This window comes from Lontra canadensis, unplaced genomic scaffold (assembly GCF_010015895.1).
Source record: "Lontra canadensis isolate GAN:19392208 unplaced genomic scaffold, GSC_riverotter_1.0 scaffold1, whole genome shotgun sequence".
NCBI classification, from domain to species: Eukaryota; Metazoa; Chordata; class Mammalia; order Carnivora; family Mustelidae; genus Lontra; species Lontra canadensis.
Window position 1 is genome coordinate 117,126,287 of NW_022630995.1, and position 70,667 is coordinate 117,196,953.

The following is a 70,667-nucleotide window of genomic DNA, read 5'->3' on the forward strand; positions in this document are numbered from 1 at the left end:
TTTTTGCTTTCAGAATCAACATAGACCACTGAAAATGTTACAGTTACAAAATATAGATATGATCAGTCCTGAAAATATGAAAGTAAACCAGATATAATAAGGTAGGAATTGACGGCTGAGGAAAACAATAGGGCTTACCCTACTTTAACAGAATGGGAAGTCAGAAGTTTCATCACACAGGGGCAGGAATAAGACATAAAAAGTGTACAAGTTTTAAATATAAACAGGGAAGGCTGGTGGCTTAGTCAGTTAATCCTCTGCCTTTGGCTCAGTTCAGGATCCCAGGTACTTTTAAGCCCTCTCTGGCTCCCCCTGCTTGTGCACTCACTCTCACTCTCTCTCTCTCTTTCTCTCTGCTAAATAAATAAATAAAATCTTTAAAAAATTTTTAAATATGGCCAAACAAAAGTAGTGAGAATAGTGACATAATTGTATTGGGACTATATAGGGAGAAGGGTGTTAGGAGTGGAATAAGTGAACTACATCCTCAGCTGTCATGGAAGAAAATCAATTCGTCGTGTCTAGTATTAAGAAATGACACTGTAAGCCTTTCTTAGGAGCATAGATGTCAACTGTACAAGAGACAACTAAAAGGGTTGCAAGTGTTTAATCTGAAGAGCTAGACAAGGGTGGGACTGAGGACTATTGGTTTTTATCATCGACCCTGCTGAACCGTTTTTTTTTTTTAGATTTTATTTATTTATTTGAATGAGAGAGCGAGAGTGGTATTGAGAGAACAAGTGGGGGGCAGAGGGAGAAGCAGACTCCCCTCTGAGCAGGGAGCACAACGTGTGACTCGATCTCAGAACCATGGGATCACGACCTGAGCCAAAGAGAGACGTTTAACAGACTGAGCCATCCAGGTGCTCCTTGTCAAACCATTTTTATTTTATATATTTACATATATATAATATATATGTATAATAATTTATAAATATACAAAAATAGTTATATAACTATATAACCATTTTTATTTTACATATTTTAATATATTGAACCAGATATATTATTTACTTTCAATTCATAGATTCATTGCTTTAAAAAAAATGTGGTTGAACAAGCTAACATTTAAATCCCTCCAGCTCTAAAAATCAGACGTCAGAGCCAAGTATGAAGGTCATTCTATCCTAGAATGACTGAAAAACTCTTGGAAGACCTCCTTTAGCACAGTCTGGCAATCATTTCTGAATATTCTTCCTCAGTGTTCTTTAAAGTAACAGGGAAAAGAAAAGTGACTGTTCTTAACTGGCCTATGTAATTGCAAAATATGGCGGCCTTTCCTTCTGAATCCACTAGGACTCTACAGAGCCAGGCTGGCAAACATAAATCTCTTACTTATGATGGTTAAAATGCAGTAGTAACTATCATTCATTAAGTACATTTGTATGTAAGATGTCAGCTCTGTGCTTTTTAAATATCTCATTTACTCAACCAAGCTGCTAGTGTATCCATTTTACAGATGAATTAACTGAGAACTCAGGAAAGGGTAAGTAATTAACCAGCTATCACATAGCCAATAAAAAGTTGGCAGGAATTAAAAATCCTAGTCTTAAGGGTGCCTGGTGGCTCAGTCAGTTGAGCGTCCGACTCTTATATCACCTCAGGTCGTGATCTCAGGGTCCTGAGATTGAGCCCCAAGTCAGGCTCTGCATTTAGGATTCTCTCTCCCTCCCCTACTACAACACACACACACACACACACACACACACACACACACACACACACTGGCACGTGCTTGCTCTCTCTCTAAAAAACAACAAATAAAAATCCTTGTTTTAATAGCTGTACTCTATTGCCTGTTCATTAGGAATTAAGTTACCTAATGGTATGAGGGGGAGGTGTTATGAATGCTGTAGGAGTTATGAACAATAAAAGGTATTATGAGTAATAGTTTTTATCCTTTTGAATTTGTCAAAGTGATTTAGCGGTGGCTTGGCTTTTCTTCTTTGCCCTAAGAAAAAAGGCAACATAGCATAGTGATAATGGCCTAGATCTAAATTCAGCTCAACCATTTATACTATGACCTCAGGTGATCTACTTATTTCTCTTAATCCTTTGTTTCTTTATTCATGAAATAGACATCCCATTGAAGCTACTTCTTTAGAGTGTCGAGAGGGTAAAATGAACTGTGACTATATGTGAAACACTTGGCATAATGCCTAGTCATAGTGAGTGCTCAAATCATATTGAAGGGCTCCTTATTATCTTTACCTACCCCCCCCCTTTTCAATGTCACTTCAACATCTGGGAGGGCAGCATGTAATTAAGATGCTCCACACAGAAAACATTTTAAACTTTCTCAATGAGAGGTATTTTTAAAAACCACAAATATGTAAACTTCCACACATGGCTCCGTGTCAGCTTAGTAGCTAATTATCATTTACAAAACCATCCACATTATAATTTTATTAGTGCTAATTATAACTTACATTATAATGGATGGGTAGTTGATAGAGCACTGTGCTTAATGCTAACTCATTTGAGCTTCACAAGAATCCTGTAGGGTAAGTATCAATAACATCCCAATTTTACAAATTAAGAAATACCCTCAGGGAAGGAAGTCACATACCCATATTGGATTCAGGTGTGACTGTTTTCAAACACTGCATTCTTTTCCTAGACCAGGGGAACTCTGGTCAACTTAGTGGGTCAAAACTACATGGTTCTCTTTAAATACAATTTTCTTTTTCTTTCTTTTTTTTTTTAGGATTTTATTTTTTTAAGTGATCGCCACACCCAAGGTGGGGCTTGAACTCCCGAGTCTCATGGTCTCCCAACTGAGCCAGTCAGGTCCTCCAAATACAATTTGCTTAATAAAAAATATTAGAGGGGCGCCTGGGTGGCTCAGTGGGTTAAAGCCTCTGCCTTCAGCTCAGGTCATGATCCCAGAGCCCCGCATCGAGCCCCGCATCGAGCCCCGCATCGAGCCCCGCATCGAGCCCCGCATCGAGCCCCGCATCGAGCCCCGCATCGAGCCCCCGCATCGGGCTCTCTGCTCAGCAGGGAGCCTGCTTCCCTTCTCTCCCTCTGCCTGTCTCTCTGCCTACTTGCGATCTCTGTCTTTCAAATACATAAATAAAATCTTTAAAAAAAAATATTAGAGAGAGTTTACATATATGAAAGTCAACATATATGAAAGCAAACACACATACACATATAAAGTGTATTTTCTTCCCATAGATATTGGACAAAAAGGTCTGACAAATGCTGAACCTGTCCCTAGCCCTAGTTATGCATTTATTTGTTGAGAGAGCTTTAAAAAGTTAATCCAACTGATCTATTCATTTATAAGATAGGGAGATAAACAGTTTTCTTCTCTACTTCCTAAGAGGCTTTTTAAAAAAATCTAATGAGATAATATATGTGGGAAAAAGCTCTGGAAACGGAAACTTTCTATGCAAGTATTTGTACTATTGTAAACTTGGATTTGAAAACCATAAGAAAAACTTGTAGATGATAGATGTATGAATTCTTTGTGAACTTCATTTTCTTTGTGATTTTCCTGCCTCTTAAAGTGACCGTCAGTCATCCACATGGCAGAAATCTCTTTCCAAGCACTGTAGTGTCTCACATATTGAATTACTATCAAGATAATCTTTATGCAAGGTGATTTTCTATTTTATTATTCATTCTGGAAGCAGTGATTTATTAACCTGGATAAAGATACAATTACATAAGTGTAATATGTTGTGTGTGGTTTTTTTTCCACAAATTGCAACAGGTTGAGTGAAAAAGGTTATCCAAATATACTGCTCTTCCTTGTTCAAACAAGGATCGTTAAGGATGGTATGATACGATTTTTTCCTGGCCCTTGATTATCGCTGCCCTTGAAAGGACAACATTTTCTCTGCCCTCCAGAAATCGCGTTTAGTTCAAACTAAAATGTGAGACATAATATCTCGGGGTGGGGGGGGGGGCGGGGGCGGGGGCTTGCGGAACAACTGACCTCCTCCCCACGTTCCTTTTAAGACAAGAAACTGCATTTGCATCCCTTCGCTAGTGGTGAGCGTCAAGTTTCAAGGAAGCAGCTGGACTGCCGACACTGTCAGCTATCTTTGGAACTTGGAGAGGAATTACTTCATTTAGGAAAACAAGCGGGAGCTGTGCCCCGAAGGTCGGCTCGCAAGACCCGGAGGTAGTGGGTCAAAGACCAGCGGACCGCGAAGCCGTGCCCTCCTCTGGACTTGGTCCCTCCCAGATTGCTGAGCCCGCGAGCAGCCGCTCCGCACTGCAGCCCGAACCAATTGTGAAAGACCTAACCAAGCCCAGCCCAGCGGAAGGAACGGTTTCAGAGTTGTTTGTTTCTCTCCGATAAAAGGAGCCGTTCCTTACCCTGGCTTCTGCGTTCGCGGGTGTGTGACGGAACCACCCCCCAGAAGCAGTTTGGAGGGACTGGGGGAAGGAAGTGCGCCCACAGCTCTTGGCAACGAAAAGGATGAAATTCTTTCTGCAGTGCCTCCAGCTTCTGCCTTTCCTCGTCATCTTCACCTTAGAGTCTCTCCTGAAGCGTTTTATTCCTAAGAAGAGAAAATCAGTTACTGGGGAAATCGTCCTGATTACTGGAGCTGGACACGGAATTGGGAGACTAACTGCCTATGAATTTGCCAAACGTAAAAGCAAACTGGTTCTTTGGGATATAAATAAGGTAATAATGCTTCCTGTGTTTTACCTTCTGGCACCTTTAATTGTAGTCATGGATGCATTCTGTAGGCAACAAGCCCATACAGCATCTGTATGAAGTAGGGAGAAGAAAATGACTATTGGCATTTTATAGATCCGTTAATGTTTATGATTACAGGATAAATGGACCTAGAGGACATAAGATTCGCGGTTACTACCCATCAATAATTTTGCATTTTAGATGTATTCTTTCTTTTGCCCAGAAAAGAATTTGTGATCTGCTCCAGAGCCTGATTTCACTGATCCCTCTGTCTTAAACAAATGGAAAGAGTAATGGTTTTAAGCTAACCTATTAAGAACTTTGAACCTATTAAGAGAAAAATTCTACTTGCCGTTACTGAGCTGAGTGGGTTTAAAAGATACCCAACAGAAAAGAATATTACTGTATCAGAGCAATTGCCAAAAAATAATTCTTAAAATCATGTTTTTAAAAACTATATATATATATATATATATATATATATATATATATAAAAACTCTTTGGGGTACCCAGCTGGCTCAGTTAGGAGAGAGTGGGACTCCTGATCTCGGGGTCATTGAGTTCCAGCCCTATGTCGGGCATCAAGTTTACTTAAAAAAGTAAAATTTAAAAAATTTTTAAATAAAAATAAAAGGAAACTCTTCAATATACATAATGCTTTACAAGAATAAAGGTGTAGGCTTAAGGAAAAGAGGAGGATTTAGAATCTAACCTTTTACATGGCCAGTGTTGGATGGACAGAGAGGGCTTTCTGCGAGGCACCTGAAGGCCTGAAAAGCCATCTCTTACCCATTAGTCAACATCCAGCACTGTAGCTGTAAACAAAAATTCGGGGAATGTGCCATTAAAAGAGTTCTCCCAGTGAGTGGATGATTGAGATAGCAATCAGCAAGTACTTATTGAGTAACTGTTGTGGGATAGTAAGGACAGAGCAAACAGGCAAACAATCTTGTAGGGAAAATAGACTTTAAATAATTATACATGCAGTGGAAGATACAAAGGAGGCCCAGTCTAGTCTGATGCGGTCACCGGTGGTGAATGTCAGGCATGGAGGTAGGTCACAGTCGGAGGAGCCCCCCACCTCTTCATAAGCCACCTTCTGACTTCTAGAGCTTTAGATTCCTTTTCTGCAAAATGGGTAAAATAACAGTACTTACCTTAAAGGCGTGGGAGGCTTATACCAAAGAGTACTCATAGTGTCTAGCAGTGTTTAGCAGTGTCTGGTATATGGTCTGGATAATAACACGTTTGTTACTATCCATTCACAAAGTGAAGTTTAAGCTAACATTGCAGGACTTAGGGTTAAGAATTAGGTTACACATCTGTGTTACTGGCTCCCAATGCCCTCTGCTCTTTCGTACAAAATTTTCTCTGATTTGGAGTGGAGTGCATTTATTCAACAAGTATTTATTGAGTGCCTACTATGTGTCAGGCACTGTTGTAATGCAGAACTAAGGACACAGCAGTAAGAAAAACACAAACTTCATGAACAAGGGACAGTAAACAAGATATGCTGTATAATAAATTATGTAATTGCTAGAAGGTGGTAAGTATAAAGAAAAGTAAAATATGAAAGGGGGTAAGGACTCTGTATGGTGGTGGCTGGGAGTGGGACAGGGAGGAACATGTTGATCTTATACAGAAAGCCTCCCAAGATGGAGATAGTTGAGTCAAGATCAGCAGAGGCAGGCAGCCCCTCGCATATCTCTGCAGGATCAGCAAATTCAGAGCATGGCACAGAGTGAGGGAAGGGAGAGAAATAAAAGAAAAATCTAGATCTGTGCTTTTCAGTATAGTTGTGGCTACTAACCACTGAATGGTTGTTGAGCCTTTGAAATGTGGCTCCTCTGAATTGAGATATGCTGTCGATGTTATTACACCCAGGATTTCAAAGACAGTATGGAAAAAAGGAATGCTGAGTATCTTATGAACAACTTTTATATAGATTACATGTTGAAATAGTGTTTCATAATAATAACAAATATTCCAAAATAATATTTTGGGTATATTAAGTTGAATAAAATACACTTCTTAATGCTGTTTTTTCAAGTGTGGCTACTAGAAAAATTAAAATTAGGTATGTGGCTCACATTGTATTTTATGAGACAGCACAGGTCCAGAAACATCTGCAGCACCTCCGGATCATCAGGGTTCCTGGCAGCTTACTGTTTGTGCTTCTGCTTTTTCTGGGGGAGCCAGTGCAAGGTTTGGAGCTAGATTCTAGGCTGTTGGGTTGCAGGGAGAAAGAGCAGTTAGGAGACTGGTGGTAATCCAGGCCAGAGATGATGCTGGTTTTGCAGACCAGGAAGTAGTAGAGGAAGTGGTCAGAAAATTAAGGACAATGTAGTGAGTATTTATTATGTTAAATTCATCTCATTTAAATAAGCCATCTATTATTTTAATTATATCCTCCCCGCTTGTTTTGTGGGTGAAATACACCATATATTTAGTGAAATTACAACGATATTAACTGGTAGTTTGTGTTGGTGTTAATGTCCTTACTTGGCTAAATAAAAAGATGGGCAGTCCTAGTTCAGTATATATACTGCAGTCCACTGTTATTGAAATTCTACAGGTTTTAAAATTATGAAAGTGTGAGAACCACTAAACCTGACTGGGGAGGGAGAGTAAGGGTGGAAATTTCAAGCAGTCCAGGCAGCAGAAGCTAGAGATGTCCAACTTGGGGCTGGTGAAGAGGGAGAATGAGTAAACAGGAGGAAAGCTTCAGATTGTTTTTTAGATCCTGCTGGAAGGGCAGGGAGGTGCCAGATCAAATTCTTCCCCTCCCCTGCCTCTGCCCCAGGGTTCAAAGTCAAATTATCTCCAGAGACAATTTCTCAGATTAAGTCAAGCTGAAAGGATAGCAACGCCCAAAGATACCCTTCTCGGGAGGTCGAGGGCAGGCATCTTCCTCTTCATCAGAAAGTCCACAGAAAAGGAACATGAATTTAGGGAGGGATTCATGGTAGCTTCCTCTTCGTTGTTCGACTGAGACGGGCACCATGAATTTTTTATTGTTTTATGTAGATAATCACATTTCTTGACCAGTCACCCCCATGCCTGGTTAGATGAATTTGTGAAGATAAATTTATAGCAAGTGGTGAACACCTATAATATACTCAAAGACTATTTATCAGATGGAAAAGTGGATTAATGAATGAAAAAAGCACTGGAAACAATCAGAAAAACATGTAGACGTTTAGTAGTCTAAGTAACGGGCAGAGAGCTTTGGTTGCGGGGATAAGAGGGCAAAGAAGGGTAAGTAAAGACTTCAGAGCGAGCCCAGGATTAAAAATTGAGACTGAGTACGGCACATTAGGAAAAAGGTTAACAAGGCAACTGTTGAAGAATGATGAGCAGGTCCCCTGTGCTGAGAAGAATTTTAAGGGTCCACTTACACTTTTTATTTCTCACCAAATGAATATGGAGACTGTCTAAAATTTTTCGTGGCAGGATTTCCAACTTTAATTTGCTGCATAGTTGAGGAGGTATGGAGTGCAGACCTTGGCCCTAAGTGAGGAAGACCAGGGGAATAGGCGAAAGCATGATTGCAGATGTAAAGGACGGGTATGTTTGTTGCTACACATTCTGCCCATTGACAGAGACCAGTACTAAGCAAATCTCCACCAATGGAATGAAGGGCAAATGGAGCTTTATGTAGACTTTGTTTAAAGTAAGGACTGAATTTTGTGAATACCGAAAGAATCAGTACCATATACTTTTAAAACTTTCTTTATTGCAGTAAAATATGTATTACATAAACATTTCCATTTTAACATTTTTAAGTTTCAGTTTAGTTGTGTTGACTACATTCACATTGTTAGGAAATGACCTCTGCTATCCGTCTCCAGAACTTTCTGGTCATCACAAAATGGAACTTTGCACTCACTAAAGTTACTCCCCAGGTCCTGGCAACCACCATTCTGCTTTCTGTCTCTCTGTATTTGACTATGCTAGGTATCTCATATAGCTAGAATTATGCAATATTTGTCCTTTTGTATCTGGCTTGTTTCACCAAGCTTAAGATCATCAAGGTTCATCCATGCTGTGGAATGTGGCAGCATTTTGGTCCTTTTGAAGGCTGAATAATATTCCATCATGTGTATATACTACATTAATGAAATTATACTTTCAAAGGAAGGGGCCAGAAGCTGCTTGTCAGGTACAGGAGGGCAACATAAGGTTTACTTGAGATGTTCCAATGTCCTTTGGGGAATAAGGGCTCCTCATCAGAGGACAAACAGTTTGTGGGAGAGATTTCAGCAAAAAGGAAAACACCCTATTTCCTTTTACTGTCACACAGTAAGTTTACTGAGCAAACTGAATTTTTTCCATAACTGTCCAGATTTGGGTTTTTCTGCAAGAGGAGTTCAAGTTTACCAGCAAATTCGCACACTAGTGTTCTGCTCTGCCGTTCTCTCTGTGGGTAAATGTAGTAAGTCTGTCCACTTGTGTGTTAGTTGACAGTAATTTCTTGGCTTGCAGAGCTCACGGACTAACCCTCAGTCCAAGGTATGGTTTGAGGCATTCTTTACAATGAAAAAACTACAAAACTGGTGAAGGCAAACCAGCAAACAAGCACAAATGGAAACAAAAAAAAAAGAAAAATGAAAACAGAACCCCTAAGGTCTAATCATGAACTTCAGGTGACAAAATCAACACTCCAGACTGGGCTTGTCATCATTCCTTTTCTCAGATCCGCTCTCCTTGTGACTTCCATCTGACTGTTGCAACACTATGTGGCCATTTCCTCCAACTAAAAAGGAAGCACTTCAGCTTCGGTTCTTCCCACCTTCCTCATCTAGCGGCCAAGACCTGCTGAGTTTGCCTCCTGAAGATAGGTTGTAAGGCTCAGTCTCTTCTCATCATTCTTTCCAGTCATACCACAGCTCAAGCTTCTACCATCTGTTGGCTGAATCATTGTAAACTCCCTACTAATGTTTCTCTCTTCCTGCAGTGTTGACCCCTAAAATCTGTCCTCCATACGTTAGCAAAAATAATCAGGATAATATACAAATCTGATTATGTAATTCAATCAGTGCCCACCCTCCCCAACTTTTTGGATAAAACCTAGTATGACACACAGTGTCCTTTGATCTGGACTCCTGCTGGCCTTGAGCTTTATGACTCAGCAACGCCGATCTGCTAATATTTTCCCACTGGACCTTTCTACTGTCCATCCCTTTGTTTACACTCTGCCTGCCTGCCCTTGCCTCCCTTCTCTTTACCTGTGTGTTCTACTCACCCTGGTACCTTTTGTTCTAGAATTGTATTTCATGCCCCTCCTCTGTGTTCCCATAACTCTCTGTATATTGTTTTGTTATTATACTTATCATAGTGTATTAGTTTGGACCATATGAAATGGCCAGCATTCAGTCCTTTATTCCGACATAATAACAGTTTCATGTGTCCTACCTACCTATGCTTCCTTTATGTATCTGCTAGACTGTGAGCTTGCTGAGGTTAATACTCTGTCTCATTCATATTCCTGTCTGTAAGGTTGGTTTTTTTTTTAATATAATTTTTTATTTTTTTAATTAACATATAATGTATTATTTGCCCCAGGGGTACAGGTCTGTGAATCGCCAGGTTTACACACTTCACAGCACTCACCATAGCACATACCTTCCCCAATGTCCATAACCCACCCACCCTCTCCTACCCCCTCCTCCGGTAACCTTCAGTTTTGTGAGATTAAGAGTCTCTTATGGTTTGTCTCCCTCCCAATCCCATCCAGTTTCATTTATTTTTTTCCTACTCCCCAAATCCCCCAAACCTCTGTAAGGTTTTTCTAAGCACCATGACTGTGACCTACACATTAAAATGTTAAAAGAATGAGTGAATGAATGAATGAATGAGTTAACCCCTTTTTATCTTGCAGCTAGAAAATTGATATTTGTGAATAGTTTTTAGTGACAGTTTTTAATGGAAGAAAAAGCTCAATATTTTTTAAAATCCTGATAGTATTTATCACACATTCACATTCATTCATATGAATGTGTCATATCACAATGTGTGTCATACCACACCTTTTCACAAAGTATTAAAATTCGTGAATACAAAACCAGTATTTTAAGATTTTTATGTTCTTTTTAAAATTATTTTTTAAAGATTTTATTTATTTATTTGACAGAGAGGTAGAGAGAGAGAGCACAAGTAGGCAGAGCTGCAGGCAGAGGGAGAAGCAGGCTCTCCGCAGAGCAGGGAGCCCAACATGGGGGTTGATACCAGGACCCTGGGATCATGACCTGAGCCGAAGGCAGCCGCTTAATCAACTAAGCCACCCAGGCACCCCAGATTTTTCTGTTCTTTTAAAAAGCTTGCTTTAACTTTGGTTCCAAATAAAAAACTAGTCAGAGTACTAAGAGCAAAGTGTAACCTATAACCCTGCCAAAGATCTGTCCAGTTAAATTCTTGCCCAACGCTAGTTCAAACAATCTGACTGTCCTTAATTTATTTTCAGCTGTTGATACAATATGTTCATGGTTCATGTCATTTACGTTGTTCTCTTTATCAAATTTTTGTTGCCTTTTCTAGCATGGAATTGAGGACACAGCTGCTGAATGCCAGAGACTGGGGGCGAAGGCTCATGCCTTTGTGGTAGACTGCAGTAACCGAGAAGATATTTACAGCTCTGCGAAGAAGGTGATATTTTGCATTTAGTTAGAATCGGATCATGTCAGAGCCTGGAGGGATTCTAGAGCTGACAGGGTCACGATGCAGACAAAGTAGCAGAAGTTTTGTCATTTACCCACGATTGTGCAGTCAGCTAGTGGCGGACCCACAACTAGAACCTAGAACTGAGTTTCCCAGACTTCAGTGTGTTCTGGAATCTTCCGGAGAGCCTGTTAAAAAATGACGCCCCCAAGGTTTGCTTTCGTAGCTCAAGCCTTGGGCCCAGGAATCTGCCTGTTTAGTACCCCACATACCCACACCTCACTCATGTGATTCTGCTACAAGTAAATTCTTGGATGACACTGCAAATCACTGACAGGGTCTTCAGACGCCCAAAGAACTGGGTTAAGGAGTTAGGATAAATTTAACTTTATCAGGCTCTGATCATAGATAGATTTATCTCTGTAAAGCAGTATTTGCCTCTTTTATATACAACTGAGATGTGCTGTGTATATATAATGGTGCCTCACTCCGAATGCATTCATACATTTTCTTGTTAACTGAATGTCAAAATAGTAAGAAAGCAGTAGGATTATCTGAGCAAATTCCTTAAAATACACATTCCTGGACCTTATCCCTGGATAATCTGATCCATTACAGTATAAAGATTCTGACTGAACCAGCCTTGAGAACCTCCTTGCTTGGGGTTTTTAGATTTGCAGACATTTTTAACTTCTAATTTTGAATTGTAACCTTGTTATCTCAAGCTAATGCCTCTATTACTGGTGAGGCCTGAGCTAAGTAGACAAGAAACATCTGCATTTAACCGTCACTATTTTACTTAAATTAAGGATGATTTTCCTTTAGAGAAATGTACACTCTTCCAGTTACTACTGGCTATATGAGTGCGAGTTACTTAACCTTTCTGTGCCTGTTTCCCCAGTTATAAAATGGGGATCATAGCAGTACCCGCCTCAGCGTTGTTAGGAAGATTAAGTGAATTAATGATGTAAAGTTTTTGGATCAGTACCTGGCACACAGTGATCCCTCCTCAACTTATCTGGGAACAGGCTGTTCTGGAAAAGGCGATTTCATTATTTGAACCCATTCCATGTGTTTTAACCCTACACATGTTTTTACTGAAATTGCTGAAGGAGAAGCGATAAGCTTAAACAAAATATGCCCCATGCTGTGTGATGATCAGATATTTGGAAGTTATTTTGATGTGGCCACTTTAGTATCAGGACATTTTTATGTCACATTGTGGAGAGACAATAGGTGATGACGGGGAGCTCGAGGACAAAGGAAGGGACAAGTGTTTCTGGGCAGATTCTTCAGCAGGATAAAGGAGTGGTTTATATTTTCAGTCATGCCAGTTTGGACGCATTACAGCAGCTCCATCGCTTCAGCTTCAGCCACACACCCCGTCCTGTTTTTCTCCATACCTGAGGGGCATGTTTCAGAACAACGGTTTTCAGATGGAGCTAGAGATGCGGCTGTAGGTACAGATAGTGTTGATCAAGGGCCCAGTATCTTAGCTTGACTCTTCCATACCTTCAGTACAACCTGATGAAGTTCATTTCTGGCTGACAGGCCTTCAGCGTTTAGCACACTGGTGTCCTGATGGGTTTTCCACCTCCCGGCTTCCTTTCTGTTTGAGCTTTAAGGTTTGTCTTGGCCTCTAAGGTCTGAAGATCTGGGAGAGTCTCAGCTCCAGGGGACCGTGAATAGTCTGTGACCTTGGTCAAGGAAGAGCCATTCTGTGTATCATGTTCCTCCTCTCTAAAGTGAGCATACCCAGAGTTGCCAGCTCACAGAATTACTGTGAGAATTAAATGAGATAAATAATGAAATCATGCAAAATGCTTAACACAATGAAAACCTTTAACAAGCGTTTTGCTACCTCCCCCTCAGTCCCCCAGCACACCCCAGCACTATCTAAATATGATAACTCCTAACAGAAGTTAGCTTTTATTTGGAACACAATGTATAACAGAATGCATTGTAACTCTAGGGTCTATCCATCAGGAAGCTTATTTACCCAAAGAACCGTAAAAATATCAGATAAGATATTCCAGTGTTGCCAACTGCCACCTGCGGGAGGAAGGCTGGCGAGGAACAGAATGGAGTGACTACAAAAATAAAGAAATAGAAGGTGTGACCAGCTTGATGGTATAATCAGTTTTACAGAGACCCCCAGATAGTCCGTGCATTTACCAACTCATTAAAAAAATTTTTTTGCTTACTTTTTAAGTAGTATTTAAAAAATAAATGCTGGGTTTTTGTTTTTTGTTTTTTGGTTTTTTTTTTTTTTTTGCCACTGATTACATTTTTATTAGCCAAAGGCCTCTCAAGGTAAAATCAACAGCGCAAAGTCAAGAGACTAAATTGTAAACGAAAACTTCTACCTAACCAGACTTAAAGGTAGAGCTCTTTTGAAACTAAGTAGCTAAGATTAAAAGGTTCTTTTTTCCATATTGGCACATAGATTACAGAACTACTTTTCCCCCACATCTAATAGAGGAACACATAGTTCTTTAATAATCCTTGCATGCAAATCTTCCTTCAGTATTCTTCATGATGCAGATAATTGTCTTAATTTTAAAGGTGAAGGAAGAAATTGGAGATGTTAGTATTTTAGTAAATAATGCTGGTGTCGTCTACACGTCGGATTTGTTTGCAACACAAGATCCTCAGATTGAAAAGACTTTTGAAGTTAATGTACTTGCACATTTCTGGGTAGGTATGACTTCTTTTATGAACACATTCCCTTTTGTAAAACCCAAAGACTATGTTTAAAGTGGAGAGTTCAGGACACCTGGGTGACTCAGTCGGTTGAGTGTCTGCCCTGGGCTCAGGTCATAATCCCAGGGTCCTGGGATCAAGTCCTTCATCGGGCTCCTTGCTCAGCAGGGAGCCTGCTTCTCCCACTGCCTGGCTCTCCCCCTGCTTGTGCTCTTTCTCTCTCTCCCTCTCTGACAAATAAATAAAATCTTTAGAGATTTCAGCAGACATAAAAATGTATCAGATTAATACTGAAGTTTTTTCTAGATACTAAGGATAATATGCAAAGAGGTCATTTTTCAGGGTGCCTGACTGGCTTCTTTGGAGGAAGAACATGAGACTCATGATCTTGGGGTTGTGAGTTCAAGCTCCACATTGGGTTGAGATTATTAAGAGAAAATAGACTTTAAAAAAACGAAGAGGTCATTTTTCATGCTCTGACCAAATCTCATCAATCATTCTTCTTCTACCCTTAAAAATACTAATAGCAGTAATTAATTAATAAACTTTAGGTGTTATATATATTTTATAATTTTAAACTAGATTCTCACATCTGTGTGATCTTGTTTATGAAGAAAAGGATTGGGGGTCATCTGAGTCCTCTTCTGTGGTTCTATTAAAGGTGAGCCGGGTTTACTTTCATATTCTCATGAGACTCGGGCCTTGAGTATTGTCTGGCCCCATAGTTGCAAACTTTATCATAAACCTCACCATTTAAGGTCTATAGCTACAGATACATATACATATATATAGAGAGAGAGAGTTTCTGAAGAGGCTCAAAATTGCCCAAATAGTTAGTTCCTGAAAGGGTCCCTTAAAGTTTTGTTGGATGTGAGTTTGGGATACATAATCTCTAAAGAATATTGGAGTTAGTGAAATGTGGTATTATTTATGTCAATATTCTCAAGTTATTAGCATCTGTCTTTATATCTTCTTTTTGAAGATTTTATTTATTTTTTTAAAGGTTTTATTTATTTATTTGACACAGAAAGAGAGATCACAAGTTGGCAGAGAGGCAGGCAGAGATAGAAGGGAAAGCAGGCTCCCTGCTGAGCAGGGAGCCTGATATAGGGCTTGATCCCAGGACCCTGAGATCATGACCTGAGCCGAAGGCAGAGGCTTAACCCACTGAGCCACCCAGGCGCCCCTGAAGATTTTAGTTTTTATTTGACAGAGAGAGAACACAAGTAGGCAGAGTGACAGGCAGAGGGAGAGGGACAACCAGCCCCCCCACCCAACACCGCCAAGCAGGGAGCCTCATGCAGGGCTTGATCCCAGGATCCTGGGATCACGACCCGAGCCAAAGGCAGAGGCTTAAGGAACTGAGCCACGCAGGCTAAAGATACCCAGTGCATCTTTATAACTGATGAATCTGCCTGTCTTTCTGCCTTTATTAGGATATAGGGCATTGCCTTAATGTTTTGAATCCCCATCACATAGTAGGTGCTCAATAAATACTTATTGCATGAACCGTTCAGTGACTACTGGAAGTTTGCTATTCATCTCAGTATTTTGATGATATATCCAAACTATTTTCTAACAATTTCACATTATACATAAATTCTTTGATAACTCTAGTTACTATATCTATTCAATATATGAAATGATAGAAAACATCAGTGACAAAAGACATAGAGGCTCAGGGGTTATTAGAAGTTCACAATTGTAGTGAAATGGATTCTCAAAGTTTTCAGTATCCATTGCTTTGCTTAGTTTTTCCAATCTAGGTATCATATCCAGGTGCCTTAATTTGCCACATTTGGCAATTAATTGGTTTTTTCCCCCTTTAATCTAGGAAAAATGTTAACAAAATATAGTTTTGTTTGGAAATATTCCCAGTGGGTCTGCAAATGCGAAATAACAGTATATCTTTTTCTCTTCATAAACACTATTGCTAGACTGCAAAAGCATTTCTTCCAGCGATGATGAAGAATAATCACGGCCATATTGTCACTGTGGCTTCAGCAGCTGGGCATACTGGGGTCCCCTTCTTACTTGCTTATTGGTAAGTGAGCTTGTGTTCCCTTAACTTGTTTCTGTGTTTAACTTGTGTGTGATTTCTTATCCTGTCTAATGAAAACTACCATTAATGATGATAAACTTGAAGTTGCCCAAATAGAAAGTAGCACAAAGTCTCTTGCACAGCAGCATTATCAACTGTTAATCTCCTCCAGGCTGACTGTTCTAGAGGTGGCTGCAGGGAAGTTATCCAATTAGAAGCCAGCTCTTTTTTTTTTTTTTAATGTTTTGTTTATTTACTTGAGAGAGAGAGAGAGAGCACTAGAGAGAAAGCAAGCACAAGAGGGAGAAGCAGGCTCTCTGCTGAGCAAGGAGCCCAGTTCGGGACTCTATCCCAGGACTCTGGGATCATGACCTGAGCCAAAGGCAGACACTTAACCGATTGAGCCACCTAGGCGCTCCTAGAAGCCAGCTCTTAAAGCATTTTTCATCCCTTTTAGCAGCAAGAAGTGATAAAAGAAGAGGAATATTTTTGTACATGAATAAAAGTTAATAATTTTAATAAAGTAATTTTATGGGAACAAAACAGTATAAAGTGAAAGAGTATAATCTGGAATTCTAAGTAGTAAAAGCATCCAAACAGTGAAATTGTTGTAAAAAAAGAATCATAATAGTTACCCATTTAAAAACCCATGCCAGGGTGCATGGGTGGCTCAGTTGGTTAAGCAACTGCCTTCGGCTCAGGTCATGATCCTGGAGTCCCAGGATCGAGTCCTGCATCGGGCTCCCTGCTTGGCGGGGAGTCCACTTCTCCCTCTGACCTCTCCCCTGTCACGTTTGCTCTCTTTCATTCTCTCTCTCTCAAATAAATAAATAAATAAATAAAATCTTTAAAAAACAAACAAACAAACCCATGCCATTATAATACCTGAAGAACTTACTGTAAGAATGGTGTGTTCCACTGTATACTGTGGAGAATTGCTTAGTGAGGCCACCATAGCCCAGGGGGTCCTACAGGTTGTACACACCCCAGCAGTGCCTGGCCATTTCTATATTTTAGCAAATAATGACTCTTAAAATGTTGAATTACTGTTCAAATAATATGTATTGTCAAGTAAATGTACAGATATGCTCAAATTTGTTTTCTGCCATTTTGGAATTAAGTAAGTATCTAAATTCTAGAAACAACAGGTCTAGTTGTATGGATATAAATTTATAAACATTGGCATGGGTGAGTATCTGTTTTTATCTAATATATACATATGTGTGTATATATGTGTGTGTGTGTTTATAAAAGATGTGTATCTTGCATTTCATAAGTTCCCAAGGACACATATATACCAAGCCATTTTCCTCCAACCACACCTAGGGAGTGGTTATTCTTTGGTAATGATAAGTAATTTTATTTTGTTCCTTTTATTCATTTATATTTTCTTTCTTTTTTAGCATGTGTTTGTTTTCTAATAGTTTTTAAAATCAACGCAGACTTGGATTGAGGTTTTTTTCTAAAAGATGAAAGGACTGCTGAGGCAATCACAGGACAGACCTGTGGTCCAGGGCCAGTAGAAGTTAGGTGATTGTCCCCTGGCCCTCTGAGGCTGATACGATTTGGCATTCTGCACGTGATGAACGAAGGATAGTGGCAGGTGTTGCTTCTCCGCTACTACGTGACACCCTGCTCCCCTGCCAGGTTCTTAGTCCCCAGGAATCGGGAGAGGCCAAGAGAATCTGAGTCCAGCAGGGGCTGGTAAGGCAGTCATGCCTTCTCCTTCTCTTTGCCCTAGTAAATACTGTAGCTCATTTGATTCGGACTTGATTCTACTCCACTGAATGTTCAGCAGTGAAAATCAAGAGAGAATGTGTTTTGCATGAGAAACAAATTTATTTTGGTCACTATTGGTAGTACTTTCAGCAGAAGTAAAAGATCTCACCGAGTCTTGTCAAAGCAGGAACGACACACACAGTTGTGCGGATTGCAGACTACACAATTCTAGGCTGCACTGTTCGTGTTCGGGTCCCTTTAAACTCGAAAGATTATCCAGGAGATGGCAGTAAAGTCACTTAAGAAGAGGAGTAGGTTTGTCTTCTTCACACAAAGGCACCCTTTGGGCTGAAAGGCAGGGTCACCAGCACACAAGTGCGTTGTGCACTTCCGGCTTTGTGGGGGAGGGGCGGCTTGCTTGCCCCTGCGGGACTCTTCTTTGCCTCCTCGGCTGCACGTGGCCCGAGCTGCTGCAGTCTGTGATCCTTCGTGATCGCAGCTGTCTTGGATTCACTTGACTCTGGTTTGTGCTCAGCATCTGCTCAGTGATAGAACTTTCACAAAGACACACTGAAGACTCCTCCCAGCAGAAAGCAGTGTTTATCTGTGGTTATTGTTAACAACTGGGCGATATAACTGATACACTGCTATTTTAAAACATAAACTTTTTAATTGAAGTATAGCCTACATTGATTGGTAAAAATGCAGAGGTCATGAATGTGCAGCTCAATGAGCTACTGTGATGTGGACACATCTGTGTAACCCCCATGCAGATCCAAAAATAGGATAAGACCTTCCCAACCCGCAGTCCCTCTCTCCTTCTCGAAGGATTTGTATTGTCACACCACAGATGAATTCTGCCCCCTTTTGATCTTTATACACAGGGATTCATGCTGTGTGTGTGAGGAATGTCCTAGCTGTTGCTGGTAGCCACAGATTCATCATTTTCTTGCCTGCCTGGTATGCACGAGGTGACTAGATAGCGATGTATTTATCCATACTACTGTTTAGAAACATCTGGGTTGTTTCCAGGATGGGACTGTTGTGGATCATATGGTTATGAATCTTGACCCAATCACTGACTAATGTGTAACCTTGGCAAGTTATTCAGCTCCTTTGTGCTTCATTTTCTTCACCCATAGGAGAAGCTAAGCACAGCAACTGACCAAATCCTCAGGATGCTGTAAAGTTTAAATCATATAATGTAATGCACTTAGGATAGAATCTGGAGTCCAATAAGTGTTCAGTAACAGGAGGGTTCCTGTTGGTGTTACATTCTAATTCTGCTTCCCTGTAGTTACACAAAACAGCAAAGTCCCACCTCTTATTTTAGCTTCCAGAATGGTTTGCCTCGGTGGAACTAATCCTGTATATTCTGGCTCCCCAGTGTTGAGATGAAATGAGAGGTGATCTGGAATTACCCAGTTCTTTTCCCTGTAATTGAGCCTTTAGCTGTCACTGGCCTGCCTGAGTTGCTACAGCCACAGCAAAATAATTTATTACAGCTCCAATCACCTATGTTGGGGAAAAAAAAAGTTGCAATTATTTTGAAGTTACAGTTCAACAGTTTTAAATGATTAATGTGAAAAATCCGAGATCACAGAACTGGATTTGTGGTGAGAGACGTTGACCATTTAATTCTATTCTAAAATGTTTTTGGCTGCTTGCTAAGTATTTTGTCCAAAAGTATCTGGATTTTTAAAAGAAAATATTTATTTCTTTATTAAAGATTTTATTTATTTATTTATTTGACAGAGAGAGAGAGATCACAAATAGGCAGAGAGGCAGGCAGAGAGGGGGAGAAGCAGGCTCCCCGCTAAGCAGAGAGCCCGATGTGGGGCTCCATCCCAAGACCCTGAGAACATGACCTGAGTCAAAGGCAGAGGCTTAACCCACTGAGCCACCCAGGCACCCCTAAAAGAAAATATTTAAAAGTACCATGAAACTCTGGCTAATATATCTTGTCAACTTGAAGAGCCAATTTACAATCATGAAAGTCACCGGTGTGGGAAGACGTGGCTAAATCAAGTCCTGACCTTTATTAGCTTATAATGAAATGTTATTTAAAAGAATGATTGGGATAAGAAATATTCATGTTATTAATAATAAGAAATTTGATGTAATATTGCAAAGTGCAGGGGAAAAAATCCACTCACGTTTTGCTTTCATATATACATATATCGAAAAATAAATTCACCCTGAAGTTCAAAAATACAGAGTTCTTTTAATATGCTCAACATCATTAACTCTGAGCTTTTTATGTACTTCTGCACTTTTGGTTCACTTAAGAAAAAACAGAAAATACAACTTAGTAAAAGAGAAAAAAATTACTGATAATCTTACCATGCAGAAATCATCATGGTTAGCATTTGTTACAATTTTTTAGGACATTTAAAATATAGGTATGTAGTCAAGCATTGAAGAAAATCTGCCTGCATAATCTTGGCTTTTTAAAACTTTTTTATTTTGATTTTTTAAAGATTTTATTTATTTATTTATTTGTCAGAGAGAGAAAGAGAGAGAGCACGAGTACAAGCAGGCAGAGTGGGAGGCAGAGGCAGAGAGAGAAGCAGACTCCTCACTGAGCAGGAAGCCTGGTGCGGGACTCGATCCTAGGACCCCGGGACCATGACCCGAGCCAAAGACAACAGCTTCACCAACTGAGCCACCCAGGCGTCCCTTGACTTTTTTAAATTTAAAGATTTTATTTATTATTTATTTGACAGAGACACAGCGAGAGAGGGAACACAAGCAGGGGGAGTGGGAGAGGGAGGAACAGGCTTCCCGCTGAGCAGGGAGACCAATGCGGGTCTCAATCCCAGGACCCTGGGATCATGACCTGAGCTAAAGGCAGACACTTTATGACTGAGCCACCCAGGGGCCCCAAATTTTACATGAACATTTGGATGTTAATACATATATGTGCAATGTCATTTTCATTTTTGCATTTTTCGCTGTACATATGTACCACTGTGCAAATTATCCATTATTGTTGCGCAGTTCATCTGTCAGGATTCTTTCGGTTGTGAGGGACACGACGCTTAAACTGCTTCGGACCAGAAGAGGGTCGTCGCCCCCCCTCCCCCCGCCCCGTGGTTCCAGAGCGTCAGGCAGGCTCTTTGCCTCTGTCTGCTGGTAAGGTAGCTACTAGCTACCAGCAGTTCCCAAGCGATATCCTCGAAATAGCCAGCAGGTGGGGGAAAAGCCGTGATTTCTCAGCAATGCCTTCCAACGCTCTAGTTGCAGAGATCACTCCAGGTAGACCCAGCCACTGGACAGGGGCAACCTCTGGCAGGCTAGTGACAGAGTGAGGTCTCCAGAATAAGGAAATAAGAATACCAAAGGGTAAAAACAAACAGCTGTCCACTCCACACGTTTTTTTTTTTTTTTTTGAGATTTTTATTTGACAGAGATCACAGGCAGAGGCAGGTAGAGAGAGAGGAGAAAGCAGGCTCTCCACGGAGCAGAGAGCCTGATGCGGGGCTTGATCCCAAGACCCTGGGACCATGACCTGAGCCAAAGGCCGAGGCTTTAATCCACTGAGCCACCCAGGCGCCCCCACTCCACATGTTTAAAATGGTCTCCACCTATTGGCATTCATGAACTATATATCCAAGAGACTAACCTTGAATATAAATCTTTAGGAACATGACCGATTATTTCTTTGGGATAAATACTTGTAAGAGGAAGGACTAGATCTAAGAGCATGGTGTATTTTTAATGAATTTGATACCGTTTGCCAAATTGCCTTCCAGAAAAAGTTGCCAATTAGCCTGTGCTTTGGAAAATAGAAAGCTGTGGAAAGTCCTCTCTCATCGTTTTGTTGTTGTTGTTATTTGTTTTCATTTTTATTTTTAAGCTTAGACATATATTGAAGGCTTAAAGAGAAAAGATTCCTAGTTCAATGATTTAAAATGAAAACATTCTGTACTTTGAAAAGCAACTCTAACAAATAAAAATTTCTTCATATCCTCAACATTACTGCTAGGCAAAAATCCCATCTTATTTTATTTATCTTTTCAATTTTTTTCTTTAAAGATCTTACTTATTTATTTGACAGAGGGAGAGAGAGGCAGGGAGAGAGGGAGCACAAGCAGGGGGAATGAGAGAGGGAGAAGCAGGCTTCCTGCCAAGCAGGGAGACTGATGCAGGGCTCGATCTCAGGACCCTGGGATCATGACCTGAGCCAAAGGCAGATGCCTAACGACTGAGCCACCCAGGTGCCCCCCCAACTTGTTTTAGTTTGTGTTTATTTTATTCCTGAAATAACACATTTTTATATGCATACACCCATTGGTATTTTTATATTGTGACTTTCCTGCTAATGTCCTTCAACCACTTATCAACTAGAGTACTGTCTTACTCATTTATAAAGTTCCCTGTATTAACCCTTACCCATGGCTTAACCTGTTGCAATTGCTTTACCAGTTTGTCATTTGCCTCTTAACTAGGGCGGGAGCTAATGAAGTTTAGAGTACATCTTATAGAGGCCTGGTTTATTGGCCCAATTTAAAGCCCGATTCTACCACTTTGGGCAAGTCCTGTAACCCTGTTGAGGGAGCTCGTCCAGAAGACATGACCTGCGAGCTGGACCTATGCAGTTGTAGGCTCCTCCCCACCGCCCTGTCCTTGGAACAGTATCCAACTGCCTTCCCAGTTCCCAAAAGCTGCCCCAGGGACACAGCCTTGAGATAGAAATGTGGTGTTGAGGGACGTCTGGGTGGCTCAATTGGTTAAGCGTCTGCCTCCGGCTCAGAACATGATCCCAGGGTCCTGGGATCAAGTCCCACATCGGGCTCCCTGCCCAGCGGGGAGTCTGCTTCTCCCTCTCCTGTCACTCTCCCTGCTTGTGCGCGCTCTCTCACACACTCTCTCTCGCAAATAAACAAATAAAAATCATTAAAAAAAAAGAAAAGAAAATTGGTGCCAAGACTATCTGGATGGTATATATGCTGAACCCAATTAAGGCCTCTATATAAAATTTAAAGATTCTGGCAGGTGGTGTGGGAATCTACTCAACTTAAAGCGGCTCAAGATGAGTGTCCCAAGTTCCCTTGCTTATTAAGCCTGCCACCCGCCAATACGGAGTGGTCCGCCTCTTTCTTTGGCCTCCCTACCCTGTGTGGGCAACCAGGGGCAGCTTCAGATTATGCCCAACCAGCTCCCCCACCCCAGTGCCTCAGTTTCCTTTCTGGTAAATGGGGATCATAGCCACAGCTATTGCAAAGAGTTGTTGTGGAGATTCAATGCAATAATACATCTGAATAACTGAGGACAGTGTCTGACAGGTAGTGATCAATTTTACATATGATTATTTTTGTGTCATTTTCAAGGTAAGATTTATATCTTACGTAAGTAAATCTAGCCATCTTTTAAGCTTTCAGTATATGTGTGAGTTCTAAAAAAAAAAAGTTGAGGGAACTTTCCACAGGTTTGTATTTTCCAAAGCACAGGTTAATTGGCAAGAATTTACAACTACTTTGTATAATCGCTAATAAATACAGACTTACAGAAAAATAATCTGGTATTTAATGTCCCCAAACCGCACACTTAAAAGTGGTTAAAATGGCAAATTTTGTTATATATATTTTCACACAATTTTTAAAAATTAAAATAATGTCAGATTCCCAAAAACATTGAATTGTACATTTCAAATGGGTGGATTATGATATATGAATTTAATTCTCCATAAAGGTATTTTTTAAAAACCTAATTAGAAAAATAATATGCTTAGAATATGATTAATTTTCTTCTCTTCCCAAATGAAGGAGCTGTAATGATAAGAAGTGCTTTGCATTTTGATTAATTCGTTTGACAAATATTTATTGAGCAGCTATTATAAGCAAAGCACTGTGTTAGGCCCTGGGGATTTATGGGAAACCAAAATAATCATGAAACTTATAGTAAAAGTGTGAAGGACAGATGTTAAAAAAAAAATTCACCCCAATGAATATTTAATCACAAACCCTAAACAGGCTATCATGAAAAACAGAAGATTACTATATAGTGCGGAAATAATTTAGTCTAGGGGTCAGGGGAAGGCCTCTTTGAGGAAGTGAAGTTGAGACTTAAAGGGAAAAATAAGAGTTGTCCAGGGGAGTTTTCCCAGGAATTCCTGGGTATGTTAGATAATTAACAGGCTATGGTGACATTAACTTTTAGGGAAGCAACAACAAAAGCAAACACTTTCCAATTTTCCTAGCGAGACCTTTGAACCTACTCAGTTCTCACTTCAGTAAGTGGTGTGGGGATGTAGTAAGTGTTCTTTGCCAATGCTTCTTAGACTTTAAAGATTGATTTATTGATTTATCTTTGAGAGAGAGAGATCCACGCACTTAGCACAAGCAGGAGGTACAGAGGGAGAGGTAAAAAGAATCCCAAGCAAGCTCCGCTCTGAGTGCAGAGCCCAACCTGGGCTCTATCTCCCGACCCTGAGGTCATGACCTGAGCCAAAACCAAGAGTCAGACGCTTAACCAACCGAGCCACCCAGGCGCCCTCCTTCTTAGACTTAAATGCCTATAAATTTACATGAGACTCTATACTGTGAGTTCCGATTCAGTAGGTCAGGGCTGGACCCTGAGATTCAGCTGATGGCCATGAGGCCAGACCCAGGAGCACACTTAACTTGGGAAAATGGATAGCGGAATTAAGTAGATGCAGCAGCTTCCTTGACTCCTTTTGTGACCTCTCTCTGTTTATTTCCAGTTCAAGCAAGTTTGCTGCTGTTGGATTTCATAAAGCTTTGACTGAAGAACTGGCTGCTTTAGAAAGAACTGGAGTCAAAACAACATGTCTCTGCCCTAATTTCATAAACACTGGCTTCATCAAAAACCCAAGTACTGCGTAAGTTGAGACAAGAGGGTTGGTGATTACCATGAATATCAGCCATTCTGTGGGTTTTCTTAAATATTTTAATCCTTTAAACCTGATATCTGATGCCCTTAGCTCATCTCAATTTCAGCTCCTATACAGTGTGGGAAAACAGGTGGAGAGACAGAGGGAGGGAGAGAATGTATATAAACAAATATGAGTTAACTCAGGTGAACTTGCTAATCCTCCTTTTTTTTTCTTTTCCTGGGCAGTGGTTCTCCGACTTAAGTATACATACATTTCCCCAGGAGTGCTTGGGAACCATGTAGAGGGTCCCACCCCCAGAACGGTTGATTGCCTGGATTTGGCTGGGAAAGGGTGGTGGTGGGGAGGGAGCCTTGGGGCTCTATTAAACAAGCACCATCAGCAATTCTGATACAGATAACCCAGGACCAAGGTGAAAAACACCTTCCTTTGGTAATAGAGGTTATCCTCCAAAATGAGTACCAGTCTTTACTTGGTTACAAAATAAAATGACAGGGCCGCCTGTGTGGCTTAGGTGGTTAAACTTCTGACTCTTGAATTCAGCTCAGGTCGTGATCTCAGGGTCAGGAGATCAAGCCCTGCATGTGGCTCTGAGCCAGTCATGGACCCTGTTTAGGATTCTCTCTCTACCCCCTCCCTCCACCCCTCCCCCACCCCATCTCCCTCTCTAAAATAAACAAATGAATAAATAAACTATAAAGGATCAATTCTGAGGTTAACTTTTAATTTTTCTCCTCTTTGGGAATAGTTTTAATGTCTTTGTAAACATGATACGTACTTTTTGAAAATTCCCATACATAAAAAAATACAAATAAGTAGGAAAGTTTCTTTTTGAGTTTCCTTGAAACCCTCTATCCAGTGCAGAATACTCAACATTTTGGTGAACTTCCTTCTAGACATCTCTCTGTATACTGTTTAAGTGTCTGAATTTTATGTAAATGGTATATATTACAATGGGGTTCTGAAGGCTGTAAGTCAGGTATTTAACTTCCCTCAGCAGTATGTCGTGGACGTCATTTCCTGTCAGTAAATACAGAGTTTTACCATAAATTGCATTGATTACTTAGTCTGAACTGTTTTGTCTACTAGTGATCTTTTCTCCTGGCACAGCTGTTTTTTGTTTGTTTTGTTTTGTTTTGTTTTGTTTTGTTTTTGACAACAAAGCTTAATTTAATAGAAATTTTGTTTGTAGTTCTTACATTCTTGATGTGAGCCAAGCTGGAACCCACTGCTCCACCCAGAAGTGGCCCACTCCTGGGTGCAGGGGAAAAAGGGAGGTGGTGGTTGGGGGGGTCAGAGTTCAGGGATTAGGAGCCCTCTTCTTCCTCAGTGCTGGAGGCTGGGGATACCACCCTCTTTTCCTGCCCCCACTCTGGGATTAGGAAGGAAAGCAGATGGAATCTTGGGCCTGGGGCTTCTCTTCCACACTTCCCTGCCCCCACCCCCAGGTTGGAGGGGAACTAAGAGATCTAGGAAGAGAAGGGGACAGAGGAGGGCAGAGATCTAGTGCCACATCCTAATGCCACACATTTTCACGTTTTGGTACCATCTCCTTCAGGTAGATTGGATTGGACTGAAATGAATTTTTGTGCGTGTGTGTGTGTGTGTGTGTGTGTGAGTGAGAGAGGGAGGGAGAGAGAAGAGAGCACGAATGGGGGCGGGGGCAGAGAGAGAAGGAGACTCTTCACTAGGCAGGGAGCCTGGCATGGGGCTCCATCCCAGGACCCTGAGATCATTCCTGAGCTGAAGACAGACGCTCAACTGACTGAGCCTCCCAGGCACCCCTCCTTCGGGTAGATTTTAGAAGTGGGGTTACTGGGTCAGAGGGTAATACAAATTTTAAATATTCCTGTCTACTGCCCAACTGCCTGGGGAGTGCTGCACCAGCCTGTACCACGGTTCGGGGAGAGCACCTCCACTAACTACTTCCTCACTGGTCTGGCTGCTGCGGATGTTCTGCCCTTTTCCTCTGTGAAGGATCGACTTTGTTTCCTGATGACCTAGTAGCTAGATTCAGGTGTTTTCTTTGGTTTTTCGGTAGTTTGACTTCTTTTGTGAATTGCCTGTTTCATGGCCTCTGCTCATCTTTTCTACTGAGCTATCGGGTTTTGAAACTGGTATCTAGGAGTTTGTTGTACATTCAAGGTGCCCTTTATATGTCATAGATGTTGCATATATTTTTCCCCAGCTGGCTATTTGCCGTTAAACTTATTTTTATTTAGTTTTACATTAAAACTTCTCAGGTTTTTTTTTTTTTTTCCCTTCATGGCCTTTAGGTTCTGCAAGGGATTTATAAAGGTCTTCCTCTCCCCAAGCTTATGAAATTATCCACCTATATCTTTTTTCTAGTACTTTTATGGTTGCATTGTCACATTTAGACCTTTGCTCCACCCATATTTACTTTAAGAAATAAGGTCATGGTCCTGCTTGTTTTTCCCAAATAGTTAATAAGTTATTTTGTACTATTTATTAAATACTATATCATTTATTTCAGTGCTTTGAAATGCCATCTTTAGAATAAACCTGCATATTTACTTGGATCTACTTTTAGATTATCTATTGTGCTAACATTTGATTTTTTTTAAAAGATTTTATTTATTTATTTATTTGACAGACAGTGAGAAAGGGAACATAAGCAGGGGGAGTGGGAGAGGGAGAAGCAGGCTTCCCACAGAGCAGGGAGCCTGTTGTGGTGCTCGATCCTAGGACCCCCAGGATCATTACCTGAGCTGAAAGCAGATACTTAACAACTGAGCCACCCAGGCACCCTAAGATTCCATTTTTAAATTTTATTTTGCCTTCTCAAATTTTTCCCCTCTTTCCCCCCATTCATCTGCCATTAATGGAAATATATTTTAAGTTAATGAAAAATATGCATTGTGGCACTTAGGGAAGATAGCAAGTTCTATTTAAAAACACCTTAACCTAAATATGTCTACCCACAGGTAGAGTAGAAAGTCAACATCAGGTGGAAATTTGGTAGCTGTCCAAAGATCTCACACCCCCTGAAGAATCTATCAAATTGTCCAAGAGCCCATCTTTAAAAATTTATTTATTTTAGAGAGAGAGCATACAGGGAAAGGAGCATTGGGAGGAGAGAGAAACCCAAGTAGACTCCAGGCTGAGAGTGGAGCCCAGTGCAGGGCTTGATCCCATCACCCTGAGATCACAACCTGAGCCAAAGCCAAGAGTTGGACACCCAACCGACTGTGCCACCCAGGTGCCCCCAAGAGCCTATTTTTAAGATACAATTTTGTTAGAAAACAAAAGTGAGCATATTTACTTCAGAAGGCCAGTGTTTTGATTCATCTGTATTAATCAAGTAAACCCTAATGGGACCCTGAAGAAAGAACATAAAGGACAAATTAATTTGGGGGCCTGAGGAGTAGAGCTGACCAGGAGGAGTAGAAAGAAGATAAAACTTCACTAACCTGTCAGACAAGTACTATATGATCTCACTTATGTGTGGACTCTAAAAAAGCTGGACTCATAAAAACACAGAGTAGAACAGTAGTTACCAGAGGCTAGGATGGGAGCACTGGGGGGTGGGGGGGTGGGTGGGAGCACTAGGGAGCTAATCATTTCAGAGCATAAACTTGTAACCAGTAGGTGAATAACTCCTGGAGTTTCAGTATGCAGCGTAGTGATTGTAGACAGCAGTACTGTATTACAAACATCAAAGTTGCTAAGAGGCTAGATCTTAATTGTTCCCATGACCCCCCCCCACACAATCAATCATGTGGTAGGGGTGTTAGCTAATTCCATGGTAATCATATTGCAGTATATAAATGTATCAAATCAACACATCATACACCTTAAAGTTATATGTGTTATATGATGTGTTGATTAGCTCTCAATAAAAATAAATAACTTTTTTTTTTTTAAAGAGTCCATTATAATTAAAAGGAAGGGTGAAAGGAAGAGGTGAGTTCCATCCTCAAGGATAAGATTTGCCAGTTTCCTCCATTATTTTCAGGAGGAAAACCCTCATGGCGCCCTGATACATTTGGGTCAGTTTTTTTCACCCAGGCTGTTTTTTGGCAGTTAAAAACAGACACCATATTTCTAAAAATTGTATTTGAGTTTTTTAACCTTGCTCCCAGGACAAGGTTGCCCAAACTAACCTTCCTTGTGGGCAAGAGTGCCCTCTTCTGGCAAAGCTGTACTAGTGACATTTAAAAAAATAATAGGGACCCCTGCTGTGTACATATGTAGATGTGCATATGTATATTTGCTCACTTTTCTAACCATTTTGTTACTTTTTTTTTTTTAATGAAATTGCAAAGAGTAGGAACTTACTTTTGATAGATTTATTAGATTGCCCTTCAGGATTCTCCTGAGTACGTTATACCCCATTCCCCTTACTTACCTTTGCCAGCTTTGAATATTAGCACAAGTTTATTTTTTTTTTTAAGATTTTTTTTATTTATTTGAGAGAGAAAGAGAGCAAAAGCAGGGGGAGGGACAGAGGGAGAGGGAGAAGCAGGCTCGTCACTGAGCAGGGAGCCCAATGTGGGGCTCCATCCCAGGACCCAGGGATCATGACCTGAGCCGAAGGCAGATGCCTAACCAACTGAGCCACCCAGACCCCAACACACGTTTACTCTCTGTCAATATGATGAATAAAAAAGTACTTCTGTGTTATATTAATATATTTTTTAAAGATTTTATTTATTTATTTGACAGAGATCACAAGTAGGCAGAGCAGCAGACAGAGAGGCAGAGGGGAAGCAGGCTCCTTGCTGAGCAGAGAGCTTGATGGAGGGCTTGATCTCAGGACCCTGACATCATGACCTGAGCCGAAGGCAGAGGCTTAACCCACTGAGCCACCCAGGCACCCTGTGTTATATTAATATTCTTTGATTATTAGAAAAGTTGATGGTCATCTTTTCATATTTAATAAGTCCTGTCATTTTCTTTATTCCACTTTGCTTATGCAAATCAAGCTGCAGCGTACAAGCACTTACGAAATCAGCTTAAGTTCCCTGTGTTCCTAGTTTGTTGAGTGCTATTTTTTTCCCCCATGAAAGCATGTTGGATTGTGTCACATGCTTTCTCTGTGCCTATTGGGATGATCATGTGGGACTTTTCATATGATACATTATAATGATTGATTTTTATATGGTGAACCACCTAGCATTCTTTTTTGTGTGTTCTTTTTATTTATTTTATTTTAGAGAGAGAGAGAGGAGCTGAGGGGAGGGCCAGAGGGAGAGGTAGAGAATCTCAAACAGACTCCTCACCAAGCCTGATGCAGGGCTCAATTTCACGACCCCGAGATCATGAGCTCAGTTGAAACCAAGAATTGGACGCTTAACCAACCAAGCCACCCAGATGCCCCCACCTTGCATTCTTGCAGTAAATCTCATTTGGCTATGGTATATAATGCTTTTTTTTTTTTTTAAGACTTTATTTACTTATTTGAGAGAGAGAGTGAGAGAGAACACAAGCGAAGAGGGTCAGAGGGAGAAGGAGAAGCAGACTCCCTGCTGAGCAAAGAGCCTGACACGGGGCTTAATCAGGGGACTCCAGAATTATGACCTGAGCTAAAGGCAGATGCTTAACCAACTGAACCACCCAGCAACTTTTATAATCCTTTTACTATGATGCTGCATTTGGTTTGATGCTGGATTTTGTTGAGGATATTTGAATCTATGCTCATAAGAGATACTGTTATTTAGTTTTCTAGTGATACCTTAGTCTGGCTTTAGTTACAGGGTAATTCTGGCTTACAACTTTAAGAAGGACTGGTGTTAATTCTTTAAACATTGAGTAGAGTTTCTCATGAAGCCATTTGGTCCTGGGCTTTTCTTTGCCGGCGGGGGTTTGTGGTTTTTTGTTTTGTTTTGTTTTTTGGGTTTTTTTTTTGGTTACTGATTCAATCTGTTATTAAAGGTTACTCAGATTTTATATTTTTTCCTGAATTAGTTTTAGTGCTTTATGTGTTTCTAGGAATTTGTACACTTCTTCTAGATTATCTGATTGTTGGTATACAGTTGTTCATAGTATTCTCTTATAACCCCTTTCATGTCTGTAAGGTGGGCAATAATGTCCTCATTTTCATAATCTGTCTTCTCTCTTGGTCGGTCTAGCTAAAAGTTTGTTAATTTTGTTAATTTTCGCAGAGCCAACTTTTGGTTTCATTTATTTTTTCTACTATAATCTATTCTCCATGTCATTTATCCCTGCTCTAATCATGATTTCTTTCATTTTGCTTGCTTTATATTTAGTTCTTTTTTTAGTTTATTAAGGTGAGAAGTTAGATTATGGATTTGAGATCTCGGGTTTTTTTAAATGTAGGAACTTAGAGCTATAAATTTCCCTTTGAGCACTGGTTTTGCTGCATCCCATAAATTTTGATATGTTGTATTCTTTCACTCATCTCAAACTATTTCCTAATTTCCTGTGACTTCCTCCTTGTCCCACTGGTTAATTTCCACATATTTGTGAATTTTCCAGTTTTCCTTCTGTTACTGATTCCTGATTTTATTCTGTTGTGGTTGGAGAATATATTTTGTATGATTTTGGTCTTTTTAAAAATTTCACAAGAATTGTTTTGTGGTTTCACGTACAGTCTGTCCTGGATGATGTTCTGTGTGCCATTAAGAAGAATGTTTTTGGATGGAGCATTCTCTAGATGCTGTGAGGTCCACTTGGCTTATACTATTGTTCAAGTTCTCTGTTTCTTTGCTAATGTGTCTAGTTGTTCAAGTCATTGTTGAAAGTAAGATTAATGTCTCCAGTTCTTATTTTATTTTATTTATTTCTTTTCAGTGTTCCAGAATTCATTGTTTATGCACCACACCCAGTGCTCCATGCAATACATGCCCACCATAATAGCCACTACCAGGCTCACCCAACCCTCTACCCGCCCTCCCCTCCAAAACCCTCAGTTTGTTTCTCAGAGTCCACAGTCTCTCCTGCTTCGTCTCCTCTTCCAGTTTCCCCCAACTCCCTTCTCCTCTCCATCTCCACATGTCCTCCGTGTTATTCCTTATGCTCCACAAGTAAGCAAAACCATATGATTCCAGTTCTTATTTTTAAACTGTGTTTTCCCTCAATTCTGTCAATTTTTGCTTCATGTATTTTGGAGCTCTGTTATGTATATGAACAATTTTTAATTAAATATTCTTTCCTCACATAAGTTCTCTCCCTCCATTCCCAACAGTGTAGCATAATCTGAATTTTTTAGATTTTTTTGACAGCCATGAATTTTTGTTCAACATCTTTTTAAAAACATCTACTCTTCTACATGAAATATACATAAACATTTTTCTTCTTTTTTTTTTTTTTAAGATTTTATTTATTTTGACAGAGATCACAAGTAGAACGAGAGGAGGAAGCAGGCCCCCCACCTAGCAGAGAGCCCGATGCGGGACTCGATCCCAGGACCCTGAAATCATGATCCAAGCCCAAGGCAGAGGCTTAACCCACTGAGCCACCCAGACAGCCCCATAAAATTTTTTAAGAGTTTAATTTTCGTCTGTGCTACACAAAGATAATAGTTTTTGTAGCCTAGTACCATACAAAAGAAAATGTTATGTAAGAAGGTGACAACATTTGTATAGTATGACTGTGTACAGTGCTTCATGCACATGAGCAGTGGCCTGCTGAAGCCAGCTTATGTTCATTCAGCGACACCGCGTTGAGAGCTTGAAATCCACCCTGGTGAGAATATTTACACCACAGAAAGGAAATGCTACAAAATGGGGAACTCTGTACCCTAGAGAGCCAGTTGCAAAACATTTACTAGCATATCACTGCATTAACCCCATTTTCAGATTAGATACAAAAACCCAAACCTCTAAACATTGAAGAGTAGAAAACTTACTCAACCACGTAAGTGGTAGCTAGATAAACATAGTCCTTCTACCTGAAAATACTCTTCGTCCCTGAGGATCCCTATACCCCCACATGCATTCTCCTTCCCTACACCAACAGAGAGGCCTGGAGTATTTTGGGACAGTTTCTACAAAATCCATCATGGGCATTTGTTTAATAGGATTTGCAGCTCTTATTAATATTAGACTGTCAGGGAAAAATAATTTTCCATGTACTGATATTTTAATGATTAAGATTTTATTCTGCCAAGATAGTACTTTCTGAAAGCCTTTTCTTTTTGGCCTTTTAAAAATTATGGTATTGGCCAGCCATTAAATTCAGTGAAAATTTCTTTGGCAGAGGCTGAGACTTTGAGTAAAGCGATCAAGTACACTAAGAGAAGTTTAGTCAGTGCAACACCATTTGACCAGTAGGTTCACAAGGCCGCAGTGTGAGTGGGGAAGTATGCTGTACTGCGCACACAGGTGTCTGTGCGTTTTCATGGAGCGTGGGAATAGTGAAGTCTGGTAGCAGTATGCTAGGAAGTGAATTTCCTCCTGAACACTTGAAGGCACAAGCATCTTTCAGTTTCTGAGTTCATCCTTGTTGGCGCTTTGCTTATACCACAGGCCAAAGGAGGGCTTAGTCGTCTTCAGGCTTCGATTGCCTTTCATTTTTACCTCCTCTGGACCAAAAGCTGTCATCTTTGTTATTACATTTCCTCTTCTGTTGCATCTCCACATTTTTCCTATGTAATACTTCAGGATCCAGGAGGAGCACAGTATTTTCATAAATGACTGCCCTATGCTGAGAATGAAAGATCATACCATATATATTTTAAACTCTGCTCTCCTTCATATATTCAATTATCATGCTCACTTTTTAACTTAAATTCAATTAGCCAACATATAGCAGATCCTTAGTTTTTGGTATAGTGTTCAGTGATTCATCAGTTGTGTATAACACCCAGTGCCCATTACATCACGTGCCCTCCTTAAAGCCCATCACCCAGTTACCCCCATCCCCCCACCTACCTCCTCCACAGCAACCCTCAGTTTGTTCGTGGAGTCAAGAGTCAGTCTCTCATGGTTTGGCTCCCTCTCTGTTTTCTTCCCATTCAGTTTTCCCTCCCTTCTTTTATGATCCTCTGCATTGTTTCTTATAGTCCACTTAGGAATCATGCTCACTTTTAAGTACAATACTGTAGAATTATATATATATTTTTATATATATATTTATATATATATATGTACATCATATTATATATATATTTATATATATATGTATATCACACACTAATACTATATAATACTTCTCAACTGTCCTAATCTTACTTCACTGCATATTTTTTCTCTCCAAATGAACTATTCTACATTTGTTCCTAACAAATCTCATCCAATTCTTTTTGTCTCACTTTTCTTAACTAGTCACACACATTTAAAAATCTGCCTCCCCAGAATGTTACTCAAATAGTTTGGTGATGTTGGCAGATTTCATGAGTGTAATTAATTATGTATCTTTTTTTCTAAGTCACCACCAAAATTTTAAAAACTGAGGGCCAATTCTTGCATAACACCATCCTAAGTGTACATGATCTAACATGCAGATGGCAAAGGCCACCTTTTGCAGACCTCCTGCTACTCCATCGTTAGTATGCCAGCATGATTATACAGTGAGGATGCAATACGGAACTAAGTAATAAGGCTGAAAAGTAAATCAAGACTTAGTAAATATAAGGGCTCTCTATGGAGATGAAGGACCTAGAACTGGGCACATTTTTGTTTTGTTTTGTTTTGTTTTTAAAAATATTTTTATTTTATTTTTAATTTAAATTCAATTAATTAACATATAATTTGTTTCAGGGGTACAGGTCTGTGATTTATCAATCTTATATAGTACCCAGTGCTCATTACAATACATGCCCTCCCCAGTGTCTATCACCTACTTAACCCATCCCTCCACCCCTCTCCCCTCCAGCAACCCTCAGTTTGTTTCCTAAGATTAAGAGTCCCTTATGGTTTGTCTCCCTCTCCGGTTTTGTCTTGTTTCAGTTTTCCCTCTCTTCCCCTATGATCCTCTGCCTTGTTTCCTAAATTCCATGTATCAGTGAGGTCATGTAATTGTCTTTCTCTGATTGACTTGTTTTGCTTAGCATAATACCCTCTACTTCCATCCATGTTGTTGCAAATGGCAAGACTTCATTTTTTATGGCTGCATAATATTCCGTTGTGTGTGTGTATATATATACCACATCTTCTTTATCCATTCATCTGTTGATGGACATCAAACTATAGACATTGTGGACATTGCTGCTATGAACATTGGGGTGCAGGTGTCCCTTTGGATCACTACATTTGTATCTTTAGGGTAAATACCCAGTAGTGCAATTGCTGGGTTGTAGGGTAGCTCTACTTTCAACTTTTTGAGGAACTTCCATGCTGTTTTCCAGAGTGGCTGCACCAGCTTGCATTCCCACCAACACGATAGTAAGATTCTCCTGTCTCCACATCCTCGCCAACATCTGTCATTTCCTGTCTTGTTAATTTTAGCCATTCTGACTGGTGTGAGGTGGTATCTCATTGTGGTTTTGATTTGTATTTCCCTGAGGTTGAGTGATGTTGAGCACTTCTTCATGTGTCTGTTGGCCATCTGGACGTCTTCTTTGCAAAATGTCTGTTCCTATCTTCTGCCCACTTCTTGATTGGATTATTTATTCTTTGGGTTTTCAGTTTGATAATTCTTTATAGATTTTGGATACTAGGAGCCAGACACATTTTTATATTTTAATTTTCTCTGACACTTTAGAAATTGTTTGCTGATGAGTCTTGGTATATAATAAAACTTGTATAATGATATTTGACTTTTTCCCCAAGATTTCTAAAGATTCATTTTAAGATTTCATTTATTTATTTGAGAGAGGGAGAGAGAAAGAGAGCACAAGCAGGAGGAGAGGGAGAGGGAGAGGGAGAAACAGACTTCCCACTGAGCAGGGAGCCCATCTATGTGGAGATCCCTCCCAGGACTCTGGGACCATGACCTGAGCTGAAGGCGCAGACGCCTGATTGACTGAGCTACCTGGGTGCTCCAAAACTTCTAAAGATTTAGAAGTGAATTTGTCAGTCCTAATCCAGTTCAGTTATTTTTGATTCCTGGTTACTTACATAATTCTCATTTGTAAAATAGGGACTGTAGTCTCTCTGTCACAGGTTGTTGCAAACTTCAGTGAGAAGACCTATGGAGCGTGTTTAGTACAGTATATAGTACATGATAAGCACCAAATAAGTGGATGTTGTTACTATTCATGCTAAAGCAGCTACTATTTTTGAGCACTTCTAAGGGGCCAGACGCTACAAGGCTATTATGTTACGATTCCTGTGATAATTTAACTTCTTTGTTCAGCACCTAACTGAAGTAGATGCTTCCGTGAAATGTTTTCTTGCTGACGACTGCTTCTGATTTCAGTTTGGGACCCACCCTGGAACCTGAGGAAGTAGTAGACAGGCTGATGAATGGGATCCTGACTGAGCAGAAAATGATTTTTATTCCATCTTCTATAAGTTTTTTAGCAGTGGTGGAAAAGTAAGTGACATTTACATTTATTAGCGTTAGAAGATTTATGTATTACATGTTTTTATTTAGATTTAAACCAGACATGTGATAAAGTACAATTAAATGGAATTAAGTTTTAAAAAAAAAAAAGGTAAGTTCCAATGTCTATCAGTTGTTTTTTCTTAAAGATTTTTATTTGTCAAAGAGAGAAAGAGAGAGAGAGAGAGCACAAGCAGGGGGAGCAGCAGGAGAAATAGCAGAAGGAGAAATAGACTCCCCTCTGACCAGAGAACCTGGTGTGGGACTCAATCCCAGGACCCTGGGATCATGACCTGAGCCAAAGGCAGACGCTTAACCAGCTGGGCCACCCGGGCATCCCAATCCACATCAGTTTCTAAAACCACGTTTGTTAATCTTTGAAGCATCGTTTGTGTAGCAGTTGAGTAAATGAACTCAATAATTTCCACAAGTTTTTAAGTTTTCTTTCTAGAGAATGAAAGGTGTATATTTCTGAAAGTCTTGTCTCTTCGATGAATGACTATAGAGAAGTATAGTTTTTAAGCATTATTCATAATGGAATCCTAGAACAACAATATTGGAAGAGACCATAGTTAAGTTTTAGGTATTCATCTAAATACACAAAGATAATCATCAAGCTCCTATTTTGTGCAAAGTCACACTGAGGGATAGGAATTGTTAAATAAGCTTTTATAATTTTAAAGATCCTTGAGCCTTACTACTTCCCCGGACCAGTGGCATCAGCATCACCTGGGGGTTTGTTAGAAAAACAGAATCTCTGGATATCCTGAGTCAGAGTTTGCATTCCTGTAGGATCCACAGCTGATTTGAATGCATATTCAAATTTGAGAAGCATTTCTTTAGGGCAGTAGTGCTCAGCTTTGGTCATGTTGGAATTCACTTTGGAGTTTTCAAAATACTAAGGCCTGGGACCTGCTCCCCACGACTGATGTAATTGGCCTGGAGTGTGGGCTGGTCTCTGAGAGATACAACTTTCAAGTGATTCTGATGTACAGCCAAGATTGGAACCCACTGGCTTAACTACCTTCCTGATAACACATTGCCTCGTTACTTGGGAACACTGTGTGGCAGCGAGGCTGGTCCAGGTCGTGAGGGGAATGTGAAGAGGTGACTTAGGTTAGAAGAGGGAAAGAAGGAAGGAAGGAAGCCAGCCAGCCAGCTTCTTGTTCTCTGTTCCTACAGTTGGGCTTCTGCAACATGGTGGGATATCAGGATCGCTTGGGAAAATAATTTTTTTTTGAAGATTTTATTTATTTATTTGAGAAAAAGTGAGAGAGATAGCGGGAGAGAGCACAGGCAGGGAGGAGAGGGAGAAGCAGGTTCCACGTGAGCAGGGAGCTCGACATGGGGCTCGATCCCAGGACCCTGAGATCATGACCTGAGCCGAAGGTAGACACTTAACTGACTGAGCCACCCAGGCACCCTGGGAAAATAATTTAAAAAAATAGATGCTTTGGATCTCATCTCTAAAGGATTTAATATAGGATATTTTGGTTGGGACCCAGACATCTGTATTTTAACAGGCAACTGTCACAGGCAGTTGGTTCAAGATTGTACTTTGAGAATGACTTGACCTAGGAACTGAAAAAATTTCAAGAGATCAAAAGCATACATGACACATGTCAGGCTTTTTAGCCCCTTCTGCAAGGAGCTATAGTTGTACATCCCTTAGAAGTTTAGGTGGTAAAACTCAAGGATCTCCTGGGAATAACCAGGTTAAAACCCGTGATGTATTTAGCATTATTTTTGTTACATTTCATAAGCACTCAGTGACTACAGTGCCTTAGAATGTAAGTCTATGAGGGAAGGAAGTTCACCTGTTTTCATCACTGTGTGTAACCCCTATACTTTGAAGAGTTGATGGACATATGGGGGGGCACCAAAATGTTTGTTGATTTAATAAATTAATTCTATTTCCTAGACCATTAGTATAGAGACTCAAATTTTGTGCTTTGGAGTTAGAGGAAGCTGTGTTTGTGACTTGTTCACCACATGAACACAAAATGAGTTGTTTAACTTCCTTTTTTTTTTTTAAGGTTTTATTTATTTGTCAGAGAGAGTGTGTGCATGCACAGGCATGAGTGGGGGAGAGGCAGAGGAAGAAGCAGGCTCCATGCTGAGCAAAGAGCTTAGTGTGGGACTCAGTCCCAGTATTATGACCTGGGATTATGACCTCAGCCAAAGGCAGACTCTTAACCAAGCTAGCCACCCAGGCATCCCAAATTGTTTAACTTCTTTGAAGCTCATCGTCTTCATCTGCCACATGGAGATAGTAAAACATTAGAGGATCATGAGAAATAAATAAAATGATGCATTTAAAGTATTTAGTATATTATAAATACTCAGTAAATGTTATATACAGCTATTATTATTATAATTAACACTGTTATTAGCATTGCCCTGATTTTTCTCTGACTGAATCAAACTTTGGTGCTCAGTTGCCAGGCCTTTTTAAATGCCATCTGGTCAGATGTCTGTATATTCAGCTGACCCTGTACAGCATGGCTTTGAAATGCAGGGGTCCAGAGATGGATTTTTTTTTTTTTTAATACAGCACAGTATCGTAAATGTATTTTCTCTTCCTTATGGTTTTCTTAGTAACATTTTCTTTAGTTTACTTTATAGTAAGAATATAGTATGGGGAAGGGGGAAGACAATATAGTGTATAATACATAAAACATGTAGACGTGTTATTAACTGTTTAGTTTCTCAATAAGGCTTCCTTTTGGTCAACAGTAGGCTTTTAGTAGTTAAGTTTTTGGAGCATCAAAAGACACGTGTATTGTGCAAGGTCAACTGTAGTTATGGCAACTTACATGTTCTGTTTAAATTCTCTCAGTCTTACTGGAATGTGATGAATTCCTCAATATTCTTAAGTACCGGCATATCTCATTCTATTGCCCTCCATCTCACTGTACTCTCAGATACTGTGTTTTTTACAAACCAAAGGTTCTTGGTAACCCCGTTATCAAGCAACTCTACCAGTGTCATTTTTCCAACACCATTTGCTGACTTCCTGTCTCTGTCACATTTTGATAACTCCTGAACTATTTCACACGTTTTCATGACTATATTTACAGTGATCTGTAATCGGTGATTACAGGTCACTGAAAGCTCAGATGATGGTTAGCATGCTTTAGCAATAAAGTATTTTTTAATTAAGGTCTATAGACTTTTTCAGACATAATGCTATTGCACACTTAATAGACTATACTATAGTGTAAACATAATTTTTATATGTACTGGGAAACCAAAAAATTCATTTGACCTGCTTTATTGTGATATTTGCTTTATTGCAGTAGTTTGGCCCCAAATCTGCAGTATAGGGTGGAAGGGAAAAAAAAATTAGACCTACTAATGTGTCCGTCATGTACAAAGTAAAATGTTTAAAGCATTTTATATTAACACATTGATTCTTCACAAGAACATGTAGAGCAGGCGTTAATTTTTCCATTTTCCCATGGGGAATTTAAACTCACAAGTTAAATAACTTGTTCAGCATTATGCTCAAAACCAAGTGCTTTATCTGCATTTTCACTTAGTAGTTCTCCCTCAGTCTCTCAGTGGAACATTTTAATAATATTTTGAATTATAAAATATAAAATTAGTTCTGTTCTCACTTCCTTTACAACGTCATGTTTCTTATTTTAAAAGACTTTAGCCTCTCAACTCCTCAGTTCTAGGCACCTCCTCTCTCAGATCTTCTGAGAAACACAGGCGTGTATCTGTTTCAAAAATTAAGTAATTCAAGTCACTCCTACCCTAAAGGAGTTGAAGCCTCCTTCCTTTTCTTTTTGAAAAAGAAATGGATTTAGGGATGCCTGGGTGGTTCAGTCAGTTAAGCCACTGCCTTCAGCTCAGGTCATGATCCCAGGGTCATAAGATCGAGTCCCACATCAGGCACCTTGCTCAGGCAGAGCCTGCTTCTCTCTCTGCCTCTGCCTGCTTGTGCTCTCTCTCTCTCTTTCTGACAAATAGATAGATAAATAAAATCTTAAAAAAAAATGGATTTAATTGGAAAGATCATAGAGGAGTGACTCAGAGTTAAAGCTCCTAATCTTAAAACTAATCTTGTTTAATATAATACATGGTAAAGGATACACCCAAACTATAGATTACAGATACTACTATCTCTATGGGTTGAGAAACTACTGATAACAGACCCTGCTATGAATGTGGTAATGTCTTCCTTCTCAGTCTTAATGTTAGCTATCATGCAGCACTTAAATTTGTGAGAAAATAGTAGTGAAGGGGAGTAAGAGACAAATCATGCCTTTGGTGTTTAGACAAGGCTTATAGGAGTCCTCGTCTGAGGCTCTCCAGAGACCATAGGATGGAAAGCTCCATCCTACAGGCATTTCCATAGTGGATAGATGAGAAAACAGCGCTATAATGGGGAGACTTTACAAATACCCATTGTTAAGTGGGGACTAGGGCAATAAGACTGAAGTCTGTTTTTTTTTAAGAAATATCAAAAAAACTTCCTTATTCTTAGAGAAAGAAAGAAAAAAGAAAGAGAAAAGAAGAAAGAAAGACCAACAAATAGTTTCCTTTTTTTTTTTTTTTTTTGACAGAGAGGAAGATCACAAGTAGGCAGAGAGGCAGGCAGTAGCGGGGGTGGGGGGAAGCAGACAGTTGGCGGGGGCAGGCTCCCTGCTGAGCAGAGAGCCCAATGCAGGGCTCCATCCTAGGATCCTGAGATCATGACCTGAGCTGAAGGCAGAGGCTTAACCCACTGAGCCACCCAGGCGCCCCAAAATAGTTTCCATCTTGTATGTGCCTATTCCCTCCTTCCTCTGTTTGTATGTGATTATATTCCAGTATCTGATTTATACATTACATGTAGCTGCTTCATACATAGAATGTAACTAAAGTTCTTTTTCTCATACAAAAAAATGATGATACATGATAAATCTAAGTATTTTAAAAGAAGAGATATTTTACAAATGCACTTAATGTTAATTTCCTAATTATTTTAATGTACCTTTTTTTTTCTTTTTTTTAGGATCCTTCCGGAGCGTTTCCTGGCATTTTTAAAACGAAAGATCAATATTAGGTTTGATGCAGTTATTGGATATAAAACTAAAGGACAGTAAGTCCTACACTGACTACATTCCACATTTAGTTGATATAAACACATATCTTCAAAAATACCAGCTTTCCAAAACATCATTATATTTAAGTAGCATAACTTAAATTCTTCTTCATACATTAGCTATAAATAAATAGAACTGATTTACTAGGGTTAAGGTGATTTCATCTAATACTAATCAGAACTTAAACGAATGCTTAGACTTCTGCTTTTCCTAATTAACTTTTCTTCTTCAGTATCATCTTTTGAGGCCCTATAGGTCCTCATTTATTATCACTTGTCCTTAAGGTGAAAGCTAATTTCATATAATACAAAGAGGGGAGTATCTTAGGAATTGACCTTATAGAAAATGGAGAAAAGGAACAAAAATAATTTTATAATTTCTAAGATTTCGTGCCTTGTGAAGTCTTTGCAAAATTTGTACTATAAATGTTTAAGATATATTTTTATTTCTAATTGCACTTAAATTTTATATAATTCACATGTTTCCTTTTCTAGTCTCCATAAAAACAAAAACTTCAGGCTCTCTAAATACAATGAAGGACTGTATCTGCTGGCATTTCACAATGAGTTTCATGTGATGTAAGAAATGTCACTGAAACATTTCATCTTACACATTACCACTCTGTTTCCTGAAAGCTGCTTCACATTCCAAAGCCAAACATTTCAGCTCAAGGAAACTAGAGATCCACACGTGTTGCAGGTATAAAAGCATCACTGGCAGAGAATTGGGAGAATGTACCCACAGTGGCAACAATAAACAGATTTAAACTTTTTGTCTCCATTTTTTCATCTTGAACAGAACTTTCCCTAACCTTCAAATGAAAAGAAAATGGATTATGTAATCAAAGGTCTTTTTTTTTTATACCCAGAAATTTCTCAGATATGAGTGATGCTCAGTGTGATGAGAATTTAAGATCCAACCTATAAATGGAAAAACTAAGCAGGCTTGTTGGGTTTCTATTGAAGAAAAATATTTCCAAGATGGTATTAGACACATACACAAATGAGAGAACTTTGTTCCTTGTGTCAGAAGGTCCATACTCAGAAAACATATAAATCAGAATATTCACCCTTGTGAAATGGAGTAAATGGGTCACATTAGATACATAAACTTCAGGGTAAAAGATCTTAATTCTGTTTCTACACAGAAACATATTTATATAATACTTAATATTTATTGATTTACCTCCAGGAATTCTGTGTAGCAGGTGAAGTTGAAGGCATTGTTGAAATTCCTATAGGGAGCAGGAGCCCAGAAGAACCTTACAGGTTGGAGCCCCAGCTCTGCCGACAGCTTAATGAATACTATACAGGGTTCCAGGATTTTGTTCTCTGCTGTCAACATGAAGGTCTCTTCATGAGACTCAGCATGAGACTCTAGGTCTCAAAACTTGTGACATATATTTTAAGTCTCAACACTTGACTTAGTCAACAAATTAAGTCATCTCATCAGTGCCACTGCGGATTAGAAGGATCATAGGATAATCTGCTTAAGGAGGTTATACTGGAGATTGTCTAATGAGAGAATTTCACCGCGGGTATTCCTACAATAAATTTCTCCTACCTATTAGCTTCCTTCTTCTGATAGAATCCAAATACAGTTGCTGTCAGACTACATTCTACATTCAGTGGGTATCTGAGTCCGGAATACCTGCCTCCAAAAACGTTGTTACATTTCTTTCTTTCTTTTTAAGATTTTGTTTATTTGACAAAGAGAGACGCAACGAGAGAGGGAATACAAGTAGGGGGAATGGAAGAGGGAGAGGGAGAAGCAGGCTTCCCACTGAGCAGGGAGCCCGATGCGGGGCTCGATCCCAGGACCCTGGGATCACGACCCGAACCGAAGGCAGATGCTTAATCACTGAGCCACCCAGGTGCCCCAACACTGTTATATTTAAATAACAATTTGAGATTCTTCTCCACCCATGAGTTGTACTGTGGGAGCACTCTGTTAGAGAATTTGTGAATAACCCCAGAATTCATAGATTTGCCTCAACCCTGTCCTGTTAGCAGAGACTCACAGTAGAGGGCGGAGAGTCTCTTACAGTCCGCTTAGAAGTCCTCTGAAATACATATCATGTTTGTTCTTTTCATTAAGTGATTCCTGTCCAGCTTGCCAAGCAGAACAATGAAGTAAGCGAGGAGAACATCTTCAGCAAACACTTCAGGAAGATAACTAAGGCCCCAAATATACAGATAACTTTCCTCTTACAGTAAATATGTTCAGCTCTTAACACACTTGTCCCCACACTTTGGTGGGGTCTGGCATTAACCATGACTAGAAGTAAGTACTATTTGGATAGTATGTTGAGAGTGGGACTTGGTCCCTTTTAGGAACGTTAACCACATGCTAGCACAGTTTGCCATTTAATTCTCCAGCAATTCTGTGTAGCAGGCGATGTTGAAGGCACTGTTGAAGTTCCCGCAGGGAGATTCTTCCCTGGAAAATCTTAGAGGCTGGAGCCCCAGCTCTGCTGAGAGGTTAATGATGCTGTAGAGGTTCGGGGCTTTTATTCTCTGCCCCGTTTCCAAAAAAAAAAAGTTTGCTCTGAGTCACTAACATCGGGCAATTACTGCTGTGACTCTAGGTCTGAAAACTTTTAACTGTTATTCAAGTGAATGAATTCTAACTCTGAACCCACTTCTCCACAATTTAGTGGGAAAATTCTTCTCAGCCATCCATAGGGCTACCTCTGAGAGTCACACCAAAATCAAAGAGGCTTACGATGTCTTGGGGTAAACAGGAAAGACTTCTCTAATTGTCAACTCATGGTATTCTGTGACACTAAACTAAGACCTTGATGTCAGATGGCTTTCTCTTTTGTGGGGTAGGGAAATTCTGACTGTTGGCAAGGAACCAGCCCTCGCTGGACACACCATAAAGCCTTCCTGAGCCCTTGCTATCACCCTGGGAGCCTCGCCATGGGATGACTAGGACTCACTGGCCTTCCCCAGCCCCTTAGAGAATACTCCCAGGCTTGCCTTTAAACACACTCTTCCCCATCCCAGTCCCTGTGCCACCTATCCTCCCTTGCCAGATCCCTGCTTTTTAATGGAAATGAGGATTAGAAAGAGTGAGGAATCAGGTCTAGGCAAAGGGTTAAAACTGACTCTTAGTAGGTTCTCAACACCAGCTTGGCTAGTGTGTGAATAATAAGGGTTTTGCTGTGGGGAAGGGGGCAATTATGAAGAGCTTCCTCTCCCAGGCTGGGTGATAGATGGACACCCTTGAAGAATTCTGTGTGGTGGACATAGTTCTTCCGATTTTATAGCCCAAAGAGATCAGCAAATTGAACCTAAAATCACACAGCTACTCAGAGGTCAAGATGAGGCACTGGGTGTGGTGCATGAACGATGAATTTTGGAACACTGAAAAGAAATAAAATTATATAAATAAGGGGCGCCTGGGTGGCTCAGTGGGTGAAGCCTCTGCCTTCGGCTCAGGTCATGATCTCAGGGTCCTGGGGTTGAGCCCCGCATCGGGCGCTCTGCTTAGCAGGGAGCCTGCTTCCTCGTCTCTCTGCCTGCTTCTCTGCCTACTTGTGATCTGTCTGTCACGTAAATAAAATCTTTTTTAAAAAATTATATAAATGAAAGAAAAATGAACGCAAGTTTGCTGACCTCACTATTCCAGCGTCAGGGGAATTCTTGGAGAGTTGAACTATCACCCTAAACACTCCCTTACTTCCTTTTACCCAAGCTTTTCTTGGTATTCAAACAATATTCCAATATTAGTCAATGATAATCTCTGATTGAAGCTCGTTCATCTAGGAATTATTTTAAAGTGGAACAAAATGTTACATGCAGATACCCAAGTATTCTACCTGAAAAAAGTCTAGCCTGAACTGGCACAATATCACAACAGTCTAAAGTTTCCTGAAATTAAAATGCTGAGCCTGAAAATACTGGGATAGTCTTGATCTGCCATGGACATCACACCCTTCCCCAAAATACATACGAATTCCCACTTGACCAAAGATCCAAACTGACCACTCAAGTTTTATTTTTTCTCTTTCATTTCATTTCTTTTTTTTTTTTTTTAATTGGTATAGGGATGGCTAGACAATCTAGGGATAGAGAGAGATGTGCCTTTTACTTTCATAGTCTTCCCTATAATTACAAGTGGCCTGGTATGGCCAAAAGAGCACTGGGCACTCTAATTCAAGCTAGCCATTCTGGAACCTCTATTTCCTCATCTGTAAAAGGACTGAATTAGACTGTATGATCTCCTCCACTATCTCCAGTTCCAGTTACATAAATGTCTTATAAACAATACACGCAAAATCTAGCATCTTCTCTAGACCCTCCGTGTTCCCTGACAGAGACTACCAAGTGTCCAAGCTAAAAACCTAGAATTACACCTGCTTCCTCCCCCCCGGCTCACCTTCATCCTTCACCTCACCCAAATCCTGTAACCTCTGGCACATAACATTCAATATTGGTCATCATTCCCACATTTCCAGCCTGAATCTCTCCTCTGAATACCGCAAACATAAGCAATCACCTTCTTGATGTCTCCGCAGGTATGACCAACAGACCTTTCACTCAATGATTTCTGAAACGGCGTGGGTGTCCCAAACCTATTCCAAACCCCATTATTCCAATTGCTCAGGCCAAAAAACTTAGTGTCACCCTTGACTCCTTCCCCATTCATTACAAAAGCAGTTCTGTTTGCTCTACCTTGAGAATATGTCCAGAATTCTATCACCTCTTATTAGCCACCCCGTGCCACCATCACCTCCTGTACCCCCCAGCACAGCAGCCCAAATAATTCATCATTAAAAAACACAAAAATTGTTAAAATAGGCTGTATGCCCAGTGTGGAGCCCAATGTGGAGCTTGAACTCAGGATTAAGACCTGAGCTGAGATCAGGAGTTGGACACTTAACTGACTGAGCCACCTAGGCACCCCCAGAATGAGTCTTTAAAATATGAGATCATGTCATGCTTCAGCTCAAAATCCCCCATTAGCTTCTCACCTAAAACTTAAAGCTAAAGTCCTTACCATGAATTAGAAGGCCTTATGTAATCCAGTCTTCTTACCCAACCTTACTACCTGCCTTAGAGTTCTTCAGAGAAACAGAACCAGTAGGAGATTTCATATACATACATATATAATATATAAAAGGAGGGATAATATTTCAAGGAGTTGAAGAATTGGCTCACATTATTGAGGGAGGCTAGCAACTCTGAAACCTGTGGGAGGCTGGCAGGCTAGAAACTCTTGGGCAAAAGTTGGTGCTACAGTCTTAAGGCAGAATTTCTTCCGACTCAGGGTATCTTAGTCAGTTCAGGCTGTTACAGCACAATACCAAAGACCAGGTGGATTTTAAGCAACTCAAATTTTCCTCCCAGTTCTAAAGACTGGGAGTTCCAAAATCAAGCCACCAGGACTTAGCATCTGGGGAAAGCCTGCCTTCTGATTCACAGCCAACCAGCCTGTCTTCTTGCTGTGTCCTCACATGGCAGAAGGGACAAGGGAGCTGTCTGGGATCTCTCTTACAAGAATCCTAACCCCATTCATGAGGGCTCCATCCTTTTGAACTAATCATCTCCGCATACCATTACTTTGAGGATTAAGTTTCATTATACCAACATTCAGTCTACAGCACAGACTCCTCCCAGTCCTCGGATGTTCCATGATCTCTCACCTCCCAGTGACTCTACACGTGGTTTCCTGTATCTGGAACATCCTTCCCCATGTGGCCAACCCCTACTCCCCCGTTAGGTCCCATTTAAGACTCAGCTCCTACCCTCCCCCCATCCTCAGGTCTGGTGATGCTCACAGATCACCTTACATTTAGGACCTTCATAGCCCTTTGCACCAGGTGGAGAGTAAAGAAAGAGGCAAGAGATTTCTCTCCTCCTAAGGAAATGGGGAGCCAGAAAACAGAGGTGATCACTGTGTAATGCTTTGACGGTATGATATGAAAGATGGGATAGCAAACAGGAGTGGGGAGGAAAAACCTTTCGCAGAATATTTTTACAATGGTAGAGAACAGAAAGTAGTTTAAAGCCAAAGAGAAATCCTGTAGGTAGGAAGAAGTTGGAATTGATAGGGAAAGAATAATCAGAGGAATAAGGAAAGAAATACTGAGATGTCCATTCTAGAGATCAAGACCCTCTCTTTGCTACTATAAGGAAAGAAGTTGGATTGATATGCAGAGGTGAAGCAAGGGGTTTCATAAATTAAAAATACACTGAGAATGGCCACGGTCACCAAACTGTGGAAAGAACCAAGATGCCCTTCAATGGACGAATGGGTAAGGAAGATGTGGTCCATATACACTATGGAGTATTATGCCTCCAGGAAGGATGAATACCCAACTTTTGTAGCAACATGGACGGGACTGGCAGAGATTATGCTGAGTGAAATAACTCAAGCAGAGAGAGTCAATTATCATATGGTTTCACTTATTTGTGGAGCATAACAACACAGAGGACATGGGGAGATGGAGAGGAGAAAGGAGTTGAGGGAAATTGGAAGGGGAGGTGAACCATGAGAGACTATGGACTCTGAAAAACAATCTGAGGGTTTTGAAGGGGCGGGGGTGGGAGGTTGGGGGAGCCAGGTGGTGGGTATTAAGGAGAGCACGGGTTGCATGGAGCACTGGGTGTGGTGCAGAAACAATGAATTCTGTTACACTGAATAGAAATAAAAAACAAAACAAAACAAAACAAATACTCTGGGGCTGAACACGAAGCTTGTTTGGATAGAAACTAGGCTCCAGGGCACCTGGGGGGCTCAGTTGGTTAAGCATCTGCCTTCAGCTCAGGTCATGAACCCAGGATCCTGGGATAGAGCCTAGTCAGGCTCCCTGCTCAGTGGGGAGTTTGCTGTTCTCTGTCCCTCTGCCCCTCTCCACTGCTTGTGCACTCGCTCTCTCTCAAATAAATAAATAAAATCTTAAAAAAAAAAAAAAAAAGACAAACTACGTTTAGGAGCCTCAAGAAATTTATAAGACATTTAAGATTACCTAATACTGCTTTATCAGTTTGGCAATACGCAGAACCTTTGATGATGTACTAATGAGCGCTCCAGAAAGGAGGGAAGAAGTATTTATTTGAAGAGATTTTTAAAAAAATTATTTTAATTGACATATAATGTATTATTTGCCCCAGGGGTACAGGTCTGTGAATCATCAGTCTTATACATTTCATAGCACTCAGCATAGCACATACCCTCCCCAATGTCCATAACCCGGCCACTCTATCCATCTCCCCCACTCCCCAGCAGCCCTCAGTTCGTTTTGTGAGATTAAGAGTCTCTTATGGTTTGTCTCCTTCCCGCTCCCATCTTGTTTCATTTCTTTTCCCTCCCTACCCACCATGACCCCCCACCCACCTCTCGAATTCCTCATATCAGAGAGATCATATGATAGTTCTTTCTCTGATTGACTTATTTCACTTAGCATAACACCCTCTAGTTCCATCCATGTCGTTGCAAATGGCAAGATTTGGGGGGTTTGTTGGCTGCATAGTATCCCATTGTGTATATACACTACATTATTTGAAGAGATCATATTCCTCAACTTGAACATGGCAGATTACTATAGTTAGACTAAGCAAACAGTGGATTATAGTAATGTACATAAATCCTCTTTCTCATTTCATGGTCTCCAAAGAAAGAATGGTATTTCCTGATAACTAAGGTTCCAAACTCTCTGTCCCTGAGTATTTGACTAATTTAGGTCATTTAAGTGGAGTCATGCAATATTTGTCCTTTTGTGGCCCTCATTTCACCTAGCATGTTTGGAAGGTTCATGAATGTTGTAGCGTGTATCAGAAATGCATTCATTTTTAGAAAGGAATAATATGCCCTTGTATGTTTCTAATACATTTTGTTTATCCATTCATCCGTTCATGGACACCTGAGTTGTTTCTACTCTGGGGGTGTCGGAAGTCGCACCACTTTTATTGCTTCTCGGCCTTTTGGCTAAGACCAAGTGCAAGTCGTACCACTTTTTTTTTTTAATATTTTATGTATTTATTTGAGAGAGAGAGAGAGAGAAACAGTGAGAGAGAGCATGAGCAAGGAGAAGGTCAGAGGGAGAAGCAGACTCCCTGTGGAGCTGGGAGCCTGATTCGGAACTCGATCCCGGGACTCCAGGATCATGACCTGAGCTGAAGGCAGTCGCTTAACCAACTGAGCCACCCAGGCGCCCGCAAGTCGTACCATTTTTAAGTGCAGTCTTGGCTCCTGAGCTAATGCTCATTCCCATAGTATCACAGAGGGAACTGATTGCTTTATAGAACCTCCAATCTCCTCCAAATTTAAGAGGTTTTCAGAGAAATTAGCACCTCCTGTAAAATAAGTAGTTCACAGAAATATTGATGCTGAGCTTTCCTGAATAAATGAATCACACTAGGGTTGGTTGGCCCGTATTTAAGTCTCCTAAAGATAATATCTCTCCTTTCTCCTTTTCCTTCAATTAAACACACACACACACACACACACACACACTGGTTTACAGAGAGATACCAAGAGACGAGCAAAACACCATTAGCTGATGCGCTCTCTCTGGAATTATTTCTAGAGGGGAAACTTCCCTGTGCAACATAGCACACAACTGCTTCTCAGTAAGCCAGTCCAAAGAGCACTTCTTCCAGTGTCCCTGTGCCAAGCTTTCAGTAACAATTGCATCACTTCCAAACTCAGGTGTTTCTAATCTACTAGAACACGTGGACAAAGCCTGCAGCAAACCTGGCTTACTTCTGCCAGGTCCATCCACACCTGGAGCACAGCTCTTCCCGGGAGCTCTGTGGAGAGGGTGGCTCTCTGCTGGCGTTAGACGAGGATAGAGCCAGAGAGGAATACAGAGCAGAGCCATGAATATTATCCTGGATCTCCTCCTGCTCCTGCTCACCATTATCTACTCCTACTTGGAGGCACTGGTGAAGGTTTTCTTTCCCCGAAGGAGAAAATCGGTGGCTGGGGAGATCGTTCTCATTACAGGATCTGGGCATGGAATCGGGAGGTGGACTGCATACGAATTTGCAAAACGGAAGAGCCGACTGGTTCTGTGGGATATTAATAAGGTAACGTATTCACGTGCCCATCTTTTGAAGTCACAAGTAAGACATATGTTGTAAAAATTATTTAACTTAGCAATTGCTTACCTTTGTATTTTTCTTTTTCAACGTTTAATAAATTCTCCAGTGCCATATTCTACATATGTATTGGGATGGTTTGACAAAGGGAACATAATTGAGAACTAAGCAGTGATTTTTTTTTTAAAGATTTTATTTATTTATTTGAGAGCAAGACAGTGAGAGAGATCATGAGCGAGGAGAAGGTCAGAGGGAGAAGCAGACTCCCCATGGAGCTGGGAGCCCGATGTGGGACTCGATCCCGGGACTCCAGGATCACGACCTGAGCTGAAGGCAGTCGTCCAACCAACTGAGCCACCCAGGCGTCCCAGCAGTGATTTTTTTTAATGCCATGATATGCAGGTTGATAACACGGACTCGGAGCCAGGCTACTTCCAAGCTTCCCCGTTTCCTTATCATTTTTTTTTTAAGATTTTATTTATTTATTTGAGAGAGAGAGAGCAAACATGAGCAGGGAGGAAGGGTTGGGAGAGAGAGAAGCAGGCACCCCACTGAGCAAGGAGCCCAGTGCCGAACTCAATCTCAAGACACTGGGACCATGACTTGAGCTGAAGGCAGATGCTTAACCAACTGAGCCTCCCAGTTGCCCCACCGTTTCCTTCTCTTTGAGATTTTTTTTTTTAAGATTTTTTTTTTTTTAATTTTATTTGACACAGAGAGAGAGATCACAAGTAGGCAGAGAGGCAGGCAGAGAGAGAGGGGGAAGCAGGCTCCCTGCTAAGCAGAGAGAGCCTGAGGTGGGGCTCGATCCCAGGACCCTGGTATCATGACCTGAGCCGAAGGCAGAGGCTTCACCCACTGAGACACCCAGGCGCCCCTAGGAATGTTTTTTACATTGTTAAAAGCATGTCAAACAAGGCAAAAACCAAATAAACAAAGAAGAACATATGATAGAACCTCTTAGTGCCTTCCCTCACATGCACACCATCCTAAAATATTTACTCTGGCAATTTACACAATAGTTTGTGGACTCCTAGGCAAGAGGATTAAACAAGTGAATATTAAACAAGTGAATGCTAGGCCATAGTAAACATTAGTCGTGTTAAATAAAACCCACAACCAGTGGGTCGGGCTTTCTCTTGAGTATTCATATTTTTCTTGTACTGTTATTTGTAAACACTATATTAGCTACTCAGAACTGAAATAACTGAAATTTTGTATCATTTCTCCTAAACTTATGAATTCTGGTAAGGCCATGAAAATATACACAGAAAAATGTTGCAGGATTTTAAGATTGGAAAAACTAAAGTTTTTTTTAAGAATCAGGTTTTCCACAAATCACAATGAGATCTTAACTGCCATCGTATTACTACTCTCTGATGTTCTTTGCTATCGTGTCCAGTTGGCCCCTGCTTCTTAAAGCCTTCAGAAATGTCACTTGGGGGCACCTGGCTGACTCAGTCAATGGAGCACGTGACTCTTGATCTTGGGGTCTAAATCCAAGCCCCACACTGAGGGTAGAGATTACTTAAAAGTAAAATCTCTAAAAAGAAAGGTCACTTGAACTTAGAAAAGTAGTTCTTTTCTGGTTCCTTCCAGACACTAAGGATACTATACAAGGAAAAGTTGACACATTTCTGTGTAACAGACCCAGGCATTTAATAGATGAGTTGATGTACATGAAAGTGATTTGGCTTCAGTTTGGTCCATGAAGAGATTCCAGTGCAGTCTTTAGAAAAGGACAAGAATTTAAATTGAGAAAACTTGTCTGCTGTTCTCAAGCATTCATCAAAAAAAGAGAACTAAGTATAAATCCATGAAAAAGACTTGATAAAATCTAACCTTTGGATCTTTCCAGATGTGTGTTTTGGGGGAGAGAATTCACACTTAATTACATTTTTAAAGTTCCAGTGACAAAGAAAAAAAAATTGACTTATTTAAGATTCTGCCTGAAGGATGAGTTGCCTCACCTCACAGGATTTCTTTGAATCCTTGAATTTTATGGTTAAACATTAAAGGTATTAAACGATTTACTCTAGGGCTACAAATGTAACTCAGATCTTCCTTACCTGTAGAAGGTCCCAACTCCTTTTTTGTTATGGCTGGCTTCTTTTGCCTGACCTAATGAATCATCTTAGCAGTTTCCCTCACTCAATCTGAACTGTTGCTTTAGGAAAACTCTGGAAAGTGGAGTAAACAACGCAAGCTGGAGTTGAAGCTAAAGCAACTATTTTGCTTACGAAAAGACAAGGCATTACATTTTGTAGTTCTATAGCTCGGTTGTAAGACTGACAAATTTTTAATTCTTCAATCAAAGCCTCTGAGGAAAGCTCTGGTGACCAGTGCTCTCTACTGACCATGAATCTAGAGACAAGAGAATGCATGGTGGTTCCTATAATTGGGCAATGAGCAAGCCACCAACTGAAGTAAAAATTGGGGAAAGAGCACCTGTCCTCCTTTACTCCTCTGCGACTCCCAAAAGACTATGAGGGGACATTGACTCTGTGACTATGTGTCCTAGTTTCTGTTCAGGTCTCTTCTTTGGGATTTCAAGCTACTGCTCTGGGGCATAGCCTGAAGTATTGGAATATGAAGGACCCCAGGGAGACAGGGATGGCTAAGGGAACCCACCTGTCACTCATTCAGGGACTGGCCCCCCCACCCCAAGCAACAGCCACACAACTAACAACTCATTGTGAGAAAAGGGTTTTCAGGTGTCCTTGCCTCTTAATCACAAAGAGTTTATAAGTCGTGAGAGGAAAAAGTGGAATTTTTAAAACCTTATAATCTTAATAAAATCAACAGAACTCAAAACTTGAAAAGAATTCTAATTTTCCAGAAATGCAGGTCGAGAAACAACAGGACAATTTTATTTTAGGAAGAAGGTCTTTGAATTCAGGCTGGAAATAAGTTTCTCCCTCTCCATGTCCTGCAATAGTTACAAAGTTACCACAAAGTTACTATATTTGCAAATTTGAGAAGACTATCCAGAGGCCCTCCCCCATTTTCACTCCAGAACACTCCCACACAAGATTATGTCCCCAAGAGTAGTTTGTCTCCCTATAAAAGTCTTCCTCAAATAAGGGTACTTCTTTCTCCTTCCCTCCTAGAGGGTTCAGTTAGAATCCTCAAGAAAACTATGACAGGCAGAGGCATAGACTTTAAAATTACCATCGTTTAGAATTGCTTTGCTACCTATTAAATGGTTGGTGCTCAATAAATATATGTAAAATGGAAAGCTGAGTGTTCTTTTCTCGTGTCCTCAAACATCTCCATTCATGACCCCACCAAGAGCAACATCTTTCAAGTGTGTTCTAGCTGTGAGAGTAGTCTGCTTTAGAAAAACTACCTCCTGGAGAACCCTCTAACCCAAGATAAAAAGCTAGAAAAACATGAAGGATCCCCCCCCCAACTTTGACAAAGAACGGCTGTTGAGAATAAAGCCAAACAAGGTGAAAACCCGTGACGGATGGGAGCACTGGCTGGCAGAAAAGTCAGGTAAAATCTCTTTGCACATTAAGCAAGCAGCGGCTCTCCTGAAACTTTCTTACAAACGAGGGGGCATTTTGGACATGAATTTTAATCTTTAAAGACATTTCTTCTCCAGTTCTTTCTCTCCCACTCTTGTCCCCTAACTGACCAACATCTTTCTGCGTTTATCCTTTCCGAGTACAGCGCGGTGTTGAGGAAACAGCAGCCGAATGCAGAAAACTGGGGGCCACTGCCCATGCCTATGTGGTGGACTGCGGTAACCGAGATGACATTTATAACTCTGTGAAGCAGGTGAGACTTCAGATGACACATTTCTTCAAATGATTTTGTGTCCATTGACATGGAAAATGTAGTTTCTTTCTGGCAGCCTGATTTTGATTACAACTGAGGAGGCTGCGTGAAGAAGGAAGGACATATATTATCTCCACTCAACTCTGGCTATTCCTATTGTTAAATATTAGGGTCAATTTCTTTGTGCTCAGAGGTTTGAGCAGTGGTGCGGAGTGACAGAGAAGAGTTTTATCCCCAGGAGAAAGGATCGCTTTCTAGTTTCATTTTAGTCCTATTACTTTGGCACTAATTCCTTTTTTTATCTGCAGTTTTTTTCCTCTGAGGGATTTTATTTATGTTGCTGGTAACCTAGCCTTCTATAGAAAATGTAATGTTAATAATATGACATTGTTTAAAAGAGTAGATATCAAATACAATGAACTGAGCACACTGATAAATGACTGCAGGCTTTACTCTCCCCAATAACCCTATTGACCTCATTTGACAGATAAGCAAACTGAGGTTCACAGGGGTTAGGCTGTCTGTGGGCACATGGCTAGTGGGTGGTAGGACCAAGATTACTTAGTTGTTGAAAAAACTATGACAGTGTTCCCTTGACATCCACTTTTTTTTTTTTTTAAGATTTATTTATTTGACAGAGAGAGATCACAAGTAGGCAGAGAGGCAGGCAGGGGGCAGGGGAGGGCTGGGGGAAGCAGGCTCCCTGCTGAGCAGAGAGCCGAATGTGGGGCTCCATCCCAAGACCCTGAGATCATGACCTGAGCCAAAGGCAGAGGCTTCACCCACTGAGCCACCCAGGCGCCCGACATCCACTTTTTGACTCAAGTTTTTGTCCTGCCTGAACTCTCAGAGATCTGATGGAGTTCAATAAAGAATCTAGTCCCTGAATGACCTCAGCCCTGAAACTTTGTTTCTTTTCTTTTTTTCAAAACATTGAGTTTCTATAACACATCCAGTGAATGTGTTTTTGTTTTTGTTTTCCATTTCAAAGGTAAAGAAAGAAGTGGGAGATGTGACCATCCTGGTGAATAACGCTGGGACAATATATCCAGCTGAACTTCTTAGTACCAAGGATGAAGAGATCACCAAAACTTTTGAGGTCAACATCCTGGGACATTTTTGGGTGAGTGTGAGAAGAGTTTCTGGTGTGTGGATATCTCACACTCCTCTTTAGGTGTAGTTAAGTTCACACCTTTATATTTGCCTTAAATCAAGAATCACCAAATTAATTTGAGTGGGAGTCTCTGACAGAAGGGCATGGAGTTTGAAGGGACACAGCTCACCAGAACGTAGGCTAGTTGGTCCGTCTTATACACCAGAACCTAACACAAAACATGCCCTGGATGGACCGAGTGCTCAATATATTTGTGGAGCTTTGCTAAGGGTTGTCCGTGTACATCTTTTCAGTGCTTTAGAGGAAATGTATACGATATACATTCAGTTGTGACTTCTACCATGGAATTTTAGAACTGAAAGGACAACATAAATCACTACTTGAATGTATATAGGGGTTAGGAACATTTCTGCACGGGACTCAGACAAGCTCTAGATCCGTGACAAAGTTAGATATATGGCTCTACAGACCTCTTATAATTGGTTATCGGAAGACTGGAAGGGGCGCCTGGATGGCTCAGTCGTTAAGCAGCTGCTTTTGGCTCAGGTCATGATCCCAGGGTTCTGGGATGGAGCTCCACACTGGGCTCCCTGCTCAGCAGGAAGCCTGCTTCCCCCTCTTCCACTCCGCCTGCTTGTGTACCCTCTCTTGCGGTGTCTGTCAAATAAATAAAATCTTAGGGGGAAAAAAAAAGGAGACTGAACTATGAGTTTGTAGAAAGCATTTACATGGATTTATCTTCCAGTGCCCCAATACTAAGTCTAGAGCCTAGAGCAAATCTGGATTCTGGAAGAGATGTGTCCCCCCCCCACCGCCCCCCACATCTGCCCAGCCCCCACACATACTAGTGAGGAATGATTATTATGCCCACCAAACTACATAGGGACCTCATGTGTTAGTTATCTATAGCTCCATAGCACATTATATCAAAATTTAACGGCTTAGAGCAACAATAAATGTTTGTTTTCGTTTCAGAGTTTGTGGGTCAGAAATTTGCAAGTGGCTTGGTTTGGCAGTTCTGGCTGTGAGAATTTGCCATAGGGTCCGTAGGGTGTGTTTATTTCGAAAAATAATGATACTTCTCACAAAACAGCAAAAGCTTTTTGGAGACAAAGAATGTCTTTCTGTTTCCTGTAACATCAACATGTAATACACAATGTCACAAATAGGGAGATACTAAATGTAATCATGATAGACCATGATTGTGGATAGGACAAAACTCAGCTTTTTCTACTTAACTTGATATAGTAACACAAGGTTTCAATTCTTCTGATTAGAATGATAAAGCTCCAAACCAAAAAGAAAAAAAGAAAAGATAAAAAAAAATTACATGATACCAGATTACCATAGGGGATATTTTCAGTTCTGAAAACACTAAATTTTTCCCTTGATATTATTCAGTTGACCTATCCATAAAAGAGATACTTGATTCCTTCTGAAGGAACAAGAGAGGAATTTTATTTTTAAGATTTTTGTTTATTGGGGCACCTGGGTGGCTCAGTCGGTTAAGTGTCTCCCTTCAGCTCAGGTCATGATCCCAAGGTCCAGGGATCAAGCCCCCAACTGGGCTCCCTGCTCAGCAGGGAACCTGCTTCTCCTTCTGCCCCTCACCCCACTCGTTCTCTGTCTTTCTCTCTCTCTCTCCCTCTCTCAAATAAAGAAAATATTTAAAAAAAGGTTTTTTAAACGTATTTATTTAGAGAGAGAGGGAGAGAGAGTGTACAGGAGCCTACAAGCACAGGGAGAGGCAGTGGGAGAGGGAGAGAAAGAATCGTGAGCACACTCTGCACTGAGCCTAGAACCCAACAAGGGCTCCATTTCGTGACCCTGAGATGGTGATCTGAGCCAAAATCAGGAGTCAGACACTTAACTGACCGAGCCTCCCAGGTCCCCCAAGGAAGAAGGGGGCGTATTAAAATGAGTTCTTAGCATGTGATATTTAGTACACAGTCCTCAATGCCAGCTTAAACAAATACATTTCCATCTTTTTCATTTCTGTCATTTACATGGAAGTGATCATGGAATATTGACACGTATTTCACGTCATCTTTAAAGTTGTCTCAAATGTTATTTTTTCTTAAAAAGAAAACTACCTAATTTAGATTCCTAATACCTGTACCATGTTTGTTTTTTTCTTTCTGCAATGATCTTTAAGATCACAAAAGCACTTCTTCCATCCATGATGAAGAGAAATCATGGCCACATTGTCACAGTGGCTTCAGTGTGTGGCCACGGAGTGATTCCTTATCTTATCCCATATTGGTAAGTAATATTTTCCAGCAATGACATACATACATATATATATATATATATATATATATATATATATATATATATATGGACTTTTAAGGGTTTATTAGACCTTAGATTCCAATCCTCGTCACAGGGTTATTTACAGAATTTACATAGTCATCTAGAATAAACTTTTAAAATGTCTCCTCCTAAAACAGTGAAACTGGTTGTATTGTTAAAATAGATTTCTGAAAGCTCCTCTGTAAAGCAATGAAATGTAATGCCTAGTATGTTTCCATTGTATCCTGGAAAGAGTTCATGTTGATAAAAGAAACAGGGACCCACAGACTAAGAAGTAAAACCTACAGTAGTCCAAATGAGCATAAATGGGTGCCGTCACCCGCATGCCCAAGATCAGCTCACCAGAGCGAGCCCTGGACCAAAACATTTTCCAGTGTGCTTGTGCCACGAAAGATGGTGTATGGATGAGAGAGAGAGAGGGACTGAGCCTCTAGCTGATTAAAAGATGCAGATAGTACATTCCATGATCTACCCCTTGGTAGACCAAAGAGAAAAGGTTGGGGGGGCCCCGAGGATATACTCTTTGCAAAATCTCTTTTTCTTGTAAATTCCTTCAATGGTATCTCTTTTCCTTACTTCGGCTTCATATCGACCTCATCGAAAAACTTGCTAACAGTTGGTCCAGTTCTTTTTATAACAGGCAACACATGAGTCTCAGTGGGAGGGTGTGGGTAATTAATAGATTTATTATGTACCTGGACATCATGATCAAGGTTAAACCGAGTCATGGACAAAATTACTTCTGACACTGAAAGCACCATAGTTACATTTCAGTGTCAGGGGTCATTGCACACACATAAGGGTTGTTTCAAGCTGCCTCTGCTATCTTAAAATATAAGAATTTCACAGATTAAACATTTGCTATTGTTTTAATGTTTAGGAACGTGGAAACCCAATGTCATAATACTTTTCTTTTTTCGCTTCTCCCTTAAGAAAGCAGCTGGCCTTTAATTTTACTGTTCTTATTGTCAACTGATTCAAAAATACAATGAACATTTATATAGATTCTTACAGGTAATGAAGTTATAAGGCATATATGCCAAACAATTTAATCCTCAAGTCAGCCCTATATTTTATTACTTTCATTTAAAAATCAGAACATCAAAGAAGATAGTGATATGCTGAAGGCAGCACACACAGGCACCCCCACGCCACCTGAAGTCTTTTCATTTACTCCAGATTTTCACAATGAAATTAAGAAGCCAAAGTGGCCTCTAAGGTCAAGAGGGAAACTAGGAACTCACTTAGCAAGAAAGGAGAAATGTGTAGAGTCCCACAGAAGTTGCAGTGTAAATATTAGTTATGTAGTTTTTCTAAGTATGTCTTTCCTATTTCATACCTTTTCAAAATAAAAACAACAGTTAAAACTGATCAGAAAACAGCCTGACCAGAAAACCTTACTCTAGGGTAGAAATGTGAGCAGTAAATCAGTTAATACATTACTAGGATCCATTCTATTGCTATCATTGCGAAGTAAGAAATTGGTACATTCAGAATTCTTTAAAACCATGTTAAGAAAATGTAGATGAAAACTGATGACCAAGTGGAAGATTTAGGATGTTGGCTTCTACTTGTTCTCAAACCAAATCAGCGTTGCCTTCTTACAGAAAGCTAGTAATGATGGTGGGTAATTCTCTTGCAGTGCCAGCAAATTTGCTGCCGTTGGCTTCCATAGAGCTCTGACATCAGAACTTGAAACCTTGGGGAAAACTGGAATCAAAACCTCATGTCTCTGCCCAGTTTTTGTGAATACTGGGTTCACCAAAAACCCAAGCACAAGGTGAGGTAGAAGTCAAGTTAGGATGAGAATATGGCATGAGAAATTGATATGAAATCTGTACAAGAAATCTTTAGGTGGATCAACTGAGAAAAATATGGAAAAAATGAACAAGGAAAAATATTTCTTCTTAATATTGTACTACCTTTAAGTTTTCACTTTGAAATTAGATGAATAAAGGGGGAAAATGCATTGATGACTAGCAGGAGTGACCGGCTGCCAACGAGTTAGGCAATGGGGTATTTATTTGCGTCCAGGTGAAAGGTTCAACACACTCAGGTGCCAAGAGGGAACGAGAGGGGGGTGGGACAGGCTGGAGAGGTGTGCTCAAGGATGTCAAGAGTGTCCTCTCCTAGAAGCCCCACCCCTAAAATGGATATTATGTAACATCCCCCTTGCCCATTCATGGTTTGTCCTCCTCAGACTATGGAAAAATACAAGTATATGCCCCCTTTCCATCTTCCATGGTGCTAGCATGAAGTACTCCAACATTTTTCAAACTGCTCTGATCCTAAGCATCCTCACCTGGGCTTCCATAGGAAATAAATGTTCTATCGGTCTTCCTTAGAGATTCTGATTGAGTAGGCCGAGATGAGCTCCAAGAATGAGACGTTTTGCTTTGCTTTGCTTTACAAGCATACCTGTACCTACCAGATAAGTCTGGAGACAGGTTTGGAGAACACTGATGTATTAAATATAACCACAGCATTTGATCACCATTACCTCCTTGTCCTCCATAAAAATGCAAATCCTCTTAGGAGCAGCAGTAAATTAGGCCCCTAACCCTTTTATCAAGATGAATTTCTATGAGAAGTTTATCTCTGGTAAGGGAGGATTTGAAACCGTAAGAGAGGAGAAAATGGTCCTGAAAGGAGACGGGGCAGGGGAGGGGGGGACACCAAGGCAGAAAGGTAAGGAGATAGTCCCTAAAATTCAGATACCCTCACAGATTTGCCTCGATTCTGGTATATATTCTGCTGTAGGTTAACAAAAGACGCTAAGCTTGCTCATCTGAAGCCAGTTTGGTACTAAAGGGGAACTAGTCCTCGATATATTCCTTCACAAGAGCTAACAAATTCTCCTTAAAACTTAGCCTCCTTTGAAGCCACTGATTCAGAGCTCCGGACTAGCTGTGTGGCCCCTGGAGCTGTGGTCCCCTGCAGGCAGTGCAGTTTTTAATAGTGCTAGACCACAGGCGCTTATTAAGTACACAGTATTTAACTAAATACCGCGGTATGACTGGGACTCTGGACTCAGTTTGCCTAAACTGCAAATTGGGCCAAATAAAACCCTTTTGGTAAGCATTCAGGACTAGTGTGCGCCAAGAGGACCAGGTCCACTGGTGGGGAAGACACAGTAGATGAGAACAGTAAGGCTAATGCGACCCCAGAGAGTGTGGAGGCCTGAGGGTGTGACCCTTAGGGGCTGATAGGCAATGCTGAAGATTGACCCAGAAAGCTGGATTCCGAATCCCCTTGGCAAAGGCTAAAATATTTATATACTAATGTCAAGCTTGGCTCAGACACTGGGTTAAAGAAACCAGGTAGGAAAACTCAGGGAGGGAAGAGGCAGAACCCAATAATTTAGAAAGGTATTGATTTATATTACTCTGTGCTGACTTGCTACTCAATGCCATGGAAACCTCCATCCCATAATAATCTGGAGTAAATCACAGAACATGTCAGGAAAGGAAGTTACAACTTAGCTCTTCTACCTTTTTCCATTCAGCCTGTGCCCAGACTTCTTAGTTTTGATGTAACACTTTCAGTCCATTTATATTTTAATTTCTTGTCATCATCTTGCACTAGTGGGTCTTCCACTCTGAGCCTGTGGTTTTAAATGCTTCTCGGGAACTCATGTACACAGTCTTCAGTATGTACAAGGTCACACCTCCAGAATGCAGTATACTCCCTGTGCGCATCTTGAACTCTCATTAAATTGTAACATAGGCAGTTCAGAGGTGGACTGCAAGAATTAGATGCCTTCAAAATAACCCAGTTTTGGGACACCTGGGTGGCTCAGTCAGTGGAGTGGCAGCCTTCGGCTCAGGTCATGATCCCAGGGTCCTGGGTTCGAGTCCCACATCCAGCTCTCTGATTGGGAGAGAGCCTGCTTCTCCCTCTGCCTTCTCATGTACATGAACTTGTACATGTTCACACTCACTCTCTCTCACACACAAATAAAATCTCAAAACAACAACAACAATCCAGCTTTATGGGGATAACTCCAGTAGAAACAAATTATGCTTAACAATAGCCTTGTATCCTGGAAGCCCTGAAGAAAGATGTCAGATATTTCCTTTCTGTCCCCAAAATAATCCTACCCACTACTCTTCCTTGCCTGGAACCTCTTCACCTCTATCATCTAATTCCTCTTCACCACTTGATAAATTTTTTAAAGATCTGTTTATTTATTAGAGAGCATGAACAGAAGGGACAGAGGGAGAAGGAGAGAGAAAATCCTCCAGCAGACTCCCTGCTGAGAGTAGAGCCCATTACGAGGCTCCATCCCAGGACCATGAGATCATGACCTGAGCAGAAACCGAGAGTCGGATGCTTAACTAACTGAGCCACCCGGCGCCCCTCCACCCTTTTGATATTTTGAGGGAGTGAGCCATTAAACATGCCCAGTGGATGGGAAAGTTTAAGATTGTGAGAACAAAACATCCCCATGTCATATGTGGGGCGGGTGGGAGCAGGTGGCATTTCTTCAGTGAATCCTAGAAACTTTTAAATCCTAATTTGGTATCATGATAAGTTAAATTTCCTGCCTTTGATAATTAAAGCAACAACAACAAAAATAACCAAACTTTTTTCTTCTTATCACAGACTGTGGCCTCTCTTGGAGACAGATACAGTTGCAAGAAGCTTGATAGACGGAATACTTACCAATAAGAAGATGATTTTTGTTCCATCGTATTTCAATATCTATATAGTACTAGACAAGTAAGTATAGCACGAAACATCTAAAATGCTAAAAACACCGATAGAGCTGTCATTATGATGAAGAGTATTTCAGCTGTGAAAGTTGCTGTGGAAACCCTCTCCCAGGCCTGGGGAGAACAGTTAAGTTTTCTCTGTTACTGCCTTATTCAGTCCCCCCAAAAAAGAATGATTCATTTTCTCTACCACATCTACCATCTCACTTTAATCTTTGCTAGAGACCATTCCAACTGAAGGAAAAACAGTTTAAAGAAAATGCAATATAGCTGAAAATAAAGGGTCTATTTAAAAGCCTACTGGAGTTTTGATGGAAGTTGCATTGAATCTATTGATCAACCGGGGAAGAATTGACATTAACAATAGTGAGTCTTCCAATCCAAGAAAACAAAGAACATAAAATATCTTTCCTATTTTTTCTCTTACCTTCTTTAATATCTCTACACAACATTTTATCGTTTTCAGCATACGGTCTTATACACCTTTTATCAGATGCATCCCAAAATTTTAATATTTTTTATGTTATTGCAAATGGCATTAAAAAAATTTCCTATTTCCCATTGTTTGTTACTAATCTGTGTTTGATTTTTGCATTTTGATCTTGTATTTAGCACCCTTGCAGAATTCATTTCTAGTAGTTTTTGTAGATTTTCACAGATTTTTTTTTTTACAGATTATTTCAGATGATCATATTGTCTGCAAATAAAGGCACTTTTACTTCTTCTTTACATCCAAGTATTCCTCTTAAGCTTAAGAGTATTAAGTATTTCACAATTAAGTATAACATTAGCTGTAGATGTTTTTTCATAGATGCTTTTTATCATGTTTAGGAAGTTCCCTTCTATTACTATTTTGATGAGCATTTTTATCAAATGCTTTTGCTAACTGTATTAAGATCATATTTTCTTTCATTTTCATTTCCATTTGTTGATATGGTACATTTTGCTGATTAATTTTAAAGAATAAATTACCCCTCCATTGTAATGTGTTTGTCTGATTTTTTATCAGTATAATATTGACCTCATAGAATGAGTTGGAAAGTATACCCTCCTCTTCCCTTTTCCAAAAGAGCTTCTGTGGGATTGGTATTATTTTTTCTTTAAACTTTTGGGAGAATTCACTAGTGAAGCCATCTGGGCCTATTTTCTTTGTAGAAAAGTTTTAACTACAACCTAATTTCTTTAAAACCTATAGGGCTATTCAGGGTACTTATTTGTTCTTGGTAATGTGTGTCCTTCAGGGAACTTGTCCATTTCATCTAAGTTGTCAAATTTATTGGAATAAATGTATTCATAATTTCCCTTATTGTATTTTTAATATATTTAGAATATCTCATGCCTGATATTGGTAATTTGTTTTTTTTATTTTTTATTCTCTTCAGTCTATCTAGTGGTTTATCAATTTATTGATTTTTTCCAAAGAACTAGCATTTGGTTTATTTTTTTTTTAAGGTTTTATTTATTTGACAGATCACAAGTAGGCAGAGAGGCAGGCGGAGAGAGAGAGAGAGGGAAGCAGGCTCCCTGCTCAGCAGAGAGCCCGATGCGGGGCTCGATCCCAGGACCCTGAGGTCATAACCTGAGCTGAAGGCAGAGGCTTAATCCACTGAGCCACCAAGGCACCCCAATTTTTTTACGTATTTTTTTAATTTTTCATATGTTCTATTTCACTAACTTCTGATCTTTATTATTTCTTTTATGATGACTATTTTCCATTTAATTTTCCCTTCTTTTTCTAGTTAGTGTGGAAACTGAGTTCATCTATTTTTTTCCTAGTATAGGCACTTAATGCTATAAAGTTCCCCTGTGTACTATTTTCAATTCTGTCTCTCAATTTCTAACATATTATGTTTTCATTTATAGTCTGTTCAGAATACTTTCTGATTTCCCTTTTGTATCATGGGTAGCTTAGAGATGCATTTTTTAGTTTCTAACTTTTTGGAGATTTTCCTGGTTTCTAATTTAATTACTTTTTAATGATATATTTGACAAGACACATACTATGACCTTGATATATGAGACAAGGTTAAGCTTGGAAAATGGTTTATTTTGGTAAGTGTTCCATGTGTACCCAAAAAGAATGAATAGAGTATTCCTTATTGTTGAGTGTTCTATAAATGTCAGCTTAGATCAAATTGATAGTGTTATTTTCTATTTTATCAATTATTGAAAGGAATCTCAATCTTTAACTATAATTATGAATTTGTCTATTTTCTTTGCTTTTCATTTTTGCTTCCTGTATTTTGAAGTTCTGTTATTATGTGCATTGCAATTAGGATTATTATGTCCTCTGGATGAATGAACAACTCTGTTATGTTGGAAATAACCTTATTTATCCCTGGAAATATACTTTGCTATGAAATCTACTGATATTAATACAGCCACTTCAGCTTCTTTAGATTAATGTTCTTAGTATATCTTGTTCTTTTCTTTTACTCTTAATCTATTTATCTCCTTATATTTGAAATGTGTTTTTGTAGGCAGTGTATAGTTCTTTTTTTTTAATCCAATTTGGCAATCTATGCCTTTTAATTGGGGGTATTTAGACTCTTTACATTTAATATGAATATTGACATAGTTAGATTTAAATCTTAGGTGTAAAGCTTGCTATTTGTTTTCTATTTATCCCATTTATTCTTGGTTCCTTTTTCTCTTTTTCTGCCTCCTTTTGGTTTAATTGAGTATTTTCATATTTCCGTATTATTTCATCTTTTGGGTTACTAACTATAATTATTTGTTTTGTTACTTTAGTTATTGCTTAGAATTCATAGTATGTGTCTTTAATTTATCACAGTCAATCTTCAAATGATATTATACCACTTTCTGTATAGTCTAAGAACCTTACAATGGCATACTTCTATCTCTCCCCTCTGACTTATGCTATGATTGTCATACATTTTAATTCTACATATGTTAAAAAACATACATTATGTAGTTTTTGTTTGTTTAAACAGTCAATATCTTTTTAGAGATATTTAAATAACCAGGTAAATTCTTAAATGTTATCCATTGGTTAACATTTCTGGTGCTCTTCATTCATTTGTGTAGATCCAGACTTCTATTGGGTTTCATTTTCCCTCTGCCTGAAGAGTATCCTTTAACACTTTCTCAGAGAAGTTCTGCTGGTTGTGAATTCTTTTGCTTTGTGTATGTTTAACAAATTCTTTATTTTGTCCTAAGCTTTGAAAGATATGTTTACTGAGTATAGAATTCTAGGTTGGTAGTTTTTTGTTTTTTGATACTTAAATGACATTCTCTGTCACCTCTATGACTTCTGTATCATCTCTGCTGGAGGCTGTTCTAACTAAAGCAAAGATTGTTTTTAAAGGAATATAGTAAAGTGATTAAGAATGAAGGCTCCACCTAAGATTAAAAACCGCTTTACCACTTATGGAGTGTTTTGACCATGGATGAGTTATTTAACCTCTGTGGCCTCAGGCTTTCCATATATAAAATGCAGATGGTGTTAATACCTCCTTTCTAAGCATACCATAAAAATACCAGAAGACAAGTGAAGCCCCTGCCATTAAAAACAACAACAACAATGCAGAAGTCAGATATTAAAGGCTTAGGAAGCAGAACTTGCATAACATTCTAGGAAAAAGGGCATCTGGATGGCTCAGTCTGTAGAGCATGCAACTCTTGATCTTGGGATTGTGAGTTCAAACCCAACAGTGGGTGGAGAGATTACTTAAAAATTAAAGAAAATGTTTAAAATATGCTCAGAAGAGATAGGAATATTTACCCAGAGGAGATAATCTCAGCTTTCTTTTGAAGGGCAGTTTATGATTGACTAAAATTGTATCAATGAGAAGATAACAGTGCTAACTTCTCAAGGCCTTGGGTCATTTTGAAAGCAATCCACATAAACGGTGCTACCTTGGAATGGAACAATCCAAGAATGGGGACAAACTTCATTGCTACATCAATTTCAATCTTCCATTTTAGCTTAAATAGACTAACTGAAATTAACATAACCTCAGCCTCATGGTAACATCATTTCAAGGATTGACTAAAGGTCTTGTTGCTAAGCAAATGTAAGAAAGGAGTTTCATGGGATTCCTCCTCTCTTGGGGCTCAAAACGGGTCATGTTAATGTTGAAAGAAATCAAAATCATAGCATATTTTCTTATGAACAAGGTACTAAGCATAGTCATCCTGTCAGGTTTGGAGAATAGGTATCCTTGTACAAGAAACAAGAGTCTCAAAGTCTTTGGTATTATTGTGGAATTGTCATGATGGTTACGTAGCAACAGGGACTTACCGTTTATCTTCTTCACATATAATTCCTTTTACAGAGATAGACAATGTTGTGAGCCGATGCAGTTACTAGCATGGAGGTTTCTTTGTGAGAATAGTTAAATAGTTCTACTTGTCTTTCTCCCAGCCAGAACTTCGTTGCCCCTTTGCTTATTCTATCCATTCAACCCCAGGCAAGGATGTAAATCTTGCATTAGTCAACACCAAAATGATTTTCTGTATGACTTTCTTTGCAGAATGTGTTATACCTTCCTTCTTAAATTCACACATACGCTCTTCCTTTCATCTGCCTGCTCAAATCTTACTCATCCTTGAACACTTTTGAAGTTTTCCTTCACTATTCTAACCCACATGAATTCTCCTCACAGTTATAGCCCTTAATTAGAGAAGGCTGGTATTTCTCATTCATTGCCTCCTATTAGCCTCTTAGCTCAACAATAAGCTGCTCAGGCCATAGCTGAGTACCTTCGTATAAGGTGTGTAACAGATAGTAAATATTTAAGGAGAAGTGAAGGGATGTAGGTTCGGCAGTCTTTCTGTGAATGCTTCCTATCAGGATTCATTGACAGTTTCAGCAGTAAGTCCAGCCCTTCAGTTTCACATCTTTATCATATAAAATCTCCTTTAATATTTCATTAATATGAGAAGGTTTTAAGAGTAGTATATGTCAGTGCTTTCTTTATATGTCCACAGTATTTGAATTACGAGTGTTAAAAGACACATGCACACACAGAGAGGGGTAGATGTGAAGGGAAAAAGGAGGAACACAGGAAGACTAAATGCAAACCAGATAACACTCCATAAATTTTAACGGACAACAAAAAAGAACTCTCATGTCAAAAATTTTTAATTGAGAATTTTTCATCTTTTTTTTTATACAGATTTCTTCCTGAACGAGCCTTGGCAGCTATAAATCATTTACAGAACATTCAATTTGAAGCAGTGATTGGCCACAAAACCAAAATGAAATGAATAATTGAGCTCCAGCCAGAGATGTACGCACCTTAACAATGTAAATCTAAGTTTAGAATCAATGCATCAAAGCTTAATTTCACATTTTTCAATACTGTTAATATTAAAAACATTGGTTTGACATTAGCAGCGCTCAAATGAATGAGACTAATTACCTGTCTTTCTCAAGAATATTAATGTAGCTCTAACAAATCCATTTTTCATCCCATGCTTCTTAAAAACTTCTGTGCTTACATACACATACTCAAAAAGCCACTCTTCTTAAGATATTTTATTTCTTTTCTTTCTGCTTCGAGGGGAACAAGGCTACCTCCCTGAGAGTAAATACAAAGTGAACTTATTTACACAGGAAAGGCCTAAGACCTTGTCAACACGTACGCTAGTTGTTGTGACCTAGCAGTTGGAGATGAAGTTTAAGGAGGCGGTAGTCCTCCAAAGGACAAAGAGTTTAGTTCTATGAAATTCAACATATGGAAGCTTTCTCTAGCTTCTCCCATTTCATCAGTCCAAAACAGTGCAACTAGTTTCTTGCTTGATTCTGTCCTTTGTATAGCTCTTATGTCCACCAGGAGTAGACACTCTACTTTCTGCCCTTTTCATAACCTCTTAAAATACTGTGCCATACAAAAGGTGACCCTCTCTTGAATCTCAGGATATCTGAAATTTTAACCCCATGATAACTTCCTTCTTTGTAGCTTGTGCTTTCACATATCATTGGTATCAGAGATGTTTAGATAGTTTTGAGCTTCAAAAATAAAAACTAACAGAGAAAGGAGTTAGGCTGACTACCTAATACTAGACAGTGGATGTAAGAGATGAAAGAGTGGTATCTTTTTTAAATAGAAAAAAAAATCTGATTCCCACTACATCAAGAGTAATCTTATTTCAGGGTTTTTCTCATATGATGCTTTTATATCAACTATCTGCCTGTTTTTATTTAAAATGATAGATTAAAAACTAATCATTAATAAAAATTTCTTAAAAACAAATGACAAGTATGTTGTGCTTTTAAAAAATAATCTCTTGGGTGCCTGGGTGGCTCAGTTGGCTAAGCAACTGCCTTTGGCTCAGGTCATGATCCTGGAGTCTCGGGATCAAGACCCACATCGGGCTCCCGGATAACCAGGGAGTCTCCTTCTCCCACTGACCTCTCTCCTCTCAGCTTTCTCTCTCTCATTCTCTCTCTCTCAAATAAATAAGTTAAATCTTTTAAAAATTAAATAAATAATAAGCCTCTTGTGGTTATTAAATAGAGATTTGATTTCTAATCTCTCAGTCTCAATGAATCTCCTTCAGAAAGCAAGGATCTGGATGGTGACAGCTAGAACCTGCAGATACTAAGGGGTCCTGGGGTTCTCTCAGCTTTGTCTTCTTTGACAGCAGGAGTGTTGGTTTATCAAATGACTTACTGAACCCTTTCTGTGTGTGGCACTGAGTGAAGTATTACTGTTTGAGATTTTTTTTTCCTAGCTACTTTGGCAATAATTTTTATTCATGATGATGTTTTATTTTTTAATTACTTTTTAAAGATTTTATTTGTCAGAAGAGAGCACAAGCAGGGGGAGAGGCAGGCAGAGGGAGAAGCAGACTCCTTACCTAGCAAGGAGCCCAAGGCAGGACTCGATCCCAGGACCCTGGGATCATGACCTGAGCTGAAGGCAGACGGTTAGCTGACTGAGCCATCCACGTGCCCCCGTGATGACATTTTAATTCCTTGTTTTAAAACTAAGAACTGTAGGGACGCTTAGGTGGCTCTGTTGGTTGAGTGTCTGCCTTTAGCTCGGGTCATGATTCCACGGTCCTGGGATCGAGTCCCACGTCAGCTCCCTGCTCAGCAGGGAGTCTGCTTCTCCCTCTGCCTGCCTCTCTCACTCTCTGTGCTCTCTCTCTCTCTCACTCTCTGACAAATGAATAAATAAAATTAAAATTTAAACTAAGAACTGTATAAGTGAAGCTTAAAATGTGTTATTTTAAAAGTATGATTACAAAATTTCAAAAGAGAAATATGTAAAGTAGAAAATATAAGCCTACCCCCCCACAATCCCATTCCTCAGAGGTCAGGCTATTAATGCACAACCTTCTGGTCATTTTAAAATGCATATATATGATAAATACATTACATTCTTTTATTATGTGTTATTGTATGTGTTACATAATAGGTTGATAACATGCATTATATTCTGTAACGTGTTTTTTTTTAACTTACCAATGTACAAACAGCCTTTTCTTTCAGTAGAGTTTAACCTCATCCTTTTTCTTGGGCTTACAGTACTAAATGATATTATAATAAACAATCCCTTTGTAACAGACATTTTTAATGTTTCCAATTTCTTATTGCTCAACAAATCCAAAAAGATTGAAATAATACCATGCATATTTTCCAACCACAACAATATGAAACTAGAAATCCGTCACAGGAAAAATCTGGAAAGAATACATATATATAGAAGCTAAGTAACATGGAACTAAACAATGAATGGATCACCCAAGAAATCAAAGAGGAAATAAAAAAAAAAATACATGGAGACAGGGGCACCTGGGTGACTCACTCAGTTGAGCATCCAGTTCTTGATTTTGGCTCAGGTCATGATCTTGGGATCCTGAGATGGAGCCCCGTGTCAGCCTCTGCACTCAGCATGGAGTCTGCTTGAGTTTCTCTCTCCCTCTGCCCCTCCCCAACAACTCTCATAGTCTCTCTCTCAAATAAATAAATAAAATCTTTAAAAAAAAATACATGGAGATAAATGAAAAGGAAATTACAATGGTCCAAAATCTTTGGATGCAGCAAAAGATGTTTGAAGAGGGAAGATTACAGCGGTACAGACCTACCTCAAGAAGCAAGAAAAACCTCAAACAACCTAATCTTACACCCAAAGGAACTAGAAAAAACCAAAAGCCAGTAGAAGAGAGGAAATAACAAAGATTAGAGCAGAAATAAATGAAATAGAGACCCCCCCAAAAAAATCAAAAACAAAACAAAAACTCGAATAGGGCAAGGAAACCAAGAGCTAGTTCTTTGAAAAGATCAAGAAAACTGATAAACATTTAGCCAGACTCATGAAGTGTGGAGGGTGGGTGGGCATCAAATAAAATCAGAAACGAAAGAGGAGAAATAGCAACCAACACCACAGAAATACAAAGGATTATAAGAGAGTATTCTGAAAAGTATATACCAACAAATTGGACATCCTTAAAGTAATGGATAATTTCCTAAAAATATGTGACCTTCCAAAACTGAATCAGGAAGTAGTAGAAAAATGTAACCAGTTTGTTCAAATGAAACTGAATCAGTGATCAAAGACTCCCAACAACAATAAA

At 39.8% G+C, this 70,667-nt stretch overlaps 2 protein-coding genes across 2 annotated transcripts; both read left to right on the forward strand.

Annotated features, from left to right (window-relative positions):
- The first annotated feature begins 4,327 nt into the window (after nt 1-4,327).
- Nucleotides 4,328-41,922, forward strand: HSD17B11 (hydroxysteroid 17-beta dehydrogenase 11). The gene is made up of 7 exons (XM_032861963.1): nt 4,328-4,645; nt 11,199-11,306; nt 13,884-14,015; nt 15,959-16,065; nt 24,488-24,625; nt 35,921-36,037; nt 41,052-41,922. Exons 1-7 carry the CDS (start codon nt 4,436-4,438, stop codon nt 41,140-41,142), a joined length of 903 nt encoding a protein of 300 aa, XP_032717854.1. The 5' UTR covers nt 4,328-4,435; the 3' UTR covers nt 41,143-41,922.
- Nucleotides 41,923-49,947: 8,025 nt separating this feature from the next.
- On the forward strand, nt 49,948-67,472 carry HSD17B13 (hydroxysteroid 17-beta dehydrogenase 13). Its single transcript, XM_032861972.1, has 7 exons — nt 49,948-50,180; nt 53,868-53,975; nt 54,967-55,098; nt 57,245-57,351; nt 59,045-59,182; nt 62,008-62,124; nt 67,259-67,472. The coding sequence occupies exons 1-7, from the start codon at nt 49,971-49,973 to the stop codon at nt 67,347-67,349; spliced, it is 903 nt and encodes a 300-aa protein (XP_032717863.1). The 5' UTR covers nt 49,948-49,970; the 3' UTR covers nt 67,350-67,472.
- The last annotated feature ends 3,195 nt before the right edge of the window (nt 67,473-70,667 follow it).

Coding starts and splice junctions, on each gene's coding strand:
- HSD17B11 (XM_032861963.1), top strand. CDS start 4,436: ATGAAATTCTTTCTGCAGTGCCTCCAGCTTCTGCCTTTCCTCGTCATC. Junction 14,016..15,958: donor ATGTACTTGCACATTTCTGG/GTAGGTATGACT, acceptor CACTATTGCTAG/ACTGCAAAAGCATTTCTTCC. Junction 36,038..41,051: donor TTTTTAGCAGTGGTGGAAAA/GTAAGTGACATT, acceptor TCTTTTTTTTAG/GATCCTTCCGGAGCGTTTCC.
- HSD17B13 (XM_032861972.1), top strand. CDS start 49,971: ATGAATATTATCCTGGATCTCCTCCTGCTCCTGCTCACCATTATCTAC. Junction 59,183..62,007: donor ACCAAAAACCCAAGCACAAG/GTGAGGTAGAAG, acceptor TTCTTATCACAG/ACTGTGGCCTCTCTTGGAGA. Junction 62,125..67,258: donor ATCTATATAGTACTAGACAA/GTAAGTATAGCA, acceptor TTTTTTATACAG/ATTTCTTCCTGAACGAGCCT.